Genomic DNA, 70,845 nt, shown 5'->3' with positions numbered 1-70,845 from the left:
TCCGCAGACCCACCAGCACCACCGTCTACCTCAGACATTTCACAATGCGTCAACGTCTCTGTAACAGAATCCTGTTTCTTGACCGCTGCTTGTGGTTGGTTTAATGTAATCAGCCTTTCAGCAGAGCCTTAACTTGATTCTCCTCGTGGTTACCACTAAAGTGGCCGAGTGGATACTGCGTTTAAACGAGTGGTGCACTGCAACAGAACTGGTCGCTACTGCAGAAGATTGGGAGGGCACTTCTTGTTAATTACTGCAGTTGAATGATTGTCTTGAATGATTGTCCTTTATCGTTCTTCACATTTGTACAGCCTTCTCCATAAGGATTAATATTCCAGGGTAGTGTGCAACAAGGCAGTGTGAATCCAAAGTCAGGTGGACCGAGACATGTTGGCATAATAAATTCAGGTCTTAGCTATGAAATGTTTGTTTTTATAATTCCATTCTCATGCGATCGTCCCTGCATGTATTACCTCGTAAACAAACTTTTTAAATTTAATCGATGCAATATCAACAACAATACCCACAGCGTCTCCTGCCTGTAAAGTAGCAACAGTAAATCGGTGGTAAATTAAAAGGCTTATAAATGCCAAGTGAGTCGCTACGTTCTTTAGCACGTAAACATTCCCGAGGTGAACTCCCCCTTCCCTGCATTTTCTATACGTTGCGACCAGAATTAGTGCCATGAAAATCTCACAAATGAGCTTTTACCCACACACACGTTTATGATCCCACGGCGAGCCGTGCACACAACCAGCTCCTACTGCAGCTCAAACCGTCCCTGGAAGTACCGTGCCCCCCCGCCGGGCTGCTCCCCCTGCCTTGCCTCCTTCTCTTCCTCCTCCTCCTCTGTGCAGGGGGCCTTCGGAGGCTCGGTCACATACGGCCCCTGTGAAGCCCTCGGAGCTGGGGACTGTTGCAAAGCTTTATGCAAATCCAGCCCCGTTTCCTGGATGCAAAATGTATCCTGAAGGGCGTGCCGACGCTCAGGAACATGAAGCATTCACATGACGGGCAGCTTGTTTTCAATGCTGAAGGTACTGATGTGATTGTGATTCATCAGCTGTTGGGTGTTCTGATTGGATCATCCATTTGTCACAGGTTGTTTTGTTCATCACTTCCGGGTCGTGTGAATGCCAAAACGAATGACTTTTGGTGAAAGCAAAGTAGAGAAAGTTGATTTTGTTTTACTGACGGGATATATCTATGTGTTCGCTTAACTGCATCGTTGGCAACATAAATAGTTTAACTAACGCAATCAAATGTGTTATGGTGTTTCGGAGACTGAGTCACCAAGTTTCACCACGCACTACTGTTGAGCATTTAGGCTTTAACGCTTTTCCCCCCAGCCACATACAGGAGAACGCTCGAGGTGTTTTTAATCAGGGGTTGGACGCAGGGCCATAGCCAGGGTTTAGAAAAGAGTGAGGTCCAGAATTTGTTATTTTAGTGGAGCTTATTTTCTGCATTTCTGGACGTGCAAAATTCACACCATCATGACACCTAATAACACAAGCCAAGCTATATACCAAACACAAACTCTTTGTCTATAATTAAATAGATACAGAGGGACATGTTGGCAAAAATTATTTTATTCAATTTTTTTTTTTGCGTGCGTAATGTGTGTGTAACTCCTGAATATACAGTTACTTAGCGCTGATTTGTTATTTAGATATAAAGAAATCTAAATAATCTATTTAAAAAAAAAAAGAATTGACTCGCTGACCTCATAGCTGGCTACGGCCATGATTGGTCGGATGGGATATGCTGAACACACTTTCTAGTTCACCGCCGGGATTGACCTTCACTGTTTGAACTGCGATCTGCCAGGAGCCTGCAAAGCATCTCAGATACTTTGGCATCAGTTTTATTTGAACTCTTCTGTCCTCCAAGCCTTTGCATAGTTTAACAGGCAGTTTAAACTCTATGTTTATCACACTGGATGTAGACGGACTGGACAACTTGTTTTACTGAGGAAGTAAGGTAGAGAGTAACTACAGTATAGCATGGAAAAACCCAATGCCCATTTCATATGTTGTACAAAAGTACAACTATCATTCACAATGAATAAATGTATTTATCTGCTGCATCGATGCAATAAAAGTAACTCGGCCTTCGGTATAGAACACAACAGTGAGGCTACGGAAGTGAAATCCCATTCATACTCTGAGGATTTTGATTATCTACCATAATTTCATAACCGTCCTAGGTGAGCTCACCAAGAGCTGGGAGGCTGTGAAAAGACAGTACATGGTCATGTAGAGGCCGTGCGTCTGGAGGATGCCAACGTTATTTGAAGAAAAGCATGTTTTATCGTCAATGTCAGGGAGAAGCACAACGTAACCCACTCTCCTAAGGGGCAACAGCGATGAGTGATCGGGGAACTCCATCACAGACTCTTCTAAAAACAAAGTAGGTCTCAGCAGTACTCGTTGATTCGGTCCGAATCTAAGGAGGAGAGGCCATTTCTTCCTCCTATCGATTCATCTTGAATTGGCCGTCCATATTTCAAACCAAGCAAGACTTATCTAAGTACAAGTAGGTAAATTACATACGAGGCAGACAAAACTGTTGGCTAGAATATATCATACATGCTAAAATAACTTCTCTCACCCTTCTTCTATCTGTCGCTCAGCTTGTATGCTTTATTGGTTGTGTCCCTGGATACCTCTGTGAAACGTCAGAGAGGAAGGAAGACGTGGAACAACAGAATCTGCCCAAGCCTTGTGTGTGATGTGAACTACCATAAGCTCTTGATTTACTTTCTAGGAATATGCCATTAGCAAATGTTCCCAAGGGGAAGAAAATCCCCCAAAAGTAAGAGAATCTAATAAACATATTGATTCACTAGATACTGAGGACGGTCTCATTAAGAGAAGGCGTGGAGGCAGAGATCAACAGGACTCGTTCCTTCATCAGGCAGCACACTGATGACCTCACAAGAAGAGGCTGATCAACCAATCAGGCGGAAGAGGAAGAAATTCTCAAACATACAAAGAAATAAAGAACCAGCAGTTACATTACATCGTCATAAATCCTGTTTCATAAACCCATAATACTATAGAAACAAAAACCACAATTAAACAACCTAATATGCATCGTTTCCGGCGCTGCTGTCGCTAATGACAACAAAGGAAAACTTCATACAATTGATCAGTTTGACAGAGTAGCAGCGAGCAGTCGGACATTAGCCAACAGGGTGCGACTGTTTTTCGTCGTTAGTAGCGAGTAGAAAGTCTTTCATGTATCGGGATAATACTGACATGCAATTACATCCTCCTAGCTCCATTATCACATTCTGGCGCAACAAAGCTAGCAATTAGAGCGCAATGGGGGGGCATTTCCGGGGTGCAGCGCATTCCAGTTGCAATTAAAAAACGATTTGTCACATGAAAAGTAATTTGTACACTTGCCAGATGTGACAGAGCGATAACACGGGGGACAAACTCAGAGAAGCTTTAGAGAGCGCGTTTCCCAGCGGAAATTACAATTATTTCACATAATCTGTGGAATACAGATTTTATGTTGCGATTGAGATTCCCTATCAACGCAGCAGGCAGATTAGCGCGTGGGTGGTCGCAGTCCTCTCGCGAGTCATTTTTGCGGCCTTGAACTCAAAGAGCGAATTCGGTTACAGCCTTTTATACCAAAAGCGCTTATCATTAATGAACCAAACGATGAAGCGCACAGTGTGAACTAAAAAAGCTGCTTGGTTTATCTGTCGAAGGATCCTACTTCGAATGAGTAATAGCCGTGCTGCTACCGCCCCATGCACGCCTGCCCCCGGGTTATTGCGCTAGCAGTGTACATACACCGCGGAGCCACACCAACAGCAGCAGCTGCGCTTTGTCTCCGGGGAGCTGGTGGGGGGGGGGGGGGGGGGGGGGGGACGACGACCCCCCGCCGAGCCAACACACCATCCGCCAGTCGCCCCGAACCGCGTTCCCGCGTTCCTCCTCTCGCCGGGATCGGTTGCAGCAGGTTCACACGGCGGAGAGCCTTGCTGTTAGCATGACGGCGGAGCAGAGGGAGGTGTTAAAGAGATCTTTATTAGCACGTTGGAATAACTGTGAGCACACTTCTCCGTCTCGCCATCTGCTGTTTGAATCAGCGGGCGTTTGGCAGAATGGGAGTCGTCAATGGCATGATAAAGTAGTCGAAAAATGATATATATACTGTATATATTTACAGATAAATGAATGAATGTATATATTTGTATCTTAAATGTCTGTCGGATTCAGTTATTTGTTTTTAATTTAAATTATTTAAATTGTTCTTGTTGTGGTTGTTCCAGTTGTTAAACACTTTGTCATGTGGTTATGGCAAGAAAGTCACTCTCCCATAAAGTTTGATCGATTTATTGATTCAACCTTTTAAACCTTTAAACCCTTCTCCCGGAGTCTCTGAAACCACAGTGCACCCTGCCGGCCTGCGGTCAGTCCAGTGGTCGCCATGTCCCCCCAGAGAGTCCCCACGTCCCTCCTCGAGCCACGCCTACACCTCCTTATCACCAGATTTAATGCAGCATTCGCTGAACATTTGCCAGGAAGTCAGATGTTCTGAGGAGGGCCTTGGAGGGGGGGGGGGGGTGCGGCCATGCTCTCGTACCGCCGGTCGCTGGGGTAATGCCCCGGTGTCCTGTTTAGGTGACTCCCCCAGCGCTTCTGGAAGGCAACAGGTGGGCCTTTATGAGCAGAGGAGGGGGTGGGGGCTGTAGTCTAACCGGGAAGGGAGAGGGGGGAGGAGGAGAACGAGGAGGAGGAGGAGGATTAAAAATATCCCTGGATGAAGTCGTCAAGCGAGCGCCAGCGTTGTGTTCTTAACAAGCAGAGCGTGATAATATTGCAATAATTCCCCATTAATTGCCTTGGCTTATTTTAGGGCTAAAGAGGATCTGGGGAAGGGAGTCTGGTTGTTCTTGGGTGTTTGTGGTAATGGAGACATCTCATTGGTCGAGAGCCCCCAGTACCCCAACACCGTGGCCCTGGGGGGGGGGGGGGGGGGGGGGGCCCGGGGCAAGACCTCTGTGGAATCCAAACCCAATCACGGCTCAGGCAGCCATGTGACGTGAAGCTGATCTGTAACCAAACCAGCAGGATCTCTGGGACGACTGGTTGAGTGGAGCTGGTGCTGCCGTTAAGAGACCCAGCCCACCTAGAAACTAGGCCATCGCTGACCCCCCCCCCCCCCACACACACACCCTCGCAACCCCTACTACGCACCTATTGCATGTCGTACATCCTGCCACTTAATTTACGCACTTATTCTATGGTGTACGTCCTTGCACTTCAAAATGGTACTTATATTTTCTTAACAGCATCATATCCTAGCTGTCTTTGTTATTTACGGGTAATGGGTTAACTGTGAGCACTAACAACCTTTTGTTAGGGCTTGGCACTTGGTTCTGTGACCATCCTTACTGTACCGACAGAAATATATTTTTGTTTGTCTTTCTTCTGACAAATGTACGCATTTGTAAGAAGTAAGACACTTTGGAAAATAGCGCCTGCCAAATGGCCTGAATGTAAATGTAAAATGTAAATGTTAGTGAAGGTGGAAAGTACACCCTAGTAAACATTGTAGTCTGAAGCCTCATTTAAAAGTTAGCCAACATGCTGTTATTTGCTCGATGATTGACTTTGACTCGCACGTATTTAATCTTTGATTTAAGTTTCCGATCTGTGAATTTTTTAATATTATTAAGTTAATGTGTGTTAAATGTTAGAGTGAAGAACGGAGTACAAAGTCACGGTCCAAGCGATGCATGGTTGTAGTGTGACGGTAACACGCACTAGAACGCCACAAAGAGTTTGATTGCTTCGACGTAAAACCGTTGTTATGTCTGGTGAATTCTCAATTAACATGTCTGACACGCCGCGTCTTAGCCGTTAGCTGTGGAGTCAGCTGCACGCGGGCATCACACCACAGACAGAAACATCAACATCGTCACGGGTGCGTTTCATTTGGCGGCGCGCTCGCTCAATTAAAATCAAATCAAATCAAATGAAACAAAAGAAAATCAAACACAATCCAGTTCAATCTAAAGGTGTACTCTGGCAGGGGGAGCAGTAGAATAGTTTAGCCTGTGGGTTGAACACTGTTTTACTATGTCTGTACACAGATGATTTGATAGCACCGTAATCAACAGCCTGATGATTCAAGCCCAATTTAAATCTGGTTTCAGTTGTGCTGAAAGGCTGAGAAGCTGCGTGATTCACAGCCACACCTGAAAGCCCTGTCGCTCTGAACAAACACTTCAAGAGTGAAACAATACAAGCTTGGGTGACTGACCCTGGCTTGATGCTTCTGTAATCATTTATGTTTGGAAAATGGAAAAGAATAAAAATTCAAACCCGTTTCGATTTCATTTTCAAGTTATTTTCTTCTGAATAATGTGTTTTGAGAGGCAGCTGAGTTGGATTCCAGCAGGGTGCAGACAAGTGAGGATTTTCTCCACTGATAACAGCTTTGATAAGTATTCACACAATACCTGGCCCTAACATCCATACTTGTTGGACGAATCGTAGAATACCGACAAAATTACCTGAGCACATGTCTACGGATGTGGCTACGAGGACAGCAGGGATCATGTGATGCAAGTGTAATGTACAGTTACACATGCATGTGTCTCTAAAGTAGGCCAACCTCGTCAGAGAGTGACATGCTATTCCTTAACATCGATTCAGAAATACTCTGTGATTTATACGCTGTCGTGGATTGGGTTCTGACCGGCGTGTTTCAGAATGGCTAAAGTGGCAGCGCAATCAATCTCACGTCCTGTTTTTCTCCTCAACCGGCGCCTTTTTATAGAGAACCAATCAGCTTTCAGGTTCCATAAAGTAAGAAAATACCTACACTAGATCCATGCCCAACAACACTGACTCCGGTGTTACCTTTGAGACATCTCGCGGCACACATTTTCCCCTACCGCTCTGCCAACGCGATGCGTCGATAAACATTGCCACTGCCAAACAAACATTTAACGTAAGAGGCCGTCACACCCACGGGAAGCAGACTGTGAAACGCACGTTCATTAAATATGATCGGTGCACGCAGAGATGAGATGACAAGGTGTCGCGTGAAGCAGCTCAAGACAGCCAGCGCACTGAGCGCAGCTTGACAGGGAGACAGTAAATTACGAACGGGGCCGTTGGAAAAAAAACACACTCAGGCAGTGCAGCTGGTCAAGGAATTTGTGCAAAACCATGGGGGTATCATTGTGCACACAGAGTGGCCACACAGAGCCCCAGGAGATACCGGAGAGAGAGAGCCAGCAGACACAACCACACCACCGCATTCTGACTGAATGCTGCTGTGGGTTAGATGTTATGGTGGAACCAGGAACCGTTTCATCAGGGATATTACACCCGGCTTCTTTGATGAGTAGCAGAGTGGAGAAGACACAGAGAATGCAGGTACAGCATAATCAGGAGTCCTCAGGCGAGAGCGAGACAGAAAGAGAGAGAGCGAGAGAGAGAGAGAGGGGATTTTGTGCGGATCTAGTAAGAGTGAGTGAATGTGATGCTCCGACATCAGACGTGCTGAAATAGCCTTTGGCATGGGATCTGCTGATGCAAATCTTTCCTCCAGCGGAGGGACGGACGGACTGTGTGATATCACAAGGTAAGACGCCCACCGGCACCGCTGGCCTCCAGACGCAGACGCCAACAGTCACCGACGACTTGACCTGGGAAGAAGTCAGCCTGCGGGGGAAATCACGCCTTCCAGATTCCCCAAACTGATAAAATACACGCAACGGCACGACTGCAGTGCATCGTACGAGGCCAGTGATGTCATGCAGTGTTTCCCCCGGCACGCGTCCTGCAGTGGCACAGCACTGCACTTGGGCGGCTGTCGCGACTGCATTCAGACAATAAAATAAAATATGGGATTTTTTTTTGTATCGAAATGATGCTCGGCGTTTGATTTACTAAAAGCATATCCCCCCCACTGTTAGCTCTCCCTTGTTTCATTGTCATTATTGGCATGGGAGAAATATGTGGATAAATAAAATAGTGTTCTGATGCAGAAGAATAAAAAATGCATGATGATACCGTAGGCGGCATCGGCTGAGGAATAATGACGGATCCACACGTTGGACGACGCAGAACGTCTGTGGGGAGGAGAGCGCTCGGAACCTGAGAGGTATTCCTCCCCGAAGACTCACTCCATCCCGAACCAGAAGACTGTTTAAACTGATTATTTTAAACACTCGCCAGTCTTCTGGACATGTTCACAGCTCAGCACCGCGGCGGGGGGGGGAATCCCAGGGGAAACTCGTGCATTCTTAATATAACATGGCCATCACTCAAAAAATAAGTGGGTCCTTATACAGTCAAACAGCGTTTTAATCCAATGTTTAAAACCATTGACATCTATTCACAAAGAATTTGCAGCGCAAAGATAAATCCACAAATGCACATGTGATAATAAACACAATTGTATTATTAAGACAGCATCTTGTTTCGGTCAAGCTCCATTTCATCTCTTTATTTTTTAACGGCGGAGCCCAGCGTTTTATAGGAGGCCTTAACACCCACGGTTGGTTTGACACGTTGAATCAAATGCTTTATCGCATGCTAAGATATTGCTCAAACTCACACATCTCTCTCTGTAAACACATCCCTTTAAATGCTTTGCGATGGGGATGGTTCTAAATGGCGATCGCTCCGCTCTACATCCACCTAGATGGATGACTGAGGCTCTTATAACGCAGAAGGTCTGAGCTTCGTTGCTCCAAGGTTGTTCCTTTGCTTTCCATCAACTCACAGTCCATCTCCCTTCCAAAAGTCTTCCCGTCTCTCTATTCTTAACATACAGAAACGATGTGCCTGTATGCATACATGTGTGTCAAATAGGGCCCCCATTGCACTCCTGATCATCCACTCTGTGTTCCTGCTCAAGATATCTTCTTTGCTAATTAAGGGATTCAGGGGGGGGGAGGGGGAGGGGGAGGGGAGGGTAATAAACACGGCCCGTTAAGCCCTTTGGTCTGTACAAATACAAATACAATTTAATTTAATCGAACTATCTACTAAGACTAATTGTTGGTTTATATTCTTAATAGCATCATTGTCTTTTTAAAATACAATGCAGGACAACCAGTAGATTGAAAGAGCGCCTCGATGTTCTATAAAACAGTCTATCGCTACCCTCACCTGGCGGCCTGCATCTCTTCCTACCTGCTGTTTATAGAAGCAGACGAACCAAGAACTCCAAACTTTCACTACACTGCATTAACACCCTTCCCCTTCGCTCGGTGAGATCGTTCCTCCATTATAGGAACTCTGTCAGCTGGACAGAGCGATCAGGGCTCCCAGAATTAAACTAAGATTAAACACAGGTAGTGGATCAAAGAGATGGAGCTAAAGAAAATACTTCCGCCCCGATCACCCAGATTTGTAGCTTGTGTTCCGTCCGACTTTTGCTGAGGAATCGACGCTCTGATTTGTGAGACTATGCTAGCACTAAATCTGCCGCGGATTATGCTACAAGGAAAACGTGGCTTCCTAAACCAGCCAGAGCGGAGAGAGGATGTCAACCTCACTTCTCTCTCCCTCCCCCAACAGGACAAGATTTATGGCCCTTGTCGCGGCGGGATTGGATGTCGGCCCGCTTCACGTCTGGGTCAGTGCAGGTTAGAACAACATCGGTTTCCCTGAAAACAATACAAACTCTACTCAATACAAACTGAACCATTCCTTTCTTATTTGTGAGATCTAAATGAAATGTGCTTGCTGCCTTATTAATATTAACATACATGCATCTGTATGGGTTTAGTTAGCAGGACTCTCAAGTTTTGAACTGAGTTCAGAGTGAGAAGAGGCCATGTCCGGGCAAAAGAGGACGTCTGGTTACCCTACGTACGGGGAACCCATTTGATTCCTACCTGTTCCACTGTTAAATAGCGGCGCAAATTGGTGGGCGCTATACTGGTAATTTCTCTACGTGAGAAATACGAAGTGTGGCGTGTGAGCGTGTGCATGGGTTGAATTGCGTGTGTCTCTCGCCGAATGCGTGAGACTTGAGAGCCCTGAGTTAGGGACAGTGTCTTGGTGATGCAATTAATAATACATACATTTACATTTACTTTTAGCAGACCTAAGTACCTTTGTCAGACAAAGGGGAAACAATATATCACTGTCAGTACAGTAAGGATGTTCATAGAAACAATATTGTTTAATGATATAAACAACAATCGCTAGGTTAACCCATTCCCCGTATACAAAAAAGGCAGCTAGGATAAGATGCTACAAAAGGCAAAGTCCTATTTTTAAGTGCAAGGCCGTACTACATACAATAAGAGAGAACAAGCTAGAATCAGGCGTCTTCACATATATTACCAATACTAACTTCTCTGCATTTAGTGATGGCTTACCCAAGAGGCTTTTAAAGATCTTTGAGGTGTTTGCGAACCGTGTGTATTTGGGAAGTCAATGCGTACAGAAGCACTTCAGGGTGTTACCTCAGCAGTAACCAGAGTGTGATCCTCCTCACTCCTGAAGCCCTGTTCTCTCCTAATAATAACCCAGAGAACACAGGAGCCCCATATGTGACCAGGAGCGACCGGGACGTCATGCACGGCCGACCGCTCGGCATGCGGTCGTGTCTCGGGACACGTTCACCGGCGTCTGAGACCTGCTGAGGCCAGCTCAGGTTCACATGAGGACAGGGAGATCGCTTCAAGGTGGGGTGAGGGTGGAGGTAAGTGGAGGTAAGTGGTGGAGCTGGTGGTTGAAGTTCAAGTGGTGGTGGTGAGTGGTGGAGGTGGTGAGTGGTGGAGGTGGTGGTAATCGGTTCGAGGTGGTGCCAAGTGTTGGAAGTTGTGGCTAGCGGGGGTTATTGGTGGAGGTGGGGGTCCGGGGCGGAGGTGGTGCTTAGTTGTGGATGTGGTGGAGTGGGTGGAGGTTATTGATGCAGGTGGTGATCACAAGCGGAGCTGGTGGTTGAGGTTAAAGTGATGGAGATGGTCATTGGTGGAGGTGCTGTGGTGGGAACTCAGGAACCACGTCAATCGTTTCTGTCTAAACTCGTTTAACCAAAGAGTCTTCCGAACTCACAACAATTAGGCTGGTTTATTTGAGTAATAAACATGCACAATCATACAACAAACATTCAGTAATCCGAGGCCTCGGACGGGAGTTCGCCCTGCGCCTCTATTAGCTTCGCAAGGAGAAGGCCAATGCATTGGCCAATGCAGGGGCTTCTTACACAGACGCACAGGTCTGAGAAATGCTGAGATCAGCTCTGCTCCACACAGGATGTGTGATGGAAAAATCCATCATGTTGTTTCCCCTTCATCCCGTAAGCTCTGTCTCCTATTCCTTGCACTGTCTAATCACTCTGACTGTTCCTCACATTATCCAACGGTCACCTCTGTGCCTGGGGTTCACCGGGCACGGGGAAGCAGAGATCCCCGTATGCATTCTTCTCCTTGCTGAGAATACAGGAAACTCTGTCCTCAAGTAAACATTATTTGATTTGATCCTTGACAATTGCCATGTGAGGTGTGACTTCTCAGTTGGACCCCTCGACCTTTGACCACCCAAAGGGCGTCAGCGAAAGAGGTGCAAAAACCAAATGGCAGTTTACAGAAAAAGAATGTGAAAATATAATTTTCCCATTACAGTGGAGGTTAAAGTTGAATGGGGTGGTGCAGCTGGAGGTGGTGGGTGGGGGTGCAGGTAGAGGTGGTGGGTGGGGGTGCAGGTAGAGGTGGTGGGTGGGGGTGCAGGTAGAGGTGGTGGGTGGGGGTGCAGCTGGAGGTGGTGGGTGGGGGTGCAGCTGGAGGTGGTGGGTGGGGGTGCAGCTGGAGGTGGTGGGTGGGGGTGCAGCTGGAGGTGGTGGTGCTTAGTGGTGGAGGTGGTGGTTGGTGGTGGAGGTGGTGGTGCTTAGTGGTGGAGGTGGTGGTTGGTGGTGGAGGTGGGGGTAAGTGCTACAGGTGGAGGTTATGGTTAGTGCTACAGGTGGAGGTGGTGCAGGTGGAGGTTATGGTTAGTGCTACAGGTGGAGGTGGTGGTGCAGGTGGAGGTTATGGTTAGTGATACAGGTGGAGGTGGTGCTGCAGGTGGAGGTGGTGCTACAGGTGGAGGTTATGGTTAGTGCTACAGGTGGAGGTGGTGCTGCAGGTGGAGGTGGTGCTACAGGTGGAGGTTATGGTTAGTGCTACAGGTGGAGGTGGTGGTGTATGCCAGGGGGTGGGTTGGTTGGAGCGGGATGGGAGCCTCCGTCAGGGCGTGACCCTGCGCTGCACCTGCTGAGCGTTTACGGCCCGGCCTAAAATAATGTTTACCACTTTAAGACAACATGGCCGACCCCAGCCCACTAAACACCAGGGAGGAGAGGGGGGGGGGAGGGGTGAGAGAGAAGGGGGGAGGGGGGGGCTTAGAGAGAAGGGGGGAGGGGGGGGCTTAGAGAGAGGGGGGGTGGGGGGAGAGAGAAGGGGGGAGGGATGAGAGAGAAGGGGGGGAAGGTAGGGGGAGAGAAGGGGGGGAGGGGACTAAGAACGAGAAAGAGAAAGGGAGAGAGAGAGTCAGAGACACAGAGAGAGAGACAGAGAGAGAGAGAGAGAGAGAGAGAGAGAGAGAGAAGGTGAGAAATAGAGAGAAGGTGAGAAATAGAGAGGGTAAGAGAGAAGGGTTGAGGGAGAGGGGATGGGTGAAAGAGAGACAGTTCAGAGAGAGAGAGAGAGAGAGAGAGAGAGAGAGAGAGAGAGAGAGAGAGAGAGAGAGAGAGAGAGGGAGGGAGGGAGAGAGAGAGAGAGAGGGGAAGGGTGAGACTAGTAAGCGGAGACCCTTTTTCATGGTACACTTTGACAGTGTCTCAGAGTTAAACACCTCACGGACCTCATGCATAATAACCAACCATTTGGTGTTCGTAATGCAGTGGAATCCTAATTGATCTGTTTTCCCTGAGTGGTAACAACGGCCTTCTTCACTTAAGATGACAGGCCTTTGGACAGCAAATCAAGGATTACAAATAATGAAAAACCATCATCATGTCATTCTGATGTCCTCTGTTGCTTCAGCTCATCTCCATGGTAACGTCACCTTAAACAAGATGGCAGTTATATGGAGCTCCCTTCTGCACTCCTACATGGTGTAATTACTTTTATTAACTTTATGAATCTAACAGCCAAGACAGAAGCAGACAGCCGGCTAAATATGACTATAGTTTCAATTTTTTCATTTCACCACAATAGCAAATGTTTTCATTTGCCGATGTATCCACTTCTTTCTTGATTGAGGGGTACTTCTTTCTTTATAGATGGTGCACTTCAACTACAGAGTGAATTATTAGATCGAATTATATAGTATGAGTTGAAGGTAGCCAAGGCGACCATTGTAGCCTACGTTATACAATGTTGTGGTTACTTGAAATCGACCAAAAAATGGAAACCAAATAAAGGCATAAACACAGTTGATTTGTTTTGTTATCTTTTATTGACACATCCACAGCGGGAGCCAGAGAACTCGCTTCATGAACCATAAAGTATAAGACGATGGAGGAAAGGAAAAAGTAGGTTTGGAGCAAAATAGGCAAACATAAACATAGTTACAGGCGCCATGCTGTGGATTCCTGCACGCGTGACACTAAAGATAGAGCGAGCGTATTCTGTGACATGACCGCCGTCGTCAAACACATGTCAACGCAAAGTTTATAAGGGAAAAACGTCACAAGATCTGAGACTTTAAGAGGGGATTATGAAAGGCTGCTTGGGCTCACCCTACATAGCATCCATCTCTGACCTAGCTGTCATAGCTGACCTCTCCAATGCGAACCTACACACACACAAACAGAGATGCACACGCACACACACACACACACACAACCTCGTCACCCCGCCCTCTCCTACACAGACAAACACACACACAGCACCCCACACACAGAGACCCCCCCCACACACACACACACAAACTCACACTCACACAAACACCCACTCACAAACTGAGCCACACACACAAACTCACACACATGCACGCACACTCTCACCCACCCACCCACCTAATGGTATTGCGGGAAGAGAGACGGCACGAAGAGAGAAATCTCTAAAAGTGCTTCTGGCAGCCGGTGGCTCCGGGCAGCAGGCGTCGGGAGGCATCACGTAGAATCTCTCTCCCCAAACACACACACACACACACACAAACACACGCACACACGCACGCTCACACACAGCGCGGGCAGGTTTTATTACAGCGTAGATCAGAGGGGCAAGCAGGCACTCTGAGAGCCGTGTTTCCAGACACCTGTCTACGGGGACGAGCAGAGAAGAACCAGGACAACTGAGAGACCAGGTAGGGGAGACCGTCCCACACAGGACCGGGAACCGCTACGGTGCATGGGGGGGCAGAGTTAATCATGTATAAGGCTGTCTACATTGCTCTGGGTTGTGAGTTAATCCTCGTGAACGTGTGAAAGGGGAATGAGCGAGTGATTGGTCGAGGGCAGCAGCAGAAGGTGACTGGGTCAGACGACAGGTTGGGATTAAGATGCAATTAACGAAGATGTTAACTTTCCAAGCATTTATCTCCTCGACCGGAGGGGCCGAGACTGAGCGGTGCTTGGGTTACTCAGGGGCGCTCGGGGATTAAGCCCGGGTTTACGACGCCAAATTGGGAAAGATGGCATCGAGTTTCAGGTTTCTAGTTTTTTTTACAAGATTACAGGAATGCATTTGAGGTGTCTTTGGTTGGATGTGTGTTTTGAACTCACCCATAAAAGATAATGTTTGCGGAAAAGCAACAGGTTTGAAGTCCTAGCTGGGGAGCTGAGGTTTACTTTGAACCGAGCTGCCAAACAGCGTGGGGGAATTAGTTAGTTAGTAGTTAGTTGGTTCAATTCATGGGTAGGCTGAATGCAGGCTGAATTCCGTTGAGTAATTCATGATAAATCCATTGGGTGGCTGTTAGAAACATGGTGGCTATCCCCCCGAAACGCCCCCGTCTCAAGGGGTGTGCCTGCGCTTGCGTGCGTGCGTGCGTGCGTGCGTGCGTGCATGTGGCGAGGGTGCCTGTTCAGACGTAACAAAAACCAACAAACTTCAAATGTGCTTGTGATTGATCCAGAAATGCAGGCCTCACATGATCAATAAATCCTCCCCACACTCCCACACTGCAAAACACGTTTCAACCCAATACTCGTATCGCAATTCAACATGATGCATTTCCCCCCCCCAACACACACACACACACACACACCCCTCGCCCCGCATCACATGTCAACCCTGCGCCGTGATTGAAACAAATGTCTGCCGATCTAGCGGGGGGAAGCAGTGTGTGTGTGTGCGCGTGCGTGCGTGCGTGCGTGCGTGTGTGTGTGTGCGCGCGTGTGTGTGTGTGTCTCCAGAAGGCCTTGTCGTCAGCGCTGGGTTCTGTTTGAGTTATAAAGTCCCGGTCGCGGTCGGGGCGGCGGCCAGCAGTGGCCCGGTCATGCGCGGTCGCATTCCGCAGCAGGACATTTGAAACGGGAGCAGACACCGCCGCTCCCAGAGAGAGGAGAGAGGAGGGGAGAGAGTGACGGAGGGAGAGAGGGAGAGAGAGAGGGAAAGAGGGAAGAGTGGGGCAGAGGAGGGGAAAGGGGGAGGAAGGGTGAGAGAGGGGGAGGGAGGGAGAGAAAGAGGGGGAAAGAAATGTAAAGAGGGGGAGAGGGAGGGCGCAGATGCCGTTCCCAGAGAGAGGGGAGAGGAAGGGAGGGAGGGGGAGAGAGAGAGAGAGAGGGAGGGAGAGAGAGGGAGGGGGAGACAGTGGGAGAGAGGGAGAGGGAGACGGGGGGAGCTCGCAGGAGGTCCACATTACTCACAAGACACGTCATTCTCTCTCCGGGGTATTGGAGACAGAGAGACGCAAGACACACACACACACACACACACACGCACACAACAATCATCAACCGATACTTCAAAAAGAAAATACCAAAATTCGAAACCCCTCAAAGGTTATCCGTCTGCAAATCTGCGTTGCCAAGTCAGGGTGTTGAGCAAGCACCAGAATAGCAAATACTAGCACCTTCCTTTCTGAGGCATCTCATGCGTAAACCACGAGGCACTCCCAATTAACAGACCTCACACCCTCACACTCACACAATACCGAACAAATTAAATAAAGTTTCCTATTTAGAACGCATCCCAGAAATAAACCCGACGGGGCTCACAAGTACGGGCGGCGATGTCACGAACGCCTCAATCAACATCTGTTCATCTGAGACGGACACATCACCAGTACCGACACGTTCAAACCCCTCAACCATCGCCGCATGATGGGAGCACTGGGACGAGAGAGGGGGGAGAGACTTGTCGACAACACACCGAGTACCGAAGCGGGCCGGGGGCTTGGAGGGGGATGGTGTTTGGTCCTATGGGGCGGCGGGCCGCCAGCGCTAGCGGCCAGCTCACATTCTAAGGCCGTGTAACGATGATATCAAAACATGTCCACTCTGATCTGGAGCCCTTAATGCAGGCGCTTGTCTGCTAAATCTCTGGAATGGTGGCGAGGCCTCCATCGTTTTATAAGCGCCCCTAATGGAGGCCGACCAAGGGAGCCTTGGCGAGATGTCGGGACTATAATTGTATTTAGGAGATTACTGGTTCCCGACTGAAAGGCGTAAATAAAAGATTATATAAACCTGGGGAGCAGGGGGGGCTTTTAATGTGAAGGAGCCTTTGGACACACAGCTCGTGTTGAAGCTGGGTCTCCACTACCATATGTGATGGTTAGTCTTATTGTTAATTTCCAAATGTGTGGAGATCACGGGTGGCTCAACAGAAGCACATTCAGTCGGAGAGCTTGGAAATATGACAATAAAAATAGACGAGCAGTGGTCTTTTAATGGGAATCCGCCTGCGGGCTTCCAACACCATTAGAAAGGTGATTGGATTGATTATCTCACTAAGTGTGTTGATAAAACTACTGCTTCTTGATAGAGGTGATTTCAGTTTAGGGGCACGGGGGCTTTTAATGTGGAGGAGCCTCCGGCCAGACGTCTCTGGTTGCAGACAGGGTCTCTTCAACCATATGTGTGAGGCTAGCTCATATCCACGCGCTCACAGGAGCCAGCCGCGCCGCGTGAACACACATCTATTCAGAGCGTCAGCACGAGCCCGGCTAAAAATAAAAGCCTTGCTTAAACACTTCTGCCGGGAGAGGACACACACGCTGGAGATTAGGGGGTGTTTTCAGAGGGAAAGAGGAGGTTTTTTCTGGCATAAAATGATTAATATAAATGGTGTTGAGATAGAGAAGAGTCTGGGTACAACCATCTGGGTTGAAATGTTGAAATATGAAATCTGTGACGTCAATACAAGAGGAAACATTCAATGCTGAGACTGGAACTTATAGACTCTTGCCAACTGAATTAGATCTCTTTAATATATTTTACATAATATATATATATATATATTTATATATGAAAAAGCATCATGATATATATAGAATATAAATTGTTATGATATATTTCGAACAGAACTTTTTTTTGTAAACATTGTCAACTATCGTTTCAATTTGTTGTTTGTTGTTAGGATGATTTTCAAAGTTATAAGCAATGAAATTGTATCTTTAGTGTACTTTGTTAAGGATGCAAACATTATGCAATGGTTAATTACAATGACAAGAAAACAATTATAAAGATGACTATATCAAGAATGATAAATTATGATGACCATTATAGTCCATATCAAAAATGTAGAATGTGAAGCTAACCTAAAATAGCATTCACTTTTCCTGTCACATCTCCTCAAAGATCAATGATGAAAAGGTTTCACAAAACCAAACACCTTAAACACATTTAAGCCCACCCACCATCTCTTCAACCAATCAGAGGTTTAGGCCTTAAGATCAAAGTTTATCAGAAAGATCAGAAAATACCGACGGACATATAAAGCGCCCCCTTCCAAAGCATGAAACTATTCTACCGCATATGGTTTAAGGCAAGTTCATATTTGGCTACTGATAATCATGGACATTATTAACATACCATTAGAAACACATTTAGACCAGCCAATTACTATTCAGAACAAGCTAGCCGTAACCCTGCGTGAATATCCCAAAGCAGTGTACGCACACACACACACACAAACACACACTATACGATATAATAAATGGGTGGCGGTAGCGGTGGATTTATGAGCAGAAGTCGGAGCAGTAGTATATCAGTATCAATAATTCCTGAAGTATTACCGGGGCTCTGTCTGGGGTGTAAGGGTGAATAAATCCCCACAGTTGCCGCGTGTGCTTTTCGTTTTTTTTCCCCCCCGTCTCTTTTTTAATATTTATTCAGCACATCCCCGGCTGATCCGACAGAGGCCCCGGACATTCAATAGCGTAATCACAGCCTGTCAGCGCAGCAGCACTCTCAGAATAGACGGCGGTAGGGTTGCAGGGTGGAGGGTGTGGGGGAAGAGGGGTGGAGGGGTGGAGGGTGGAGGGGTTGGAGGGCTTGAGGGGTCACCAGGCCAGGGGATAAACCAGGACTGGGTGCTGCCCCTCGCTGAACATTGGTGGTAATAGCAGGAAGGAGGCTCCGCTCATTCCGACAACACCGGTCGTCATCCTTACGTGTTCTGCTGAAGGTTTCCTTGGTTATACGGTGAACCTGATCTCAGCCTGTTACTTAATGTGTTTGGGCGTATTTAATTAACGTTTCCAGAAATAAAAAGGTGTCTTGTGTCGTTTGGCTACTCCCAGACAATATAACTGGGTTGGTTCAAGATTCAAGATGTCTTATTAGTACATGTCATATACATATGTAGTTAATAAGTATAAGGCAGTGCACCTATTTAGTTCTGGCTCCTCCACCTAGCATCTCCAAGTAATAAATATCTATCAACCACAATATGATTGAAAAAATAGAACTCTAAAGAAATGTGTTCACACATCCACAGCTGCCTGTAGGCATCGCTGAGCAGGTGACTAATCCCACCTGCTCTTCTAGAACATGAATCTCACTGCAGCACAGTGAGGTTCAAAGCCTCTGTTAAATGACAAAAGCCTAGTGAAAGCTTTGTTTGCAAAATAGCTTTGTTGCATACAGGAATGGGTTGAATTAGGTTTGTTAGTGCTTGGCGCTTGGTTCTATGAACATCGTTACTGTAACGATGGCGCTATACTGTTTCTCTTCCTTCTGACAAATGTGCTTATTGTAAGTCGCTTTGGATAAAAGCGCCTGCTGAATGTTGTCAATGTAAAACGTAGTAAAAGCAGCACCAAAACCAATCCCCTGCGTGTTTTGTGTTTCCGAATCCTCCAGAGCCTTTCTGAGTGGGCCGTACACTCCTGGACGACAAGATGATGAAGAAGTCCAAAATCGCTGACCAGACTGCCGCCGGCCAGGGGGGTGAGTAAAGGCCAGAGGTTTTCCTCTCTGGTTGCCATGGCTGTCAATCAAAAGGTCAGGGAGAACGGTACCCTCACAGTTTCACGAGCCGACGGGGTTGGCTATCGATCCATCGCCAGGTCAGGACGTAAGAGCACAGAGATACCTGACCGGGAGACGTTTGAAGGTTGAAGACAGGGAGCTAAGTAGACGAGGAAGGCCGGGCGCGAACGTAGGATGACGCTTTTTAAAACGTTCACGTTCAACTCCTCTTCTGGTGATCCCTTCGCTCCGTATCTGAATTGCTAAAGGTTTCTCATTATGGAAGAGGGCTGCTTTTAATCACAGAAGTGAAGAAACTACAATAATTAATCCTTCCAAGTATAATCGATCCCAAGTCTTCTAAATAAAACACCATAGTATATGAAGATGTATAAATCCAAATTAACTACCGCCGAGAAAAACCTCTTGGTGACCTCTCAAGAGTGACCTTGGCATCACAGCCCATCACCATATCCATCCCCCTGACCTCTCTTGGGGCCTTGATTGGTTAATTCGACACGTCAATCAAACAAGCAAGAACAGAAGCGAAGAATGAACGGGAGTAGGGAGTGTGGATCAAATTCTAATTTTAATTCTTGTATAAAACCGGTGAAACATGAAAACAAAGGAAGAGCTCAGCCATGAAGAATGATAATGGGGGAAGGAAACAACAACAGAAACAACGCAAGTATCATCTCCGAAAGTGAAGATCATCACTGAACTTGAGCGAAGATTAGAGATGATACATCTCCAAGACCAAATCCAGTGGAAGCAGTTTTCTAACAACACATTCCGCACAACAACAGATCCAACCAGCAGATTCTCTCTGCCGTCCAGCAAACCAGTCCAACGACAAAACACATCATTTCTAACATTTCTACAACTCACATCTTATCCATCCATTTTCATACGATTTGTCTAAGTTGTCCTTCCATTGCTTTGGCCTGTTCCAGATGTGTCCCTTTGTGTTCCCCCCCCCCCCCCCTCCTCCCCCCCCCCCTACGTCATTGTGTTGAACCCACCCGTCCTTGTACAATGAATGTCCCTGTGTCTTCGTATCCCGACTCTCCTCTCTCAGGACCCGTTTCATTGTGTTTGTGTTCTATCTTACTGTCCTATTTCCCCCTCCCCGCTGTTGTGTTGCCTGTTAAGTCGACGTTTCCGATGACGCCCAGCCCTGTGAAAGAGGTATGCAAAGTGATGGAAAAAACTAACTCAAAAGCACATCCATACCCACTCACACATCTTGAATCCACCGGCACCACCCTTCTCACATCGGCATGACTGTGCACTGACTGGGGCTGCGGTGGCATGTGTGTTGGGGCGGCTCCCAGTGACTCCCAGTGGGTTCAGAGGACGGAGGCAGAGCCAGGGTAGAGACCTGGCTCGAGCGTCACGAACAGATACAGAACATCTGGTACCGTGGAGAATAGACCAAAGCCGTCCTTGCTTCTCACGCTGCGGGCTGAGGAGCAAAGACCTCGCTGAAACAAGATACTGAAATCCATGTAATCCTGCTGGTGGTAATGCTAATCTTAGTGTTCTTTCCGCTACTGTAGTTAGCATAATGCTGCTTTTATCCGGCATTTCAAGAGCACAGTTCGGTCCATGTTTGTGAACTTGATCTTAGGGTGAAACGCCCCTGATCTAAATTCATGTTTCATAAATATTACTATTTGTCAGATTTTAACAAGTTATCAACTTCATTGTTTTCAGACGAGCTAGTATTCAGGACAACAGGAAGATAGTAACAAGCGATTCTGCTTCAGTTAGAAAGCTAATGTCTTCTGTACAAACTGGGCGGGTTCACAAATCTAAACTGAACTGTGTTGAGCGATAGCAGAAGCATATGAAATACAATATTCAAGGTCTGTAGATGTATATTCCAAGTATTACGATAGGATTTTTTTAAGTGAATAAGACAATATTTAATTTTGTCATTATTTGAAATAGTTATGCTTCATTGAAATAAGTAATAGAAAAATTGCAATAAAATCAAAAAATAAAAAGGTATGAATCTATGAACTTCAAGGTCAACTTAATATTCTTTAATTTTTTTAGATATATTTATGTTTTTTTTTTCTTATGTACTAAACATGTTAGTTTGTAATAACATTGAAGACTGCAGTAAAAGTAAACAACCAAAAATATGACTGGAATAACTCAAACTTTGTTCTCGAATTTATATTTTGATCATATTTATATCTCCTAACATGAATACATTTATTATGTACTAAACATGTTAGTTTGCATTAACATTGAAGGCTACAGTAAAGATAGACTACAAAAAAGTTAACTAAATAACCAAAACTTAATAATAACTAAAACGTCATTTTATATCATCTTGATATTAATAATGAATTATTGATATATTATTTATATCCTGATATAAATGCTTTTCTTACTAAACATGTTCGTTTGTATTAACATGAGGCGACAGTAGAGGTGAACCTCCCTAACCCTCACTGGAAGCTGACCGGGTTCTGCTGCGATGGCACGCCCGAGTTCCCAGTGCCTGTCCTCTGTACCGCGTTCCCGACGTTCCCTGTAGCGTGTCCTCCTGTTCCCAGGCATTAAGAAGAAGTCCAAGGTGCCCGGGGTGATGATCACCCAGTTCCAGGAGGAGCTGCCTGAGGACGCCACCACCCCGGACTTCACCCGCAAGCCCATCGCCCTGACCATACAGGAGGGTACGTACCCCAACTCACTAATACCCTGACCATACAGGAGGGTACGTACCCCAACTCACTAATACCCTGACCATACAGGAGGGTACGTACCCCAACTCACTAATACCCTGACCATACAGGAGGGTACGTACCCCAACTCACTACTCCCCAGACTCTACAGCAGGCCTATTCAACTAGCGGCCCGTGGGCCAAATGCGGCCCCTCTTCATTTTTTTCTGGCCCGCAAGAGGTTGCATGCAAAAAATAAATAAAATAAAGGAGAAACATACTTGCATGCAAATGTTTCTGTGTGTAGCCGGTGATACTAGCCGGTATCAGTACCCCACAATCAGGAACTGGCATCACTTATTCTGACAATGTTTGGCTCAACCGATACGTGCGAGTCTAGCTTTTCTCATATGAATACCATCAGAACAAGGGCACGTTGCTCCATGACCTATGAGAAGCTGCATGAGTGTCTCAGGATGAGCCAAACTAGGCAAACAAGGCAGTGCAATCCTTCTCACTGACTCACTGGCTCAAAATGTCCAGTAGTTCTGTTTTGTGATGATTCAAACAACATTGTTGAATTCTAAATACGTGTCCAAAATATGTGAAAACTAACTTTGATAATGATACGATTAAAAGTGAAGAATGAAGGAATGCTTCTGACAAGTTTATTCTATGTAGTAGTGCTATATATATTAAGTTAACACTACTTTAAGTACGATTGATTTGCAGCGATTCATTCACGTAGTTTTACTCTGTGTGGCCCATGAACCCCCAGTGGTTTTCCTTTTCGGCCCACTTGTTAAGGAGGTTGAATAGCCCTGCTCTACAGGGTACGTACCCCAACTCACTACTACCCTGACCATACACAAGGGTACGTACCCCAACTCACTAATACCCTGACCATAGAGGGTACGTACCCCAACTCACTACTACCCTGACCATACAGGAGGGTACGTACCCCAACTCACTACTACCCAGACTCTACAGGGTACGTACCCCAACTCACTACTACCCTGACCATACAGGAGGGTACGTACCCCAACTCACTAATACCCTGACCATACAGGAGGGTACGTACCCCAACTCACTACTACCCTGACCATACAGGAGGGTACGTACCCCAACTCACTAATACCCTGACCATAGAGGGTAGGTACCCCAACTCACTAATACCCTGACCATAGAGGGTAGGTACCCCAACTCACTACTACCCTGACCATACAGGAGGGTACGTACCCCAACTCACTAATACCCTGACCATAGAGGGTAGGTACCCCAACTCACTACTACCCTGACCATAGAGGGTAGGTACCCAAACTCACTACTACCCTGAGGCCCAACTCACTACTACCCTGACCACACAGGAGGGTACGTACCCCATTGCGAACCCTCACTACACTCATATAATCAAAGAACTACAATGTAATCATGGGGGGTTAGTGATAGGGATAGTCTAGTGGTTAGGGTTTTATTCTCTTCACGGTTTCTGGGTTTGATCACGTCTATCCATACCTGCTCCTTGACCAAATGGACGAATTAGAAAAATAAGCGAAATGACTCATAACTCATAAAATAGTAAACCAAAGATATCATGAAACTTAATCACACTGATGGCCGACACTATGGCCGTTTCCAACATTGGTGAACATCAGGACATGACCAAAGCGCTCATACATAGGAGGAGTACAGAACAGAAACATTTATATATGAGGGTGATCATCGGATGCAGTAAGGGGCCTCTCAGTGAACATGTAATCCTACCCTCACTCAGGGCTCATTTTACCCAATATATCCATGGAGAGCAGATGGACTCATAAATCATGATGAGGACACGTATTGCTAATTTGACTTGGAGAAAAAATAACTTCCTATTTGGGAAGAGACATTAAACTAGTTACATGGCTTTATATATAAGAGATATAGATTTATTTCAAGAGAGAGAGAGAGAGAGAAAGAGAAAGAGAAAGAGAAAGAGAGAGAGAGAGAGAGAGAAAGAGAAAGAGAAAGAGAGAGAGATAGGTTTATATCGAGATAGATAGATAGATAGACAGATAGAGCGATAGAGAGAATGAGATCGAGAGTGAAAGAGAGGGATCGAGAAGAGAGAATGGGCCTTGCCCCTGTACGCTGATGGATTGCGGAGGATTCTGGTTCCTGACTTGTTGTGCCCCTCCCCAGGTAAACTCGCCGTGTTCAAAGCCAAAGTGATCGGGAACCCGACCCCCAAGGTCAGCTGGGGCCGGGCCAACGGCGAGATCGTCTTCCACCCGGAGACCTGTCAGCAGAAGTTCGACGAGGTGTCCGGCGAGCACACCCTCGAGGTGAGCCTGCCCATAGAAACACACCGTATAGAAGCTGAACCGTTGGTAAATCGGCCTAAAAATATATAGAAACTGGGTTTTTCGTGACTTTTGTGTATCGTCTCTTTTTAAAATTCCACAATGGAATTTTAATCTTTGATGTCTTTGTATTTTAATTAAGAGGAGAAAACAATTGTATCGATTTATCTTACAGGGTAGGTTGGATGCTATGGTGACAGGGGAATGTAGATGTCTATGTATGAATATAACGTGCACTCTGAAGTGAAGGTATTCTGAATAGGAAACCTCACGCGTCACCCTGTGCTCAGTTTAACAAGGTGGACCCGGACGATGCAGACACCTACAAGTGTTTCGCCACCAACGACTACGGCCGGGCAGTGTGCACCGTGCTACTGAACGTCATAGAGGGTAGGAACTCCTTTATCTCTCTGAGGCAATCCTTCTAATTCTAATCCTTTAGAATTAGCAACGGCAAGACTTTTTACAATTGAATATTATCATTATTGTTGGTTGTACGACCTTGCACTTAAAAATAGTACTTATCATTGTGAACCGCATTATCCTAGCTATCTTTGTTTTATACGGGGAATGGGTTAACCAAGTTCTTTTTAGTACTTGGTTCTATGAAAATCCTGACAGCGATGTATTGTTGTTTCTCTTCTTCTGACAAATTTACTTATTGTAATTAATTCATATACGTTTGAAGTTGTATTCAAATACAGACTATTCCATGTTGATTTAATCTATAATTTTGCTGAATATACAAACTACTACTACTTGATATCTATGCTTTTCTTATCTAGTTGGATTCCGTAAGAAAAAGGAACAAAAAGTGGAAGGTGAGCTTCTATTTAAATCAATAAAGTCACAAATAATAGAAAAGCGCTGATATTAATTATTTTTCCTCAAAACTAATTACGTCTACCCCATGGTCACTCCAATCTTTGAATGTATGCACTGAGCTCATAGACAACATACTTTTTTACAAGAAAATAATTACCATTAACTATGTGATGTGCATAAATCCATTACCCACCTTTTATTTCTGTTTGTATGATTCCTCAGAGCCCTCAGAACTCAGAAAACAACTGAAGAAACGGTAGGCAAAAACACAGTACCTCACAGTGTCGTGATGATTATTTTAACCAGGGCCACCTACACTAGAATAAAGCCTGAAAGACAAAGTTGGCAGCAGTAAAATGTAAAACGTGAAAGAAAAAGGCTTAGTTTTAACAAAAAACAATTGTAAATTGCTCGGAGCCATAAAAAGCACAGCCCAATGTGTTCCAAAGTGAGAGGTGTTAAAGACGCCGTCTGGTTCCTGCAGAAAGCCCGATGGGACCCGCGAGGAGAAGCCCATGGATAACGAGGAGAAGGTGTGGGAGATCCTGCTCAGTGCCGATAAGAAAGACTACGAGAGCATCTGCATCGAGTACGGCATCACCAACTTCCGCGGCATGCTGACGAGGCTGAACGAGATGAGGAAGGAGAAGGAGGCCGAGGTGGCTCAGGTAGGCCTGTGCTCCCCCACACGTCCTCCTACTGGAGCACCATGGAAGGGGACAACAGGTACAGGTGTGTCTACACTTCAGAGAACGCTCTCCTGAGCAACACTGGAAGGAGGGGCTCTCCTGAGCAACACTGGAAGGAGGGACCCCCCCCCACTCTGCGTTCCGTCTCAAGATTTCTTCTTTGCTAATTACGGGAGTTTTCTGTTGCCCTCTGCGGGGCTAGGGACAGGGGGGTGTCATAACTATACGGCCTGCTAAGCCCTTTGAGGCTGCACCTGTGATTAAGGGCTCTCATCATCTCATCTTCATCCGCTTATCCGGGGTCGGGTCGCGGGGGGAGCAGCTCAAGCAGGTGGCCCCAGACTTCCCTTTCCCGGGCCACATTGAGATTAAGGGCTGTACACATAAAATTGAATTGAAATTGAACGGAATGAAAGACTACGATACACATGGAAATGACAGAACTGAGGTTTATATTGCACAGGGATTCACACAGTGCACAACGTGCACTGATATGTTTTGTAAGATGCGTACAAATGATATTTATCAGAAGATAAAGGGCCGACTCTTTTCTAAAAGCAGTGACTTATGATCCATTATCCATCAATATCACAACTAGCTTGACAGCGGAATGCAAGGGCATGTTTACCGGCATGTTCAAAGGAACAGATGCTGGTGTGTACGACAACCACATCTAGGTTGTTTTTGCTTGATCACGGCTTTGTCTGAAGACGTTTCCTTCTTCTGCTCCGATCTCTCATCTCCTGTTGTTGCAGTTTGTGTCGCACATCAGCACTCTGAAACACATTGACGTCAAGGACAATGACTGTGCCACCATTGAGATCGACATGGACCTCAAAGACCCCAACAGCAAGGTCTTCCTCTACAAGGTGAGACCCCAACAATAACTATGTGTTCTCCATGTTTCTGATGGTCTTCATGAGTGGTGGCTCTCCGCCCGTGTGTCTTGTTTCAACGTTTTCCCTTACCTTCAGGATGGAATCATGGTTCCCTTCACCACGGAGCTGGGTGAAGAGCTGAAGCACAGTTTGAAACGGATTGGAAAGAAGTACGTTTTCTCCATAAAGAAACTGGGGTCAGAAGACGCTGGACTTTACTCGGTGGACGTCGGGGGTGTCAATGTTTTCTCCACTGAATTTAAAGGTAGGTCGCCTCAGGTGGGATAGGTTCGCTAGCGGCAGTAGCTCAGGAGGTAGAGCTGGCTGACTTGTAAGCGGAAGGTTGCGAGGTGTCCCTGACACCTAACCCCTTATTGCTCCTGACGAGCTGGCTGTCACCTTGTGTGGTTAACGCTTAGCTACGTTCTGTGGATTCACTTGTGCTCTTTTCACGGTTTTCCTTCATCTTCTTCTTCCCTTTCAACCTGCCAGTCCCTGACGTCAGCTTTGCGGTCAAAATCCAAGAGGTGAAGGCCGTTGAGAGGGAGAACGCTCAGTTCCAGTGTGTTCTGACCGCTCCCATGAACGAGATCAAATGGTTCGGGAAGTCCGCCCCGCTCGAAGACGGGGAGAAGTTCCAGATCCTGGTGTCGGAGGACAAGCTAATCCACAAGCTGATTGTGAGGGACGTCATGCCTTTGGACGGGGGCATCTACGCAGCGGTGGCAGGGATCAAGTCCTGCAACACGTTTCTGATCGTGGAGGGTGAGTTCTAGCATTCATCGGTTTCATGTTCACCGCAGTGGTAGAACGAGCTCCGTGACGATGTCAGGAGCGCAGAGCTGCTCAACAGCTTCCACAAAAGAATCAAGACTCACCGCTTCAGAGGTCACTTAGACTCTGCATTGCTTCCCCCCGTTACTTCCCCCCCCCCTCCTCCACCCCTTATAGCCAGCTTCGTTGTATACAAGGAATGGGTTAAGTGCCTGGCAATTGGTTCAATGAACAACCAACAGCGATAGATTGTTTCTTTTGACAAATATACTTATTTGAAGTCACTTTCGATGAAAGCGTCTGCTCTATTCCCTAAATGTGAATGTAAAAATGTAATGTAGCGATACATTGACCACCGTGGTTCTGTCCTCAGCCGATAAAGATCCCGCCGGCAAGGGGAAGAAGGGCGCGCGCAAGGACACAGTGGCGGGCGGCGGCAACGACGAGGAGCTGATGAAGATCGCCAAGGACCAACAGGCCAAGTACGAGAAGGAGATGGCAGAGAAGCTGGTGGCCGCCAAGAAGGCCAAAGAGGAGTGGGAGGCCCAGCAGGTGGTGGACAAGGTCCAGGCTAAAGCAGACGCTGAGGCCAGAGCCGCCGCCGCCAAGGCCAGGGGAGGGGCTGGTGGAGCCGGTGGTGATGGTGCTGTAGACGCTACTGGTGGTGGTGGAACTGGAGTTGGAGGTGGAGCTGGGGGTGGTGCTGGAGGTGGAGCAGGAGGTGGAGCTGGAGGAGCTGGAGGTGGAGCTGGAGGAGCAGGAGGTGGAGCTGGAGGAGCAGGAGGAGCAGGAGGTGGAGCTGGAGGAGCAGGAGGGGGAGCTGGAGGAGCAGGAGGTGGAGCTGGAGGAGCAGGAGGTGGAGCTGGAGGCGGAGCTGGGGGTGGTGAAGGAGGCGGAGCTGGGGGTGGTGCAGGAGGCGGAGCTGGGGGTGGTGCAGGAGGTGGCGCTGGGGGTGGAGCTGGAGGCGGAGCTGGGGGTGGAGCTGGAGGTGGAGGTGGTGCTGGAGGAGAAGGTGGAGCTGGAGGAGCTGGAGCAGGTGGAGGAGCAGGTGGAGGCGACGGAAAGGGAGGCGATGGAGGTGATGAAGACGGCGATGAAGAAGGGGCGGAGGGGGAAGGAGGCAAGCGTAAGAAACGTGTCAGAGACGCCCCCCTGATCCCGGAGACAGTCGTAGGTAAGGAGTTCACTCTGAACCGTGCATGGTAGACCTAAGCTACGGCCACACAAAAGCGCGTCATGTGCGTAAGAGGGCGTAGAAAATTGGCAGTTTTGCGTAGGGAACCATTGGTTTCGGAGCGTAGATGCGTTGCACACGCTAAAGCAGCGCGTTAGGCGCGCTTTTACGCACCTAACGTGCCTGACACAAAAACATAACTCTTTACGCTCTTACACGTGACGCTTAGCCGCGATAGACAATCAGCGTTGAGCTTGACCCAACGTCACTGGCAGAGAGACGAAGGACGCACAGAAGCAGAAAGAACATGGACGACCAAGTCATCGTTTCAGTGTGTTTCCTACGTTCCTCGGACTCCCACAACAAATACAGCCCAGCGATGGTCGTGATCTCAGCCATGTTTGTGGAGCAAAAGAAAAAAGCGGGGTAAAATAAGTTTTTGGCAGGCTCATCTAGCTGCGTAGGCGCGTAAGGCGAGTTGAACCATTTTTGTGACACACAATGATCAGGCGGCAGGTTAGGGGCGATACGCGCATAACCCTACGCATGTAACACGTTTGGTGTGGCCGTACCTTAACAAGACCACGATATATTACCTCTTTAGAATTAATCTCATCGATTTGTATATTTAAATGTGTCCAAAAAGACAGCCAAAACAAACTCTTATACCATTACAACAGTGCTTTTTGTGTTTTGAGGGAGTATAAGCGACTATCAGCCAAAATACAAACCAAACAAGAGTAGTAAAAATTCCTGCGTTTGATCTACTGTTATCCTGAGTAAACGACTTAAACAGAAATAATTGGGGTCTTTAAATGAACACAAACAAACATCTATTAAAGATAGAGAAAACAACCCTACAATTTCCCTAAATGACACCTGGAAAGATTGGTTAAATGATTAACCCCCAGTCTCTGTTGGTTGTTTGTAATGATTGTTTGTGCCTCCATCTATTTGTCCTGAAGTTCGCATTCTAAATGGTAAGTCGGTCCAGTAGTAGTGTTAATATCGTCATGTCAACAGCAGCCGCAGACAAAACAGCCAATCAAAGAGTGAATGATAATAATTAGTTCACCTAGAATAATTAGTTCACCTAGGCAGTTGTACATCCTGGCACTGAATGTATACACTTATTGTGTGTTGTACGTCCTGGCACTGAATGTACACACTTATTGTATGTTGTACGTCCTTGCACTTTTTAAAAATAGCACTTGTATAGACTTATCCTAGCTATATTTCTTGTATACGGGGAACGGGTTAACCTAATGATTGCTAGTGGTCGGCACTTGGTTCTTTGAACATCCTTACTGTACCCACAGAGATATATTGTTTCTCCTTCTTTTGACAAATGTACTTATTGTAAGGCCCAATCCCATTTCTACCCCTTCCCCCTTCCCCTTACCACACCCCCTTCTTTTGAAGGGGTAAGGGTAAGGGGTAAGGGTAAGGGGTAAGGGTAAGGGGTTAGGGGTAGAAATGGGATTGGACCCAAGTCTCTCTAGAAAAAAGCTAAATGTAATCTTAAATGTAAAATGCAATTGTAATTATGAATACGCGGCAAACCATGGAAACCAAAAGATGGTAGTTGTCCACGGAAACAGGCGATGAGGCTCCGGGGGCCGGAGACGGATCTCCGGGGGGGGGGAAGCCCCCCCGCAAGGGGAAGCAATCAGCGGGGGGATCGCAGGACCCATTGATCCCAGAGACAGTGGTCGGTAAGGCCCAGGGCAGGGCACTAGGCCCCGCATGAGAGGGCCCTGGCCCGCAGCAAAGCCATCTGATCAAACGGATGACTTTCTGGGCCGTTTGAAGGTGTGAGCTATCAAACGGGAGCAAACATTTGATCTCTGGGGGAGATTAAATGGCGCTTTTTTTTTTTTTTTTTGCAAAGATTACTGATTAGAGCCAAGCTTTGCTGCAAGGATGATATTACCTTTAGGGGATGTTGATGAAAACCATATGCGCATATATATAAATATGTATAAAAAAAAGAAATATATATATATATATATATATAGGCCTATGTACTTTTTTTATTTTGCTCCTGCTTTCGCAACTCCAGTTGCCTTTTAAGTCAATATTTTCAAAATGAAAAAACAAGTGCAGGGAAGTCTAAGAAATTTGAAGGTGAATACAATCATGCATTCACGAAGCTAAATGTATCCCTCCTTTGTATTAAGATGAAAGTTTGGTTCAACAAGAGTAAAAGTTTTGTTATCATTTGTTATCAATTAATGTACTCAAGTGCGAGTACATTAATTGACAAATGTTGGTAGATCCGGCAAGATCAGTTACAATATGAACCCTTGAAAAGTGTGAGGCTTTATTAAAGGGATGCGGGGAAAGCTAATCAATTGGGGGAAATAACTAGAAGGTCATAAAGTACAACTTCAAACTGGTGTCAATTATTGAAGGGCATTCAAACATCAACTTTGAAGTACTACTTCAAACGGCTGTCAATAATTGAAGAGCATTCAAACATCTTCTTTGACATTCAACATGCATTTAGTGTAAACACACACAGCATGGATCAACAAGAAATGTCAAGGGTGATGTTTGATCGATTTTAGAGTTGAGGGAAGCGTATTAACTCATATACGTACATAACATGCAGCTGTGTATGCAATGCATCAATGTATAAAGTTAACATGCATTTACCCGCTCTCATTTTGCCAAGCTGTCTGAGAGTCACGTGCGAATTTACTCACCCACCGGTGGTTTATTCCCAGATCCAGGGGTTCACTTCCACGCTGGGCTTTCCGACGTTAAAGCTATCATCGGAGAACCAGCAGAAATCGAGTGCAAAGTGAGCAGCGAAGAATGTGAAGGATTCTGGTACAAGGATGGAGAGGAGGTGAGCCCTTGGTATCGTAGTAAACATAAAGATGTAGCCACAGGCCTCCATGTAAAAAGAGAGTGTTAGATTCTGATCAGAGTTAATGAGTAGTGGGGCAGGCTGGTCTCATGGTTAGGGTGTTATCAGCTGAAAGGTTCTGGGTTTGAATCCCAATGTCCACTGTCTACCTGTAGCTGTCCTTGAGCAACAACCCCAACCTGCTCCTAAATAGCATGCAAACATAAAGCTGCTTCGTACAAAAAAAAACATGACGTAGTATGACTTCATTCATCATTAACGTAACATAAAGATTGAAAAACATTCATCATTAACGTTATTCAAGCCGAATCCCACACTGCAACACAATGTCTTAAAACCTGTCTCCACTTTTCCCCCTTTCAAGATTACGTCAAATGAGGATTTAACCATCTCTAAAGACGGAAGTTTCCACAGACTGAAGATCAGTAAGGTCACGGAGGAGACGAGCGGGACGTATCGCTTTGAGGCCGACGGCCGCAAGACCGAAGCGGTCATCAGTGTTGAAGGTAAATATGCTGCCCTTTTAAAGAAGTGGATACATGCGTTGTGTTAGAGCATTCAACAGCATTCGGTATGTTGGGTTAAAGCATTAAACAATGATGCGATAAATTTGCTTCCAGGATGCTTGGGTCATCTAGTTTAGTAGTAAGGGTACTAACTTCTAACTATTTAGTAGTGAGGGTATAAGTCTCTCAGCCTGGAGGGTTCTGGTTTGAATTACAAAGGCTCCAGTCTACCTGCAGGCATCTTAAGGCCTGTTGCGTACCGGCTCCTTGATGACATGTTATGCTCCTTAACGACAAAGAAATTAGTATTGAATACAAGGCCCGAATCCCTGAGTACTTGAGTACCAACTTTTGTAGGTGTTCTTTATTTTTTAAAGCTCCTGAAAGTGAGACCATGCATTTCACTGTACGAACGGATTTGTCTGGAAGGCATTATTGTAAAATGGTGGCGAACAAAACATAATTTATAAAGCCTCTGCCAAAATACTAACATTATAAATCATGTATTTGAAATAGGTCTGGAAATGTATTACAATACTATTTAGAATATTTGGTTTATCATTTCGTTTATGCGTACTCCTTTGCGTCCTTAATCAGAATTCACGGTTAATCACCAATAACCCATCTCCGAAACGAAAAAACACAAAATCTCCTCCTCCTGTTTAACCAACCTGCCTGATGCCACTCCCTAAGATCCGCCCAGATTCAGCGCAGAGGACATCGAGGCCTTCAAGGCCCCCGTCACGGTGAAGAAGGGGCAGAAGGCCACCTTCAAGGTGCCCCACTTGGGCCGCGAGCCTGTGAAGATCCAGTGGTACTTGGACGGGGAGGAGCTGTCGGACCAGTCCAACATCCGCATCGACAACAGCGAGGGCGAGTGCCGCCTGAACCTCATCAAGCTGCAGCGCAAGGACAGCGGCGAGGTCAAGATCAAGCTGAAGAACGAGTTCGGGAGCATCGAGGCCTACAGCGAGCTGGTGGTTCTGGGTCAGTGTGTGAAACGCCGTTTACACTGTTAGGCACGTACATGGTTTCATAGTTTTGGGTTGGACTCCAAATGTCCAACTGTATTTGCATAGCACTTAATCACAGGTAGCCTCAAAGGTCTTAACAGGCCTTATCTGTATGACACTCCCCTGACCCTATCCCCCCAGAGAGCAAAAATAACTCCCTTTATGAGCAAGGATGACATCTAGAGAAGGAACGCAGAGTGGGGGATCCCTCCTTCCAGGGATGATCAGGAGTGCAATGGGCACCGTAATTGACGGACATACAGGCAAAACATTTTAAATCGCTGATGGGGTGCTGGCCGGTTAACGATAAGGAGAGTCCAGGCATTCAGTTTTAGTCACGGCGATATGCCAGTCTTCCAGTCGCAGTCACTGCAGCACGACGCTTCATCCTCGCATTTAAAGTTTGCCGTTGACTTATCGATGGGCTGATCCAACGTCGAGGATGAGCGACGGAGGAGAACGTGTTGAGGAACGTGTGGTTCTGCGTCGCCCACAGACCGGCCCACACCGCCCATGGGGCCGCTGGAGATCGTGGAGGCCTCGTCCTCCGCCGTCGAGGTCAAGTGGAGGGCGCCCAAGGACGCCGGCGGCTGCAAGATCGACAACTACATCGTGGAGCGCCAGCAGGTGGGCCGCAACACCTGGAAGAAGCTGGGCCCTATCGGACCGGAGGCCCAGTACCGGGACATCGACGTGGAGCACGGCCGACGCTACTGCTACCGCTTCCGCGTGGAGACCGAGATGGGCGTCAGCGAGGTCATGGAGAGCGAGGACGTCCAGGCCGGCACTAAAGGTACCGCGGGGTTCTTACTTTGACAATGATTCAGTGTTTTACCTTTGTCTTGGCAACAGACACACACACACATGTTCGGATCCATTGCATGTATCTTTTAGGCTCTGCAAGTGGAAGAAAATTTGTAAATACAAAAATAATTTATGTGTTAATAATTTATTTATTTATCGTTATATCGTAATCGTTTCTTTATCATTATTATTACTGTTAGTTGGTTATTATTATTATTACACATTACATTAAAAGTGTGATTTTATTTGGTAAGCCCAACCCAAGGTGAAAATGTCCGATGCCTTACTAGAAGTTAGGGTTACACCTCTTGCCCACTCCCCCATCTGTCAACGGGTGACGGATGGGGGAGTGGTCTTTGCAGAGGCATCCGTCAGCCAAGCCCGAGCAAACGCGATATGATTGGATGACGGATCCATCGCTGTCGATCCGTCACTTTTTGACGGAGCCGACGGGTCCAACGGAACGGATGGATCCAGAATGCATTGCGGCTCCGCCCCATTCAAAGTCAATGGGATCCGTCAAAGGACAGATGCAGTGGGCAAGAGGTGTTAGGGTGTAAGGCCCAATCCCATTTCTAACCCTTACGCCTTCCCCTTCCCCCTCCCCCCTTCCCCCTTCAAAACAAGGGGGAGGGGTAAGGGCTAGAAATGGGATTGCGAAGTATCATAACATTTGTCTTCTTTTCAACCATGAACCATTTACACCAATTCCAATTTCCCAGCATACCCTGGGCCCCCCTCGGCACCCAAGGTGGTCAGTGCCTTCAAGGACTGCATCAACCTGACCTGGGTCGCCCCGGGCAACACGGGGGGCACCAGTATCCTGGGCTACAACGTGGAGAAGCGCAAGAAGGGGAGCAACCTGTGGGGGGCCGTCAACCCCCCCGACCAGCTGGTCAAAGGTCGGTGGCTCGCACGTCCGACAGTACACCACAAGGTCCATCTGAACCAGTGGTTCTCAAACTGGGGTACGTGTTCCCCTAGGGGTACTTTGGAGTAATGCAGGAGTTATTCTGAAAATAAAATAAAAAAATATATATGCATATAACTTAAAAGAAATGCTAACTATACATTTTTTTATCACCCTGAGTAGGTGTGATTCCGAAAAAAAGAAAATCAAAAAGTGGTTGAAAATTTAATCTGAAAACAAGGAGAAAGAGAATCCATGAAAAACAAAGTGCATTCAGAAACACCATAATGGCGTCAGTTCCAGGAGGAATGCATTTGTACTGGATTCACCTCTACACGCTCTGACCCTCCCCTGGTGCTGTGCTTCCTCTCTGGAGAAATTAGCCAACAGTTGCAAAAAGCACAAGCCCATGTTTCTCATTAAATTTGCGCCCTTTTAATGTTAAGGTTTACACTGCCTAACAGAACGGACATACATTATTAATGTTTCACCTGCCGGTGAATGGGGTACTCAGCAGAAAAGATGTACACAAGTAGCAAAAGTTTTAGACCACTGATCTAACCGATTCACGGGGTTCCCCTCGCCCGATTAGCATACCACGCCGGTCGTATGGAGAATGGGGCCAACAGACGCTGGCTCAGTTTGTCTCAGTCTCTAATGTGTATTAAACTGGATACCGTGACTCTTTACAGGGAAGAGCTTTGGAGTCAAAGAGGTGAACGAGGGACTGGAGTACGAGTTCCGCGTGGCCGCCGTCAACGACTCCGGGGCCGGAGAATTCGGCAACCCGTCAGAGTTCGTATTCGCCAGGGACCCCAAAAGTAGGTATTTTCACAACTCCATGTTGCTTCAGGGCTGTCCATGTCAATTGCATTGCAATTAAATGTTGAATCCTCCTTCCATCACTTAGTCCAGATCTCTCATGCACTCCACATGACTCCATTCAGCAGACCCCCTACCAGTGGAGTGCAATGCCTAGCAACACATTTTACTCTTCAATGGACTGTTATTCTGTGTCTCCTATGGACTGTAAAGCTTAGCCACACATATGACTCCATTCAGTAGACCCCATACCATTTTCCTCCGTCACTGCCTGAACAATGAGCCACAACACTCGACCGCTCTCTTCCAGAGCCGCCCGGTAAGGTCATCGACATGAAGGTGACGGACTCCTCCTACACCACCTTGTGTCTGTCCTGGACCAACCCCAAAGACCTCCCCGGGGAGCAGGACGAGGCCAAGGCCTTCTGGGTGGAGATGCGGCCCGCAGAGTGCCCCGAGTGGGAGCGCTGCAACATGAGCCCCATCACCGGCTCCACCTTCACCGTGAAGGGCATGAAGTCCATGGCCATGTACTGGGTCAGGGTCATCGCCTTGAACGAGGGGGGCAGCGGAGAGCCCTGCGAACTGGACAACTACGTCCTGGCCATGCCCCCGCCGGGTAGGGCTGAGCACCGCACGCGTCTCCCTCACTTCCTGAACTAAACACTACTGGTCTCCTGCTGTAGCTTTGTTGTTAACCTAGCGATTGTTAGTGCTTGATTCTAGGAACATCCTCTAGTGTACTCATTGTAACTGCTATATGCGCTTAATGTAAATGTACTGCGAATATCTAGTCGTTATTTAAGCTTATGCTCAGCCTTAATCTTAATAATCATGATGCTACCAACTAAGTTTACTACCCCTACAACTCTCTAATAAATAATGAGCTGTCATAATCATAATACAAAATAATCATGTAGACTACGATAACATGTTCTTATCGAACTAGCACTCAATACATTGTGTCAGCTGACTGCGATATAGCAGTAAGTCGACTCGTGTGAATGTGTTTTCGACGACCAAATCCTCACGTTCTCATTCGAAATCTGTTTGACGGTTTAACTTCCTGCCGTGTCCAGTGAGGCCGCGGTTCACCAACTCCAAGATCAAGAGTTTGGTGGTGGTGCGGGCGGGAAACTCTGCGCGCTTCAACGTCGACTACGAGGTGAGCATCGACGTAGGCCGCGGGAGGGCGAGCCGAAAGGTTCCGGGTTTGAAGCCCTATGTCCGCAGCCTGACCTATAGGCATTATTGAGCAAGAAGGAATTGAACATTAACATGACCTGGCCAGATTAAATACTTAATAGTACATTAATAAATATGATTAGGATCATCTATTTTTCATGTACTGTACTACAAAACTCTCTGCATTTAACCACCACTAGGATCATTTACCCATATCTAGGACTATTTAACGATCACTAGTAGCACTAGAGCCTTTGACCATCACTAGCAGCCTTCAACCATTACTAGCTACACTAGGAGCATTTAACCATCAGCATGGTGCCTTGCTCAACGGCAGGAGTATTTACCCAACATGTACGTATTGTGGTGAGGGAGGGAGATCCGACAAACTCCACCCAGCAGTGAAATGCATTCTGGGCCACGGATGAACAGAGATGCATGAGTTACTCCAGGGCTAAGGGTGACTATGCTAATGACTCAATTCTTAAAAAGCTGAGCTCTTAACCGAAGCGTTGACTGTGCCAAGGCGTCTCCCTGGCCCGAGGTGAAGTGGCTGAAGGATGGGGTGCCTATCTCCAAGAGGGTAACCATTAGCAACACAGAGGGAGCCTCGCAGCTCCTCCTCCCCTCCGCGGAGCGGTCCGACACGGGCGTGTTCACCGTCATGATCAAGAACATCGTCGGCCAGGAGTCCTTCAGCGTGGAGATCAGAGTCACAGGTCAGATCACAAATATCTATTGGAATGCCACTCCAAAAAAGCTAAACTACAATATCACGAGTAGGTGTGTTCAGTGCCTTTCCGATTCACTCTTGGGTGTATGCCTCACGCGTACATGTTGTCTGTGCTTGGGTGTGCGTGCGCCCAAGCGTGTGTGTGTGTCCGAGCGTGTGGGTTCGTTCACGTGCTGCGCGCGTGTGTGTCAATGTGTGTATGTGTATAGGGCCTAAAAAAATAAGAAAGTTTGGTTCCTGTTGGTTGTCAGTTGAGGTCGTGGGTAGGTAGGGAATTTATTTTATTTTTTTATTTTATTTTTTCCAGCGGCAGCGAATGATAGGTAGGTTGTTTTCATTTAAAAACGAGAGAATGCGCTCATCCTTGTACAGAATCAAGAGGTGCTGTACAAAAACGTAATTATAGTTTGCGTCAACTTTTTTCTTCTTCCATGATCATAAAATAATTTGGTTCGCACATAAATTGACAGGGTCGGTCGGAAACCGGAACCACATATTATTTTTTTTAGGCCTAGGTGTGTGCGCGGATGTAGGTGGCTATACGTGCGTACATGCATGTCACTGTGCGTTTGCGTGTCCATCTCTTCGTATCCACGCGTTTACATGCATACCCACTCATCCATAATCAACCCCCCCCCCCCCAGACGAACCCAAGCCCCCGGGCCCGGTGGAGCTGGACGAGAAAGTCCCCGGGACGGTGACCGTGTCCTGGGAGGGGTCCCCGGACGAGAAGAGGGACGACCGGCTGTACTACGTGGTCACCAAGCGGGACTCCACCAAGCCCACGTGGTGCACAGTGGCCGACCGCATCTTCAACAACCGCTTCACCGCCTGCAACATCGTGCCGGGCCGCGAGTACCAGTTCAGGGTGTACGCCAAGAACGACATCGGCTCCTCCAAGCCCTCCAGCAGTGCCAAGTGGTCCATCAGCACCAAGAAAGGTCAGGCCCCGGGGGTCCTCTCCTTATCAAGCAGGATAATGAGATAAGGAATCGGCTGTTTGTGAACGTATGGTTATGAGAGGAGCGTACGCTGACAGCTGATGCGTCTTCTCATTATCATGAAAGCAAACAGCTTTTCCAGTGAATTTGTTTTCATTTAAAATCCAAATGTGCATATTGTACTGATTTTCAATCTATAGTATAAACTGGTAGGTAGATCTATAAATATCCTTCCCCATGAGGGAGATTAAGGTACTACAACAGAAGGGGTGAATATAAAAAAAGACTACTTAATAATGGAAATAGACAAAACTGATGTATATATTTAGAAAACTGAATTGTCCTTCAATTATGTTCACCTGTATGTCCACTTATAGACAACCAAATCCTACTTATATCGTACGATGAGGAACCTTCACCACGACCCCATTAACCCAATCCCCTTCCGTCCCACAGTGAAGTTCACGCTGAGCGAGTCCGAGAGCAAGGCGTGCACCCTGGAGCGCACGCCCAAGTTCCTGGTGCCCCTGAAGAAGCACAACGCGCCCCAGGGCTACGAGTGCTACATGACCTGCGCCGTGCGCGGCGAGCCCACCCCACGCGTCACCTGGCTGCGCGACAACATCAGCCTCCACACCAACACCAACTACCTGATCTCCAACACCTGCGGCGTGTGCTCCCTGCTCGTACTCACGGTGGGGCCGAAGGACTCCGGGGAGTACAAGGTGATCGCCGAGAACCAACTAGGCAGGGCGGAGTGCAGCACCAACCTCACCGTCAAAGGTAGGAAGGACGCAGGGTGGATGGTTTAGATTCTAGGGCTGTTGGCTCAATTTCTAGGGTTGTATTTTTGTAACCGTTCTTTCTAGGGTTGTATTTTTTGTAACCGTTCTTTCAAGGGTTGCATTTTTGTAACCGTTCTTTCTAGGGTTGTATTTTTTGTAACCGTTCTTTCAAGGGTTGTATTTTTGTAACCGTTCTTTCTAGGGTTGTATTTTTTGTAACCGTTCTTTCTAGGGTTGTATTTTTTGTAACCGTTCTTTCTAGGGTTGTATTTTTTGCAACCGTTCTTTCAAGGGTTGCATTTTTTGTAACCGTTCTTTCTAGGGTTGTATTTTTTGTAACCGTTCTTTCTAGGGTTGTATTTTTTGTAACCGTTCTTTCTAGGGTTGTATTTTTTGTAACCGTTCTTTCTAGGGTTGTATTTTTTGTAACCGTTCTTTCTAGGGTTGTATTTTTTGCAACCGTTCTTTCTAGGGTTGTATTTTTGTAACTGTTCTTTCAGGGTGGTATTTTTTGTAACCGTTCTTCGTAAGGTTGTATTTGCAGGGTTCTATTTTTGGAACTGCTCTTTCTAGGGTTGTATTTTTTGCAACAGTTCTTTGCAGATTTCTATTTTTTAACCATTCTTTTGAGGGTTGATTTTTTTTAACCTTTCTTTGTAGGTTTGTATTTTTGTAACCGTTCTTTGCAGGGTTCTGTTTTTGTAACCGTTCTTTGCAGGGGTATATTTTTTTAATTGTTCTTAGTAGGGTTGTATTTTCTAACTGTTCTTTGCACGATTCAATTTCTTTAACCGTTCTTTGAGGGGTTCTATTATTGTAAGTGTTCTGTCCAGGGGATGTTTTTAGCTCTGGCTAATTTGGTGTTTATGTTCATTGAGCGTATATGGGCTGTGATGTGATATGGGGGCTGGGGGAGAAACTGGTACCCCTCCCCTCTGAAATGTCCTGGGTACCATAACTCAATCCCTGTAAGCATCCTTGAGTAGTATGGCTAGCCTCAAACCTAATTGCCCTGGATAGAGTTGGCCAAATTACGAAATAGTGACGATGGTCATAGAAACCGATGTTTGCATAGCTTCGCCTGATTTTGTGTATTGTAATGTATAACCACACTTGAAACTCATGATTCTCTTTGTGTCCTTCTTTCAGATTAAACCAGCACTTTGGAGACAACGTCCCCAAACTAGGAGTCCTAAGAAGTTTCTTCGACACAGGAAGCATGTGTTTTAATCTGGTCCTGTGTGTTTGCGTGTTGAGTTACACATGAATGTTTGAATCTATTCGCTTTAGTCTTAGCAACAGAGATGGCATCAGATGGAAAGCTTTGAACGGCTTGTGAGTCTTGTTCAGATTTCTAGAGTGCATATGAATAAAAGATATGCAAATTGAACAGCATATGAATTTGCAATGGTACACATTTTTCGCTCTGAATTTCCGATAGCCTTTAGGTGAGCAATAGGCGAGTTTAAATTAAACATAATAAAAAAAAAAGTACTTGAAATGCTGCTGTTGTAGATCATAAGGATAGCCTATGATTCATGAAGTAGTATTCCTGTCGGTGAAGCCATTATTAAATAAATAATGAACCACTAATCCTCAGCAACAATTGAAAGGTTATGCTTGCTGTTCTTAAACATTACGCAACACATTATAATGTCATAGTTGTATTGGTGTGTTAATGCAAAATAGTGCAAACAGACCACACACTGCATGCTTCAGAATGGAGAAAGAGAACAGTTATTACTATACATACAATGCAACGTATTTTGAAACATGCCATTTTAAACTGTATGGAGCTTGGTGTAAATAAACATTTCAAAAATATCCACAACGACTTTTGAGAGCGAAGAGAGTTCCAGGAGGAACCCTTGCATAGTCAACGTGTTTGAATTATGGCCACTTAAAACCTTTCTGTCAGTAATTTATGTCCGTCTCCTTGTATTACAGTCTCTAGGCCATGTGCATGTACCAAGGTCAAATTGTAGTCCAAGTTTAGCCCCACTGAAGACACTAGCGGTGGACAACTGCTAGACATGGGCAAGAAGCAGAGCAGGGCTCAAAGTGCACGCTGACCCGTCTCAGTTTCAACCAGGAGGGTTTAATGTCAACGCTCAACCTAAAGGCTGAAATATTCCTTCCCTGTCGCCCACTTAATTATCAACACCTCAACCGAGCATCAACACAACCACTCAAGTTTTTCTTTCAAATTAATTTAAGCACTTTTGTGAACATTTCTTTGAATCATGGCCAAACTATTTCCTTTAGAATACCGCACTAGTTTATGATGTTAAAAACAAGCAAACGAATGTTGTAACCTCACCTCTTGACCACACTTGACTGCAGGTAGTATTCAGTTGGCAAAGGTGACGAAGGCAGTGGAATAACGTGTGTTCAAAAGTTTGCGGGCGTTACGACCGCTTCGCACCTAGGAGCCTTCGAAATGTGTGGCCCCCAGAAATGCAGCTGAAAAATCCCTAGGGGACTTGGAAATGCATGTTTGCGAGGGCGGGGTTTAGCGTTTCACACCCCAAACGCCTCCTGAGCTGCCTTTTGAAGGCCCCTATAGCACCATACGGCCCCCCCACACGTGTGTCAGCAAACCTAAATGGAGAGGGGCCGGTGCCGCCCTGCAAGCCTGCATTGAGCATCTAAAGAGGCTCTTTATTACCTTTCACAAGGCGGACACTCTACACTCCTCAGTATCAGCGGGAACTTGGCAGGCAGGGGAGCGCTTTTGTCTGTATCAAGTAAGTGCAATCTCTCATAAAAGAACCGGCAGATGGCATATTTATCAGTGTTTATCTGTTTATTTTAACACCCGCCACATCTGCAACGTGGTTGCAGAGATTGATGGCTTGCGAGTGGGATTCCCTGTGTGGGTCTTTGGGTTCTGCGATGAGATGGTCATCAGTCATCTGTGTTTTGAAATGTTTTTCAATTAAAAAAAGTGTTTTGTGGACAGTGAAGAGAAAAAGTAAAAACGTTGTGGGGAAAGAGTGGTGAGGTCAAACACACTATGAATAGATTAGAGGAAAAGAGCAAGAATGTAAAATGTGCTAAAAATATATCAAGAATGTCATGAAGTTCAGCTCATGGTGAAGCTAACCGTGAATATTAGAGATTAAAGGTTGAAGGTCACATGTTAACACACCATAACAGTAAGGAGTCGCACCGCAAGTTAATGCATGGAATCTGATGTCACCATCTCTCATGTTGGGGACACTCAGTACATAAGGCCTAGCTGGGTCATTGAGTGAATTATCTCAAATGTGTGAAGAGAACATGAACAGAGAGGATTGTACAGGCAGAGCCACTAGACGGAGCCCACAGACCTGGAACATGAACTGAGGAGCTTATTAATCACAGTTTATATGCATGATCTATTTTTCGTGCATACCACTTAAAACCAAGTGGAACTACTTTTAATTATTGCAGGGCTTTCCCGAATTGAAAAAGTGTTTGCATTAAGAGCAACACTTCTTCTTTACCAATGCATGTCTCAACAAGGCACTATTTCACACATTTGGTGTTTTCAGAACCTGATCCTGGCAGACGATACTGTCGGGTTTAGTTATGATAACGTTGTCGTGGTTCCCGTGAGACCGGGGGTACAGCTCAGATAAATCCCAGGTGGCAACAGCACGGCTTTGCAGACATTGTTGAGAGATAACCAGGTGCTGAGAGCCAATCAGAGTCGGATTACCGAGTCATGGGAGCTCATGTGCCCGGCTCCATTTAACCGCGGCCACTTGCGTCACTTCCTGGTTGCTGAGTGACAGCTTCACGAGGCATGCTACCCCCTGGCCCATAGGTCACCCGCTGGTTCCGGGCTGGGTGCTATGCTAGGTATTCTGTGGGGGATCACGGGTGCTCACAATCCCAGCTCGTAAACATGTTCTTCAGATGGAGCGAAACCCTACTTATACCTTCTTATGTGACCAATACATTTATTCTGAAGTATTACCTTTCAACAAAGCGTATTTATAAAATTGATATTCAATGCAGCTTTAAATCTTTATTTTTTAACATTTTTAATAATGTGCTAATGTCATTTAATTATGTTTGATGAATATGTCGATGTGATTATTCCTTTGGGATAAATATGAACATAAAATGTTGATTGTTTTTTTATATTGATATTACATTGTATTTACATCATATTGTGTGTTTATGTATATTAGATATTTGCTTATTGTTCCACTGTTAATCATAATGATAACAAAGTAGGAAGCATGAGTCTCCCCAAACCCATCCAGGGAGGCTACAGGGTCCAGACGGACAATCTGGTGATGGAAACTGAAATCAAAGTTTTGTCTTCCTGAGCTTTTTAAAGTACTGTCTCCAGTCCAGAGAGTCACAGCATCAATCCTCATTCCTTCATCACCATTACACGTTCAGTGTCAGTCTGGTGTAAGATCATGAGCGGAAAGCGCATTTGGAGAGCTGATGATAATCTGATATCAGATCGAGTGATCCTAAAATACATTAACATTATGAATTTCTGTATTCATCAGAATCTGAAACGCCAACATGTTTAAGATACGCAAAACGAAGGAGGAGGAGCCCACCGCCCCGGGGCAGGGTGAGTTCAACTAATACTACATCTGTTCATGAATATATAACCACATATGAAGAAGTCATCGAGTTCAAAATACTTTATTGTCCCCCAATGGGGCAATTTGTTGTGAAGTAGATAGTATACAAATCCAAGTCACACACAATCACACACACACACACACACACACACAATAAAAAACACTATACAATCAATAAATAGTAGTCAATAAATATATAAAAATAATAGTACACATATACTATACATATATAATATATACATACATATATAGAAAGGCAAAGGCTCAAAATATCCAAAAGTAGTAGTAGTAGTTTAAGGTCCATTACTGGTTCTTACTCTTACTGGTTCTTGCTCTTACTGGATCTTGCTCTTACTTACTGGTTGATTTCCAACAGTGAGGATTAAAAAGAGATCCAAGGTTCCCGGGGTGATGATCACCCAGTATGTTGAGGAGATTCCCGAGAGGATGTCCACCCCGGACTTCACCCGCAAACCCATCGCCCTGACCATCCAAGAAGGTACGGTACCGACCTACCGCATGACGCTATAGTAAGACATCTGACCATCTGAAGGGTCCTTTAGTCGGCGAACATCTGACCATCTGCATGGTCCCTAAATCAGTGGACATCCGTTTCTATCTTATGGTTTTTACTGTGTGTTATGTGGTGCTTTCTGCAGTATTTAGTAACGTACCATTTAAAAGGTGCATTTATAGAATGTTAAATATTGTTAACGTTATTATTATTGGCAACATAAGGAGAAAAACTGGTCTGGCGATGAATAAGGATGTTGATTTTGTCTCGTTTTAGGGAAATTGGCTATATTCAGAGCGATCATTGTTGGAGAGCCGACACCTTCCGTTACATGGATCAGGAACGACGGCGAACTAGACGATCCAGAAATGTACAAAATCACTTTTGATACAAGTTCGGGGGAACACCAGCTGCAGGTGAGCAGGTTTGTCCAGTAATGACCGCGCTCTGGCCATTACAGAGCAGCGCTCTTAAAACTTTTAATCCTCAGTCATAGCGGTTTCTAAAAATGATGTACTGCTGCATTTTGCTTCAATTTTAAACAATGTATTGAGAGAGAAAGATAAAACTAATGTCCTGGTTGAATGAGCTGGGGCTTACATTCCCTCTAGACTTCAACCAATGGGTAATTGATAGACAGTGCCATGTTGAAAGTAAGATGCATGGTACATTTAAAATAAATACTGCCTTTAATTGATCTCTGCCTCACGGATAATAATCATCCTCATTTCGGTCCATTTAAGTAGATACCGGACGTTTCAGGGGATCACTCAGACACCTACAAATGCCTTGCCACTAACGAGTATGGAAGAGCGGTGGTCACTGCTAACCTCAACGTGATTGAAGGTGAAACTCTTTGAATTCAACGCCGGGCAGTAGTCTTCTGTATGAAGAGCCTTCTCTCCTCCTTCTAGTATAATCAGGTGTCTATTCTGTTTACTCTCCTATTAGTTGGCTACAAGAAGACCAAAGCCCTGCAACAATCCAGAACAGGTACACATTCCTCAAGCACGCTCAGTTTGTAATCAGAAACGGCTAACGGTACACTTTTTGTCTTGTTGTAGCCGTCCGGGAGATGCCAGAAGATTTCAAAAAGAATTTGAAAACCAGGTTAGTAACGACCTAGTTGACACTTAAAGATAGTACTTAGCATTGTGTAGCATTGTATCCTAGCTGTCTTTGTTGCATACAGGGAAGCGGTCACCCTAACCATTGTTAGTGCTTGGCACTTGGTTCTATGAACATCCTTACTGTACCGACAGCGATATATTGTTTCTCCTTCTTCTGACAAATGTACTTAGTTACAGAGAGGACAGTACGTTGGAACTTTGGAACCGTTCTTCTGATAAATGTAATTATTGTAAGACGCTTTGGATAAAAGCGTCTGCTAAATGCCCTAAATGTTAACGTAAATGTAACATGGCTAAAGCCATTCATGCCATTCATATCAGGCGTTTTGTTTGATAGGGTGGAAGTAGAGCCAAAGGAGGAGAAGAAGGAGATAGATGAGAGGTTCTGGGAGCTGCTGATGAGCGCGGACAAGAAGGACTATGAGAGCATCTGCTTCCAGTACGGAGTGACCGACTTCCGTAGGATGCTGACCAAACTGAGCGAGAAGAAGATAGAGCGCGAGGAAGAGCAGTCTAAGGTTTGGGGGTTTGGTGACATCGTTTTGACAAGTGCTTCTCAAGCTTTGTTGGCCTGGGACTGGGAGATAATATCAACGCAATGATATGTAATAATTTGCACATTTAATCCAAGTTAAGCAGTTTTATCTCTTGTACATGATGTTTGGAGAGTGTGTCAGTATGTATTTACAGGATGTTTGGACCCAAAGGATTTGTTATTTTTTTCAATTTATTTATTGATACACGCATCATTAAATATCTCCGGCCTAAGGCAGACACAAATGACGACAAACACAAATCAAGCGAGTTCAAACATGCCATGTGTGCCGAAGCATTTCATTTGGGTTTTCATTTCTACATGTCAGGTAGTTGAAAGACTCTGCAACCTCAAACCCATAGAGTTGAGAGACGACGGAGGGGCAGAGTTTGAACTTGAAATGTCCCTGAAGGACCCAGCCCATAAGATCTTCCTGTTCAAGGTGAGGAACTATTCCTGGTTGGGATCAATCCATTATATTTTATGCATGGTGCGATACAACTGCACTCCCTCAATAATTTTCCTATGATTGATTATGATCATGATGCATATTTATGAACGATGATTGTGGTCATAACAACTTTAATAATGATTATTAAACTCTACGTTATGCGCAGGATGGAGTCATGATCCCCTTTAACGCTGATGAAACAGAAGTCAAACACGGGTTGAAGCAAGTAGGGAAGAAGTTTGTGTTCAGCATAAACGGTGTCGATCCCGAAGACGCTGGAATGTACCAAGTCGAGGTGAACGGCGTCAAGATCTTCTCAACAGATCTCAAAAGTAAGGCCCACTTTTGGAACGCTCCATTTTGGCTTCCACCTTCACATCGCAGCGTATGCTAAATGCAACCAACCAGGACTGCTTCCCTCCCCTCCCCGGCAGTGCCCAACGTGGACTTCCTGGTGAAGATACAGGAGGTCACGGCGCTGGAGAGAGAGGACGCCGTCTTTGAGTGCGTCGTCTCACAGCCCATGACGAACATCAAATGGACGATGAAGAACGCCCCGGTGGAGCAAGGCGAGAAGTACGACATCGAGGTGTCCGAGGACATGCTGATCCACACGCTGGTGGTGAAAGACTGCAAGCAGCTGGACAAGGGCATCTACGCTGCGGCGGCCGGAATGAACTCCTGCTGCGCCTGGCTCATTGTGGAAGGTAACCGTCGCTATCCGTAGCACTCTGACTGGAAGCACTAAATACGGAGTACATGGTGGCTGAGCGAGTTCGACTCCCAGCCGAGAGGCACTGGGTTTCGAAACCCCAATATTGACAGCCCGGAGCTGTAGGTGTTCTAGAACCCAGATGCTTGGTTCACGCCTTTGTGCTCATTAATGGAACGTATTTGATTTGCTTTGGATGAAGGGGGTCTCCTAAATGGGACGAAATAAATGACAAATAGGTAAATGAATGCTGTTGATCGGGGTAGATAGAGCGGGTTGACTTGTAACCAGAAGGTTTCTAGTTCGATCCCTGTCTCCTCCTAGCCGAGTGTGGAGGTGACCTAACCCTAAATGCTCCGGACAGAGCTGGCTGTCGACTTGCGTGATTGACTCTCCCGCCGATGTGTAAACCTGCTTATGAACTGTTGCAAGTCGCTTTGGGTCAAAGCGTCTGCTAAACGCCCTGAATGAAAATGTCGATCACATTCCCAGCGGACACCGACGGGACCGGTAAGAAGAAGGCCCGCAGGACCACCCGGGCCGGCGGAGGGGGAGCCGACCTGCAAAAGATCGCCGCGGAGCAGAACGCCCTCGTCCTGAAGGAGCGAGAGGAGATGATCGCCAGGGCGACCGCTGCAGCCGAGGCCGCGGCCGCGTTGGAGGCGGAGGCTGCTGCGCTGAGGGCGGCGGAGGCGGCGGAGAAGGCCGCCAAACAGGCAGAGGCCCTCGCTGCCAAGAAGGCGGCGACATTGGCCGCCAAGAAGGAATGGGATGCGAAGGCGAAGGCGGCCGGGAAGGAGACCAAGAAGAAATCGGTGAAAAAGGACGGAGCAGCAGATGGATCTGAGGAGACGGTGGAAGGAGAAGAGGAAGAAGAAGAGCTGGAGGAGGGAGAAGAGGAAGAGGAAGAGGGAGAAGAGGAGGGTGGAGAAGAGGAGGGTGCCGAAGGGACAGTTGCTAAGGAAACGGTGGAGGGAGAGGAAGGCGAAGAGGCCCCTGTGAAGAAGAAGAAGAGAGTGAAGAAAGTGGTGGTTCCTGACGCTGTCATCGGTGAGATACCTCGTAGAAAGATTGAAAACGATGATGCAGGGCAACAATGGAGGAATGAGAGAATGTGAGGGATTGGGAAGTCCAGCTTATAACAATGGTGTATTATCTTTAGACCCAGGCGTGTACTTCACCAAAGGTCTCTCCGATGTGAGCCCTGTGATTGGCAAGGAGGCTGAACTGGTCTGCAAGCTGAGCGCGGACTGCGATGGCGTCTGGTACAAAGAAGCGGTGGACACTTTAGAGATGGAAGAGGTGAGGAATGGCTGTTGGTAAAGAGATAGAGGTAGGATAGTATGGTGGATATGGAGTTTTACTCCAAGCCCTAAGGTGTCGGGTTTGATCCCCAAATCCACAGACTGGCTGCAGGAGTCCTAGAGCAAGATGCCTGACCCCGCCATACCATTTTCTACACATTAATAATTAAGAAAGCGTTTGATAAATACTTGATAGTAATAGTGAATTAAATAACTGGAAATAACCCCAATGGTATCAGTGAAGTAACTATTAAAGCAACATTCAAAATGTAAATCAAAAGTCTGAGAAAAGATGTAGGAGAGTTTGGAAATGTAAGCATTTGTCTTTTTCTGTGTGATTTCAGTTAACATCCACGGAAGATGTCTGCATTAGCAAAGATGGGGTCTTTCACAAACTCACAATCAAAAAGTGCAAGGAAGAAGACACTGGAAAGTATAGATTTGAAGCCGATGGACGTAAAACAGAGGCTACAATAACTGTTGAAGGTAACTACATGTTCCTATGTAACAATGCCATATGACTATACGGAAATATGACAGCAGCATTCTTGATAGCATTAAGGGGTATGTTGTCTAGAATGAACCTAGTCCCCATCCTAGCCTTAATCACATAACATTAATAAATAAGTCATCTAGTTGTCCTCAAGGCCTTGGTGATGAAGCTTCTCTTAAATTATCTAAAGTCTAATATATCCTTGAATCATTCTGACGATTTTATCCTAAGATCCGCCCAGGTTCAAGAGCGAGGATCTGGAAGAGTTCGCCAAGCCGTCGGTCATCAAGGTGGGACAGAACGTGGCCTTCGAGATCCCCTTCGAGGGCCGAGAGCCCATGAAGATCCAGTGGTTTATCGAGGACGAGGAGGTGCAGGAGGACAGCCAAGTGAAGATCGAGAAGTCCGCCACACGCTCCCGCCTGGTGCTCATCAAGTGCCAGCGCAAGATCTCCGGGGAGGTGAAGATCAAGCTAAGGAACGAGTTTGGAATCTTTGAGGCCATCACCCAGCTTAACGTATTGGGTATGGCTTGCCGATGAAAACCAATGATTCAAAGTCAAACTGTTAGAAGGAAAGACTTTTGAACTACAGTAACAATCGGTGGCCCTCTCTTTATTCACAGATAAACCAACACCACCACTAGGGCCTGTGGAGGTCATTGAAAGCTCAGCCAGTGCCGTTGAGTTTAAATGGAGGCCTCCCAGGGATGCCGGTGGCTCTCCCATCACAGACTACATCCTGGAGCGGCAGCAGATCGGACGCAACAGCTGGAAGAAATTAGGCAAGATCGGCCCGGAGGCCAAGTACAGAGACTTAGACGTGGACCACGGAAGAAAGTACTGCTACCACATCAGGGCTGAAACCGAGCAGGGCACCAGTGAGATGATCGAGACAGATGACCTCCAGGCTGGAACCAAAGGTGAGTGTCAGCACGGTATTATGGAGACGTGTGATGGCCACCACCCCATCTCTGATTAAAAATGTTTTACCTGTATGTATGAATGTATGTCAATTATGGCACCCATTGCACTCCTGATCCTCCCTGGACGGAGAGATCCCCCACTAACTGTCACTGTTGTCGTTTATTTTTCCTGACCTGTAAGCCCTTTGAGACTGTACCTCTGATGAAGGGCTATACAAATACATTTAATTCAATTGATGATATGACAAGTCAATAGATATTTAATATCAGGACTTCTGTTTTTCTACAGCCTATCCTGGCGCTCCTTCTACGCCGAAGGTGGTCAGCGCGTTCAAGGACTGCATCAACCTGGCCTGGAGCTCACCGTCCAACACGGGAGGAACAAACCTCCTGGGATACAACATTGAGAAGCGCAAGAACGGGAGCAACCTGTGGGGTCAAGTGAACCCACCGGAGGAGCCCATCAAGGGTAGGAAATTAAATTCATGTTTCAACCTTAACCATCAATTCTGCTTTTTAGGAGACCTCTGTATGCACATTTACATTTAGGGCATTGAGAATAAGAATTAGAATGAGTACATTTGTCAGAGGAAAGAGAAACGACAATATATCGCCGTCGGTACAGAAGGATGGTCATAGAACCAAGTGCCAAGTACTAACAATTGTTAGTAACAGCCATTCTCCGTATGCAATAAAGCTAGCTAGGATAAGCTGCTACACAATGCAAAGTACTATTTTTTAAGTGCAAGGAAGTACGACATACAATAAGTGCGTACATTAAGTGCCCGGACGTACAGGAATGAGGTAATATATGGCATGATTACCTCATTCCTGATAGATCGTGTTTGTCAGATCTTGATAACCTGGTTCCTCTTCTCCCTCAAACAGAGAGAAAGTACGGAGTGAAAGACGTTGTGGAGGGGTTCGAGTACGAGTTCAGAGTGTCAGCTGTCAACATCTCTGGGGCCGGGGAGCCGAGCTCGCCGTCCGAGTTTGTCTTCGCAAGAGATCCAAAGCGTACGTTTCAAGCCAAACTACCACAGCATGGTCGTCCTGAAGCTGACTTAACCACAGCAATCATTCATTAAGTCCTCACTAAAACAGCTTCCACTCTCCAGAGCCACCGGGTCGCGTCATCGACCTGAAGGTGACAGACTCCACCTACACCACCCTGTCCCTGGCCTGGACCAAGCCCAGGGAGGAGGAAGGGGTTCAGGACGAGGCCAAGGGGTACTTTGTGGAGCTCAGGCCAGCGGAGAACACGGAATGGAGTCGCTGTAACTCGAGCGCCATCATTATGGGCTCCTACAGCATCATGGGTCTGAAGTCCATGGCCATGTACTGGGTGAGAGTGCTGGCCACCAACGAGGGGGGGGACGGAGAAGCGCAGGATCTGGACAACTACATCATCGCCATGCCCCCTCCAGGTTAGCTCCATCCAAATAAACGAATTCCAATACACAAATACTTTTTCTGTAACCTCCAGAATTCACTCGATTGTAATACAGGATATCTAAAGACATATTTCCCCCGTTTACAGTGAGACCTAAATTCACTGACCAGAAGATGAAGAGCTTCAACGTTATAAGAACCGGGAACGTAGCGAGAATCAACGTCAATTTTGAGGTTTGACCAAAACACCCAAACAAAAACATGTTCCCTACCTGTCCTGTAACCTGGTCTTCAGGAATAAGTAATGAAACTGTTGCTCTCCCCATTTACATTTACATTCATGGCTTTTAGTAGAAGCTTTTCATCCAAAGCGACTTACAATAACTACATTTGTCAGAAGCAGAAAAACAACAATATATCGCTGTCGGTACGGTAAGGTCGTTCATAGAACAAAGTGCCAAGTATGAACAATTGTTGGGTTAACCCATTCCCTGTATACAACAAAAATAGCTATGGAATGCTACACAATGCTAAGTACTGTTTTTAAGTGCCAGGACGTACAACATACGTCTGCTCTCCTGTAGGCCTCTCCGGTGCCTAAAATCCTGTGGTTGAAGGACGCGGGACCCTTGACTAAGGGTGTGACAGTGAGCAACACGGACACCTCCTCCCAGCTCCTCCTCCCTTCGGCAGAGCGCACCGACACAGGCGTCTACACCATCCTGGTCAAGAACATCGTGGGCCAGGAGACCTTCAGTTTTGAGATAAGGGTCACAGGTAGCGTTGAGGAGCTAACGCAATGGATTCAGATTTATCAAACGTTTTATCCAGGGCAACTTAGAAAAAAACCACGCAATGAAAGGTTTTGTTTGCTGCATGAGACATAAAGAGAAGTTAAAATGTGTTTAGACACTGCTTGACAGTGTGTAGTAGTGTGAGTAGTTAAAGGAACCAGAACATTGAGATATAAGCTGAAAGGTACCTGTGCACGATTCAAAATAAATGTCCTGGCTGGTGGCAACACAAATTATACTGTGCCTTTATAATATAGTGTCGCAATACATTTTCAGGTGTTTTCTATTATTAAGGGAAATGATGTCCATGTATCTGTGTATTAGTTGCAATAATGTTGCATATACTGTTTATAATGTCTACCTCAGCTGTCTGTCACAGCTACTTCCCATATCGTTCACATAGATTTACTTCATTTATTCATATTTTTTCGCTGTTTACATCTTGGAATCCATCCATTCCCCGTCCTCCCCTCCTCCACTGAACTCCACTATGACACCAGAATGCAATAAATCCTCCGCCCCTCTTATCTCCCCCAGACGAGCCCAAGCCCCCGGGCCCGGTGGAGCTGGACCAGAACGTCCCCGGCACCGTGACCGTGTCCTGGACTGCCTCCCCGGACGAGAAGAGGGACGACCGGCTGCACTACGTGGTCACCAAGCGGGACTCCGTCAAGCGCACCTGGCAGACGGTGGCGGAGTGCCTGTTCAACAACAAGTTCACCGCCATCAACATCATGGCCGGCACGCAGTACCACTTCCGCGTCTACGCCAAGAACGACATGGGTCTGTCAAAGCCCTCCGAGTCGAGCACCTGGGAGGTGGGCAAGAGGAGAGGTGGGTTTCAAAGCTGCTAACGAGATGGCGAGGATTGCAATGGGGACCTAATGTACTTAATGTTAAAATAGTACTTAGTGTAGTGTCTTATCCTAGCTCTCTTTGTTGAATACTGGGAATGGGTTAACCTAACCATTGTTAGTGCTTGGTCCTTGGTTCTATGAACATTTTTACTGCACCGACAGCGATATATTGTCGTTTCTCTTTTTTTTGATAAATGTACTCATTGTAAGTTGCTTGCTTTTGATAAAAGCCTCTACTAAATGCCCTGAATGTAAATGGATACAGGAGTTGCTCTCTCGCACATTACACATTGCTTTGCGATGCATCCCAAAACCCGTGGAGAGTAACACTTTTGGGGTAAAAATGTTTTTCATATTCTGCTTACTTTGCAGAATAAGAATTAAGTGAAAAGAGAGACCAGATCTCACACTTTGATATATTTAGCTCATACCAACACTAATTTTAATTATCTTGCTTAGCTTGCTGAACCCGCTGCCCTGGTGGGATGGCCCGTTTTTAATTGGCCTTCCATCATTTAACTTTAACAACATAACACGCATAGTTACATCGGCCCGAACGAGCGGCGTGTGCGTTGCGTTGTTGACCTGACATGACTCCCTCCCACTCCCCTCTCCCTCACCTTCAGAGAAGTTCAAGCTGGAAATGCCCGAGACTAAGGGCTGCAGCTTCGACGCCGCGCCCTCCTTCACCGTGCCGCTGAAGATGCACAGCAGCCCCGAGACGTACGAGTGCTACATGACCTGCGCCGTCACGGGGAACCCCAAGCCCAGCGTCACCTGGTACCGCAACAACATCAGCCTCAACACCAACACCAGCTACCACGTCACCAACACCTGTGGCGTGTGCTCCATGGTCATCCTGCGGGTGGGCTCCAAGGACAACGGGGAGTACACCATCGCCGCGCAGAACGCGCTGGGCAGAGTGGAGTGCTCCACTAAACTCACCGTGCAAGGTACGCCTCTGGACTGAGCAGGGCTTCCTGGAGTTGTTTTGTACCATGACCCCACTGTGGGAGTACTTTTGGCCCGTTATTGTTTTCCTCCGTTAAAGTAGCAACACATGCTCATTCACACGTCCAAAAAGCGTCATCTTCAAGAATTTAAACTTGAATTAAAAATTGACGTCCTTGCACTTAAAAATAGTACTTAGCTAGGATAAGATACTACACAATGCTATCTTTGTTGTATACTGGGAATGGGTTAACCTAGCGATTGTTAGTGCTTGGCACTTGGTTCTATGAACATCCTTACTGTACCACAAGATATTATTGTTTCTCTTCTTCTGACCAATGTACTTAATGCAAGTCTCTTTGGATAAAAGTGTCTGCTCAATGCTATGAAAATGAATGTAAAATACAGGACTCCCTTTTTCAGTCTTCAAACATTCTCGAAGCCAGTACCTTGTGAGTCCCATGACCCGCCCATGGCTCATGTCCCACAGTTTGAGAACCCCTGCAGCTAGAACATGGTCTCCCTAGGTTTCCAGTTACAAACACACACACACACTAGTTAGGTTTGCTGGAGACTCGTAGAGACCAAGTGAAGTTCATTTCACCACAAACAGCCCGTGACTCGTGTCTGATTCATGGCGACTCCGCTCTCCTCTGACATTGGCTTCAGGCCTTCACAATCCAGATTAGAAGCAGGCAGTGAGAGAAATGGATGGATGGATTTCACTTGTATATGTTTATATATTTTTCTCTGCTCTCCATTTTTCAGATTAAGGAAAAAACCGGAGGATCTCCCAGGAAATGCTTCGATTTAAATGCATAGGACATCAATAATGCACATTCTTCTGAAGCATGACATTATTTCTGTCTGAGGTGATTCATGTGTTTTACAATGGTGCAATTTTTATGTATTAACAGAAGTCAAGAATTTAAGATGAAGGTGAATATCGATGGGGAAGTAGGTAAATTCAATATTTCTGTTTATGCAATACTTATACTGAAATGTTTCTGCGTAAGGCCAGCATAACGGACAGAAGCCAAGATAAAACCCAACATACATAATTTTCCACAATTTAGTGGAAAATATGCGTACCCGTACACTTATTTGAACACTTTGAGTATGATTCTAAAAGAGCGCAATCTGAGGATTAAAGTATGCCTTTTGCCTTTTTTATTTTGCTTTCAGGCCTAATTCTTGAGTTTTGCCAGATCTAATATGTTGCTGATTTAATAAAAGCATATAGTTTGCGTTTGGAATTGCTGCTCGTTTACTATTTGATACAATTTTGTCATGACTTCTGCTTTATGTGTTTTGAATGGTTAGTACATGCAAATGTACTTAAAAAAAGAACCTTGCTGAACAAATCAGACAAACAGCGCCGCCTTTAGCCAAATACATGCCACTGTATCGAACAAGTTACAAAATATGAAAAATGACTGACAAATGAACGTGTTTTATTGGATATTTAATTTGATTAATTAGTATTTTTGGATTGGTTGACTTATAAACATATGTTCAGTCCAACTGTTGAAGCCAATCATAGTCTAATAAAGTACAGCATGCTGACCCATAATGCATACCCATTGTTTTAGTCGCATTAGTATCACTTCGGTTCAATATGCAATGGTTATTTATTACTTCATCTATGCATCTGTGTGTATACCACCTTATATTCTTTAAATATAATGTTTGGGCATTGCATTGTCTTCGCACTATAGATATGCCTCACTACTACCGAGATGCTTCTCTCCTTACTGTACTGTAAAAAACTGTCTTCGTCACTGCCTACTGCTGCACGGCTTCAAGTTTCTCTTTTACTGCACGCGTGCCATTGTGTTCAGGTTTTTGAGTTAATAATAAAGGTCCGAAACGATGAAAAAAGGAAAACCTGAAATGCATTGCTGAGTGAACTGTAAACATGTGAACATGTGCCATCAGCATTCGGCCATCTTCAGCGTGTAAAGACTCTAACACATGCTAGTGTGACTAGGGTGCTTGTCGCCGGGTCCATCTTAACGCGCATTTATTTATAAGTTAACAGGCGACACGGATACGCAACACGTGTGAAACCGCTCGCACGCTTTCTGACACACGCAGCTGCTTTTAAAAGACGGAACCAATCCTCCGGGGAGACATGTTTTCCCGGAGTTTGTCCAAAGTGTTTCTCGGCCCCCCACCCTTAGAAAACGGGTCTTCCTCTTCGCGCATGTACAGGTTAAAGAGCAATGTCTACCATGATTGACACCCCAGCTCTGACCCTGCTGAGCTCTGCAATAAAGGCCTCTGAGAACCTCCAGCCTCTTGTCACGTCTTTCCAGGCCTTGTGTCCGTCACGAGTCACTGCGACTCGCACACAAGCATTTACCGCACATCCCAAAATATATCCACAACGCACCATAAATCGTGACCCAAACAGCATCGTGGTGCGTTGCTAAGACGACAGCAACACTGTGTCAGGGTTTTGGGTTTCACAGAATCACCTAGCACCCCCCTGGGTGACCTGGGTTGTCCGAATCAACGGCTAACTTTTAGGGCACGGACGTGTCGGGTCCTAAAACGTGTCCTCCTCACAGGGGGGGGTATAATGCACCGCGATAAACGTGGTGTATTATCCCCCCCCCTGTGCTGCGTCCTAAAACATGAACTGAGAAGCGAGGCCACTGTGTGTTTTTTCTACTTTGACCTAAAAGTTGCGTCTGGAAAAACAAAAACCCTTTAACCAAAAGAATAACCTTTTCGTCCCTTTTTCGATTCCATTCATATTTTATCAAAAGAAACAGCAGAGGGCTTGTTTTGCCCGTACCCGGGTTGCTACCTTGTTCTGTGAGGATGACAGAGATCATGGCAATCCATCCTTCACTGCCAGCTCTTTCTTTACGAACACAGGCTGGCGCCTTCGGAACCGCACTCTCTTCACTGCACAAAATCGTGTTCGTATTCCACATTACACTCCCGGCTTAACATTGCGTCAGCAATTACAAGGTAGGCCTATTAACCGTGCCAGTCGGACTGAATGCTGACTGACAGCCACTGTGGTCAAGGATTAGTGTCTTAATACTGTAGTTAATGAGCTGAGGACATGGGGAAATGCACAGTCTAGACTCATAATGTTCAGATGTTGGGCTTTAAGTAAAGTCATGGATAACCTAGTGACCCGTGTCCACGTAATGTAGCATTCTGATGTCTGTTTAACAGCCGTCACTTTGACACGTTTACCAGACTGGAATAACAATTAATGTAATGACATTCTGTGGTGAAACCTATGGACGGAATTCATACGGGAGACATGGGGGTTTATATGAGAGGCGGTGTGGTAATCCACCCTTAAATCTTGTCTTATGATACATCATGCGTTATGTATTAATAGAAACCATTATTTTGAAACACGATTCCAAATGATTGGGTCAGACTTTTCTCAGCACCCACAACCATATTTATATCACAGGTCACACATTGAACTCAGGCTGCCCTTTTTAACCCAATGAAATGTTAAATGAACCCCCTTGATACAAATCAACAAAGCTTCTGCAAGTTGACCATGATTTAACCAGTTACCCACGATTCAACCAGTTAACAACGATTTAACCAGTTAAACATGATTCAACCAGTTAACCTTGATTAAACCAGTTACCCCATGATTTAACCAGCTTACCAAGATCTAACCTGTTAACCATAATGTAATCAGTTAACCATGATCTAACCAGGTAACCATGATGTAACCAGTTAACCATGATTTAAAAGGAACAATCTTCCAACGCTTGAATCCTATGGAGAGTGATTAGGAGCAGGAATGCATGGTGGCTGTGGGTGACTCAATTCCTAGAGGAACCATCTAGGGCTGACACCTTGTGGTCGGTCAGTCCAACGGTTGGTCTTAATGCTCGTGACCGACCGTATTCTCATTGGTTCGGAGAAATGAGAAAAGCAATTGTTGGTCCGTTATTTTCGGCACAGAACGATGTAGGCTAATATATGTTTGAGTGATTGGCTAAAGTGTGTTGAAAATAACAATGATAATGAATAAATAATTACGTTAATAATCATATGTTTTAATATACTATAAAACGTTTGAGACAGGAAGTCAAAACAACCCGGTTTTCATAACTTTGATCACACCCAACTTCCCAGAGACCGATAGTTCTAAATCCAACTGAAAATGTTCTCGGCTCCACACAAACCGACATCCTGGTGAGGAATCCGTTGGTGTGGCAGTGTGTAGTCATCATTAGAATACTCTGAGCATCAGTCCTCTCTGGCAGGTTGCCTGCTTTAGGATGCTCCGCCGACTCCAACTAACTCTTGATAGGCTTCGCGAGTGTGACGACATCAGAACTGGCACCTTGCCATGCATCGCAGCGCGGTCCGCAAACACAAAACAAGGCAGGAAAATTGAATCTTCAGACGCACGTCGTGCTTTTTCCCTATGCGACGCCACCCCACACTCCACGGCCTCTCCGGCGTGCGACCTGCTTCATAGTGAAGTGGGCAAGGTGCATCGTGGCCCATTCAATTCATCTAGACTAGCACTTAGCATTGTGTAGCATCTTATCATAGCTATCTTTGTTGTTTTCAGGGAATTGGTTATCCTAGCGGTTGTTAGTGCTTGGCACTTGGTTCTATGAACATCCTTGCTGTACCGACAGCGAGAAATTTCTTCTGACAAATGTACTTATTGTAAGTCGCTTTTGATAAAAGCGTCCGCTCAATTCCCTAAATGTAAATGTAGAATGCTACAACCCTAAATGGGTGTCAGACGCGGTAGGGGGATAACAACGTAAAAAGGGTATTGAAAGGACACTTTTCAACCAGGCACCGTTCAAAGAAACTAAGGGTCTATTTTACATCAGCTGCTTAGAATACAGGAGCAGAGAAATAAATGAGGGAAGCATCGGGGCAGCCAAGGCAAGAGTAATAACCGAGAGCCAGTGACCTTTAAACAATACCCAGAGTCCGGGCTTAAAACAAAAATACACTTCTAAACAACCTCTCTAAGCAAACACAGGAGAGCAACATGAGCCAAACAAAATGGCGGCTTAGCCTTAGACATCTTATCTAGGCTCATTTCATAGAGTTCCGCAACCGGAGCGCATGTAGAAAAAAAACTGCCCGTAAGCAAGCAAGAGAGAGCAAAACAAGAGGGTGCAAAACAAATGAAAGACAAAAAGAGGGACAAAAAGAGAGACGACACAGACTCTGCTGCTGGAATACTTAATACCTAATTGCTGTTCATGTACACGGTGCAAGTCATTGGCCGTAACATAGAACAACATGTTGGTTTTTCAACCGACCGTCGATTGGTTGGAGAGTATGTCAAAACCCGTCTACCAAGAGTCACTTTTGTTGACTACCGCCCCGGAACATTCTAGAACTTTATTCTACGCGTGTTCCGACAATCACAACCACCTGGCTGATGCTATGTCAAGCGAGACAATGTGTTATTGTCACAGGAAAAAGGTGATTAATTGCCACCGAGGTTACCCACTCGAACGAGGAATGTGTCTGGGCATGTCTCCTCAAGGAGGCAGACCCAATCTGTTTCAGATGTGCAAGGAAGCAAAGAACGCCGTTTTGTTTATCTTCCAGCAGGTGTGTACTTGTTTCTGATAGAGTGCGAGTAATGTGACGAGAACTTTTTGGAGCTTGAGCCAAAGCAAAAGATGCCGATGACCAAAAAAGAATCGGCATTTCTTACAGGCAGTGAGCTTCAGGCTCCTCCCCAGGCCCTCTACGGCACCTCCAACCCCCCCATCTGGGCCATGTCCCTGGAGAGCAGCTATCACACCACCCCTGTAGACATCTGGAGACCGCTTGACCCGCAGATTCTCATGTTTAGTTTTTATGGACTCAAATATTGAGGAAATAATAAACGGACGAAAAGGGTTATCGTTTGGCTTTTTGGGCTGTTGCTCGCTACAAGAAATGTGTCATTAAAAAGCATCAGGTGACGACATTAATATGAGGATGAAAACGCCGAACTGACTTATTGTTTGGCTTATTAATCAATGTTTAATTAACGTTGCTGACAAGGCCATAATGACGCCAATCTGTCCTAGCCGACAGGGAAAAGGATTTATGTTCTAATTTTCATGGATGTCCCTATGCACGTCATTAAAATTATTAGGGTTGTTATAATTTATTTTGAACCCTTGGTTAGCATAATGAGGTCCACTGCCTAGTTTAGCAGAGCTCACTAAGACGCCTCTCATCTCTCACCCACCCATCTTTTAAAATGTGGAGATGACACAGAATATAGTTTAGTAAGGATGCGACTGCAAATCTAAAGCATTTCATTTGACGTAGAACTATGCTTCCCATTTACCGCCATCCCACAAACACATGGAGAAGGCCATGCTCTCTGTAGTGCAGTGGTTCAATAATAGTCATGAATATTGTTCATTCATTCTGGCTTGGCATCTTTCTCATTAGACCTGAAAGTTTATAATATTGTCCACATGACACTCCTTCAAAATAGGTATAATTCGTCCTTGCCGTTTTCTTATTATTCAGCCCTAGGATTATATACACAGATGCCATTCAAAATAGCCTATAGACACCTAATAAACACCTTGTAATTTTAGCTTGTGTCAACGGCATGTTATTTTAGTGACGTATCAAATATGGCATTTCTTGGTCCCCTTTGTACAGTGTGCGTGTGTGTGAAGTTAAATATGCCAAATATGTATTCATGATCTATTTATAGTGCTGGCATTCACAATTGTGATATGACAATTGTGACTTCGAATAATAATGTTATTGAGAGACAAAGGATCCAAGGAACACCAACTTTGCGTACATTTTCTATCAGATATTTGGATTATTTCATTGTTATTTCAATATTCCGTCATGACATTTTCAAGGCTAAACGTGTGAGTGCTAAACGTATTTTAGACACAAAAGTGAAGACATATGAGCGATAAAGCTGACGTGAGAGGCATTTAGCTGTCTCAGCTTTGAGATGGTGCATGAATTAATAAAGAATCTTACTGGGTTGGAGTCAGAGCTCAACTCTCTTTTACGTCGGTCGTTCATTTCGACAGAGGACAAATTTGAAGAAAAATAACAAGTCTTTTATCTGCAGAAGCCGCTCCCCATCCCCTGTCCCCCCCCCCCCTCCCCGGAGAGGTCTGAGCCCCACACCAACATGGTTCCATGACTAAGGTCCCAGGAATCAAAACGCCGGTAGTAGAATCCCTGGCATTCCAGTATTTATTAGCTTGTCGAGCAGAGAGGGAGGTGACACTCCTGTACCGAACTGAGTAGCGGCGCCACCACCACCGAAGCTCAGGAGCCGAGTGCTGAGGTAGGTCTGACCCTCTTCCTCTCATCCGGGGTGGAAGGGGGCTTTTCTGTGGTTTCAGCCATCCCGTATTGGAATATAGGCTGCCTCTACATCTTGAGAGCCGTCCGGTTTCGACATCCAGTCCAAGGATACCGTTGGAAGATAGTTAAGTTGTGATATTTGATTTTTGTGTCCATTTATATGGATTATTTTTATTGAACTGCCAGCTTGGGGAAAGTTTGTTCTGCTTTTTTTTTAAGTCTAAATGTTTGGTCTCACGAATGGTTTTAAAGTTTTGGTTAGAGTAGCCGTCGATTTCAGCTTCCAGCTCTTCAAATATTCTTTTGTTTATTAACCAGTATGGTAAAGATCGCGGAAGACTCACCCTCTGATCTGTAATCCAACCATTACTGAAATTGAATTGTATTGATACGTATATTCTACAAGTGCGAATGCATGTCAATCAGAAACTCAAGAGACCATAAGCAGGCATCCTTTACGGCGGGCAGTTCCCTGCAGCTACATATAGCAGAGATCTGCCCCAGCCCATCATTTTTATGATGCTGGGCTGGGTTACCGGGGATACCGCGTCGGAGCTATGTGTCAAAACTGATCATCTAAGCAACAGGTCGGTAGCATTAGCAGCAGCTGCATGCTGGAGCAAACGCCACATTCTTAAAGCTAACCCAAAGACCTCCCAACACTGTCACTGTCAATGCAATTATTTATTAAATTTTATGCTAAGAAAATGTGTTTAATGCATTCAAAGTCAAGGGATTCATTAATGCAATGATCCATTCTATATCATCTCACCTGTCCTGCCATAACTAACGAAGGAAGAAAAATTTGTCACACAACGGCACAAGTGATGAAACGATCACAGCTCAATGGGACATGTGACCTTCAGGTGTCCGTCATTTAACAGTCCAACATTTTCCATCAGCCCTGAAAGTCCTTTGACTGAGGTTGTTCCTCTGCAGCCTGGGGGAAGAATTTAGGGGAATGGATTGGAGCACATGCATTTTTTATATGTTTTCTCACCATTTGTTTTTGCTTTGTGTTGTTTTTGCTTTGTTTGCTTCCAAAAGTTAAAATGTCATGTAAGGTCAAACCAAAACGAAACAGAGGCAAAGCAGCAAAAATGCTGACGAACATTTCTTGGGAACAAGGACACTAAGGGGAGCAATGACTGAACCTTACACAACGCAATGTTCAATGCCCCCTTGTAGGATAGGCCTGTGCGTTTGAGTGCTCTTAGCTGGGCTCTAGAGGTCTAGATTAAGAGGAGAGACCGAACAAACCTTGTCAACGACAAATTCCCTCCTGACATCGTTGGCATGACTCCATTGCCAGATGACTAGTGTGTCCCTCGCCGGCACCCATATGATCCCAACCTGCAGCACAGCGCTCAAGACCTAACCCCCCTACCCCCCCCCCACCCCCACGCTAACCAACCGTCACCACCCCACCGGACACGTCTCGCTCAGCTCCTGAAACCTTAACACAGATATTCAGACCGCGAAACGAAACGTAAAGTTTCTAGGCGATTAAACTCTGAGTATACTAATAGTAGTGACCTTTTCTATGTGCCCTTTTTAAGCCCTGTGCGTCTGGGATTTTCTACTCCGAAAAAGTACCTAATCAATCTATTTTTAAAAAGTGCCATCCATCACTATCAATTTCGCAATCTAAACGGGGTAATGAAACATTGCAATGTAAACTTGAGGACACCTCGTGTAGACTGGCATCAGAACACACAAGATCATTAAGAAAGTAGACGTCTTTGCCAATGCGGAAATATTTTTAACGTTTAAATCCATTTCCGTCAAAGGTTATGATAACAGGTCAAGTGTCAAATGGTGAACTGGACTTTAATGATATTTTATTTTCGGAGCGTCTGCCAGTCAGCGAATTGCAGAGTGAAGTGTGCCTTAAACATTACGGCCAGAGATAAATTATAGTCCAGAGTGGCTCATAAAAAAGGAGAGATGTACAGTATTCTGGTCGACATTTCATACACTGTAAACTGTATGATACAAGATGTTCAAGAGATGAGATAAAAGACACCCAGTGGCAATGGATCAGGAGGTGTGCGTGTGTATGTATGTGTATGTGTGTGTGTGAAGTCTGCGTGCCTGGAGTTTGTGTATTTGTGTGTCTTAATTCATGATTGTGTATGCGTGTGTGTGAAGTCTGCATGCCTAGAGTTTGTGTATTTGTGTGTGGGAATTCATGAGTGTGTATGCGTGTGCACGTGTGTGTGTGTGTGTGTGTGTGTGTGTGTGGAAAATATCTATGAATATATATATGCAGTGCATCTAGTATTATGAATAGCATTTACATTGGCAATCCTAAAGACATAGCCAGATAACCTTGCATAGCTTTGGATGTAGACTAGCCTTACAAATAGTGTAAGAGTATTTTCACATCTTCAGAAACAACGATATGACTTTCTGAAATGCTCTCGGCATTTGAGCTTGCTCATATCAATATTTTTCTTTCTCCTCTTTCACTTGTTGCAGCAGAGACGACATTTCTGATTCCTCCCAGCGTCTACGGAAGCCAAGATGATGAAAAAGTCCCAGGAGGCCATTGGGACGGCCACTGGCCAAGGTAGGCACCCAACTTCCCCTCTAGCTTCACTCACATCCCCAGTATTATTAGTTTATATTTTCTCTTGGTGGATAAAGCTCCTTCTGCCAGGCTCAGTAGTATTGGTTATTAGAATCAAACAATGCAATCCTAGTTTAATAAAAGCCAAATGAAGCTCGGAAGTCATTGAGGAGGGACACTAATGTTGGAGTTCCAAGTTATTGCCTAGCTTACGGCTTGTTTACTACGCGGACTCTCTCGATGGGTAGGAGTGTGTAATGATTGATTCCTCACCATGGCCCTGTTTACACACGAGAAGGATCTGATTCTATGAATGTTTTTGTCCGTCTAGGTTGAATGTACTTGGTTTTTGACCTCTTGTTAAAGCATTCGTGCCTGTTTCAACAAAGTAAACGTTTCTCTTTGCAAAAATGATATAGCAGAGAGCTTCGAAACGTGTGTGTAGACAATGCTTATGAGAAGATATGTGCAGAAGATATTTTGCACACTCCTACCATCGTACTCCTGAAGATCTTCTGAAGAAAGGGAGAGAGAAGAAAAGATAAAGAAAGAGTGTGAGAGAAAGAGAGGGGCGAGGGGAAGAGGGAGAGAAGGTGAAAGTGAGAAAGAAAAGGTGAGAGAGACAGAGACATACCCTATGGGGAGGGATGTTGAAATGAGAAAATTAAATATGTGAAGATTATTTATTCAACGAAATGAACCAGGGCCAAACACACTTTATTTCTGTGAATGTCTGTATGACATTTAATGTCATGGTGGTCAGATCGTAGCCAACAAGGGAACACACCTGTAATAAGCCTAAATTTACCGTTTTCTGTTGTTCTCCATGGTTCTGTACACAATGCATTGAACAACACCATGAATCAAAAGTGCAATAAAAAAATTTAGACGGAAAACTAAACTGTCCCACTTTCACGTCCCCTGGTAATCAGGTTTCAAGGAGGAGTTAAGTGCCTCAGGCTCTGCTACATAAAAATAAATAAATGCTCAGTTCCAATATATTGCAAATGTAGAATAACCACAGCAGGCTGCCAATCAAAAACAAATAAATGTACTGGGGAGTGTAAACTGTTTCAAACATTTTAAATAAATACGAGGTATGCCAACTTTAGCGCAACATCTTGTTGCCATTTAGTTTTAGATTACATTAGCTTTGTGTTGATCTTGTTTTTTGCTGTCGAGTCCACACTTCTCATTACTGATTTGAGTTTTTATTAGCTTCTTGCTGCTCTTGTTTTCCTGCCGAGTCCACACTTCTTCTTGTTGTTCATGACCAAACTATGCTTCATCAGATCCAGCTGTTGACGGTTTTGATGGTAGCGAAGGTAGGCTTAGAGGAAACGCGGTTTACAACTGAACTGTTGGGCATGAACCATTAAACAAAACGGGATGAAGTCCTGTTCAAACACCAGCACGGTTCTGTTTGCGTACACAGGTATATAGGTGTTGGCATCTACATATCTGATTAATGTATGATTTGAAGTATCTAAGCCCTGTACCTATGGGCTTAGATGTTCCAACCCCCTGGCGGAAAGGTTCTGGGTTTGAATCCCAACTTACTCAGTCTACCTGGTAGCACCCTTGAGAGTTAATACAGTCACCCCTGAGTGTCTGTATTCACTCCATAATATTTTGCGCCTTCGATAAAAGCATCCAAGAAAAATAACTGAAAAGCATTTTTCAGTACTTAACTGAAAAATGCTCAGATCAAATGATAAATAAATTTGTATATAAATCTATATCATATATAGATCAATACATAACAAAGACTCTAATACCACCTTGGGTATTAGAATAGCTTTTAGCATGACAAGTGTGAGCATCTCTTTAATCTGGATCAATTATTCTCAATCTGAAACACAATCAAATCCACAGTGATGCTGACTGGATGAGTTAGTCGCCTTTCCGCAGCCGTTCTTCCTCACTATGTTTCCTTGTGTTCTGTCCAGTGGGCATCAAGAAGAGGTCCAGGGTGCCCGGGGTGATGATCACACAGTACGTGGAGACGATACCAGAGGGACAGAACCACCCTGACTTCACCCGCAAGCCCATCGCACTGACCATCCAGGAAGGTGGGTCTGATAACCTGGTCTGTCCGTTTGGGTCGGTCAATCTGGTCATAAGGTGGGTCACTGAACCTGTTGTCATAAGTTTTGCCGAGGCAGCCATCGTCGAGAACGACAAAGGGTGCAAGCTGCAAGGGTTAATCTAAGGCCAGGAACTAAGGGAGCACAAGATTCTGGTCTTGAGCGTCAACAACCAGCAGATTGCCAAGTCATACAGATATATATATATATATATATATATATATATATATATATATATATATATATATATATACACACACACACACACACACACACATATATATTAAAGAGCATACAATTTGACTTTTGCTGTATCATGATAATAACAAATTCTCCCACAGGGAGGGATACCATAAGCGGCTGAGATTCAGTTTTAGTATGGCGGTGTAAGCCAACCACCTGTTTCAGCCCAAAGTCGGTTATTATCAGATTAAAGAAAAATGTGTTAGGGGCCGAGAGTTCAAGGATGGAAGGAAGGTGTTACCACGGTTACGACCCATGGCGACTCTGTGACACATATATTTTAAGCTAGCACCGTTGTTGTGAATGAGCGATGTTGTTTATGATGTTTCAATATTATTTAGTAGTGTTAATGATCACGCCTTGTCACCCGCTGCAGCCGAATGGAACCATATTATCTTGTATTAATAAAACGGGTTAATCCAAGGGTCTGCGACAGCCTATTAACACATAGAATTCCCATGGAGAGGCTGTATCCTCGTTGCAGACTGCTTCATCCACACGATCAAGTTTCTGATCGTGAATATCAGATGAAGAGGCTGATCTTCCGCAAAAGACTCAAGACTCACTTGTTCAAAGTTCATCTAAACTCTGCATAGCCTCCCTCCTTATCCCCCCACAACCCTCTTACGCACTTGTTGTATGTTGTACGTCCTTACACTTAATGTACTCACTTTTATGTTGTACGTCCTGACACTTAATGTACCCACTTATTGTATGTTGTACGTCCTGACACTTAATGTACGCATTTATTGTATGTTATACGTCCTTGCACTTAAAAATAGTACTTAGCATCATGGAGCATCTTATCCTAGCTATCTTTGTTGTATAGGGGGAATGGTTTAACCTAGAGTTTGTAAGTGCTTGGCACTTGGTTCTATGAACATACTTACTGTACCAACAGAGCTATATTGTTGTTTCTCCTTCTGCTGACAAATTTACTTATAGTAGGTCTCTTTGGATAAAAGCGTCCGCTCAATGCCCTGAATGTAAATCTATATCTGATCCCGGGTCTGCCTCCCGTGACTCCAACAGGTAAATTTGCATTCTTCAAGGCCATCGTCAACGGCGAGCCCAAGCCCACGGTGACGTGGAGCAGAAATAACGGCGACGTGTCGGACCCCGCGAGGTACCAGACTAAATACGACCCCGTCACCGATGAGCACACGTTTGAGGTAAGTGATAGGGTCTATCGAGTGTCTTTACGACGCCATATGGCATGCGGGACGGTCGTAGGCATTAAGGGAAACAAATATAGCTCAGTGAGGAGCAGATGGAGAGCCACCAGGGTGAGGAACCCTGCATGAGTGGCAGAGACTCAATGACGTCGAACAACTATGACTTTGACCGGAAAACGTTCAAAGTAGACGTTGATTGGGGACTTCTGTGAAGTATAACTTCCCTGTCGCTCGTTATTAACCTCAAGGCCACTTCACGTTACACTCAATATAAGTCTGAAGGAAAGGCTAGGCATTCAATCATATTTCTAATAAATGATTCATGGCACTTATTTGACATTCCGTCAAAGTGTCACACATACAGATCTTTGAAGCCCATCAAATAAAACACATCTGCTTCTTTATTTTCTCTTAACGTTCAGATGGTCAACGTCTCGCCCGATCAAGCAGACACTTACAAATGCTTCGCCGTTAACGAACATGGGAGAGCAGTGGTAACGGTGGTGCTGAACATAATCGAAGGTAAACAAATAAGTGTGACGGTTACAGTATTAATGGCGACACGTTTCCTAGCTGCCATTCGAATAACAATGACCTTTTCTGCCTTCAGTCGGCTTCAACAAGAACAAAGCCAAACCAGCTGGGGCCGCACCTGTAGAAAACTTTTCTACTGTGCTTAAAAGGAAAAGGTGATCGACACTGTACTGTATCGCTGTGTCCTGTTGTATATCATATCAGCATGATAATGTGTTTCACCATTATTATTATTATTATTATTATAAAACAACATCATTTGTACTTACTCATGTACCAATTCCTGCTCATTTCATTCAATTGGGTTGTTAATTTACTTGAACTAATGTACACACTTATTGTATGTTGTAAGTCCTTGCACTTAAAAACAGTGCTTAGCACTTTTTAACATCTTATCCCAGCTATCTTCGTTGTATACAGGGAATGGGTTAACGTAGTGATGGTTAGTACTTGGCACTTGGTTCGATGAAAATCCTTACTGTACCATCAGCGCTACATTGTTGTTTCTCTTTCTTCTGACAAATTTATGCAAATATAATTAGCACACTGATTTTGCCATTCCTCTCTACATTATCCAGTAAGGTTCGGCCGAAAAAGGAGGCAGTGGAGAGGAAAGAAGGAGAGATAGACCCCAAGTTCTGGGAGCTTCTGTTGAGCGCGGATAAGAAGGACTATGAGGGCATCTGCACAGAGTTTGGAATCACAGACTTCCGCTGGATGCTGAAGAAGCTCAACGAGATGAAGAAGGAGAGAAAGGAGGAACAGGCAGAGGTATGTCCACTGTTTGAGTGAGTGAGTGAGTGAGTGAGTGGAGGAATGAGTGAGTGAAGGAGTGAGTGGAGGAATGAGTGAGTGAAGGAGTGAGTGAGTGAAGGAGTGAGTGAGTGAGTGAGTGAGTGAGTGAAGGAGTGAGTGAGTGAGTGAGTGAAGGAGTGAGTGAGTGAAGGAGTGAGTGAGTGAGTGAGTGAGTGAGTGAGTGAGTGAGTGAGTGAGTGAGTGAGTGAGTGAGTGAGTGAGTGAGTGAGTGGAGGAATGAGTGGAGGAATGAGTGGAGGAATGAGTGGAGGAATGAGTGAGTGAGTGAGTGAGTGGAGTGAGTGAGTCCCCCCTTTCGAAAATGTCCATTGTTTTTGCTGTCTTGCTGTTCGTATGTATATGATATAAGACTCCCTCTTCAAATCAATACAGTTTGTTAAAAGCATCAGCAATCTGAAGCCTATTGAAGTGGCCGGGGACGGAACAGCGTCTCTTGAAATCGATCTGGATCTCATCGAACCCAGCAGCCGGATATTCCTCTACAAGGTTGGTCTCAAACAAAGACACCCACCGCCTTGAAGTGGGTAGACGCTCGGAGTTAAATATAACCATAAAATTCAATCACATTTTATTTGGATAGCCCTTTATCACAGGTACAGTTTCAAAGCGCTTCACAGGCCATCTATTCATGAAATACATTTAAATACAGCTACTAAGGCTCAGAGTGGCAGCCTTACCCCGGTACATTGTGATACAGCTGGGCGGCATGAGGCTCAAGAGGTAAGGCGGGTTGGCTGGTAACCGGAAAGTTGCTAGTTTGATCCCCGGCTCTACCTAGCCGAGTTTTGAGGTGCCCCTGAGCAAGACACCTCACCCTAAAACTGCTCCCGACGAGCTGGCTGTCGCCTTGAATGGTTGACACCGCTGTGGGTGTGTGAATGTGTGCATGAATGGGTGAATGTGGGAAATGTTAACGCAATGAGCGGCCACTGGTTAGAAAAGCGCTGTATAAATGTAGTCCTTATACCATTTTCAGCTAGGCCATTTTGCTCTGCTTTAGGACGGTCAGATGGTTCCCTACACCAAGGAGCTGGGAGACAAGATGAAGCACACTCTGAATCTGACGGGTAAGAAGTACATCTTCAGCATCAAGGACCTCATGCCGGACGACGCCGGGCTGTACCAGATCGATGTGGAGGGAGTCAACGTCTTCTCCACCGAGTTTAAAAGTACGGATCAAACGGGCGTCCACAAAACACGTCGCCACGACAAATGAGTGTGATGCTCAATATCGTTGGTTTCATAACATAATTGCTATGCTAAGTCACATTGGAAGGTTCATCTTGTATTTAGCGTAAAAAATGCCCAAGTCAAAGTTTACTGAGGCAGAGACTGATTATGTAATGTTAAAAGCACTCTGATTGTCTCAGGATATATTCAATGAGGCACAGTATATCAGCAGCGTCAGGAGAGTAGAGTTTGGTTAGATATCATAATTTGGCAAAAATAGGACTGATATGCTATGAGGCTAACGATATTTTAGGTATCATATACAAATATTGTTGCACATACACTTGAGATTGTAATTCAAATGTTGACTCGGAAACTATTTTTCAACTCCATAGTCCCACCGATCGAGTTCTTGGTGAAAATACAGGAAGTGACCGCGACCGAGCGGCAGGACGCCGTGTTCGAGGCCGTCCTGTCCAACCCCTTCTCCAAGATCCTGTGGTTCGGTAAAAACCAGCCGCTGGAGATGGGCGATAAGTACGACATCGAGGTGTCGGAGGACAAGCTGATCCACCGCCTGGTGGTGAAGGACTGTATGGTGGTGGACAAGGGCATCTACTCCGCCTGGGCCGGCATCAAGTCCTGCAACGCCTGGCTCCTCGTCGAACGTACGTATGATCGTGTTTCCTACAGAGGAACTGTTAGCCCTGTAAACACTGATACAACCGATAGCCCTCATGGCCGTAGCCGGCTATAAGGTCACTGAGGTCCGGACCTCGGTAATAATTTACTAAAAAGAAAATAGATATATATATTCTTCTTTTTATTTTTCAAATATATATCTATAAATTTTTCAAATATATCTATCTATCTATCTATCTATCTATCTATCTATCTATCTATCTATCTATCTATCTATCTATCTATATCTATATCTATATATATATATATATATCTATATCTATATATATATATATATATATATATATATATA

The 70,845-nt window shown here is 45.5% G+C and overlaps 3 protein-coding genes across 21 annotated transcripts in view; all 3 read left to right on the top strand.

Annotated features, from left to right (window-relative positions):
• The first annotated feature begins 13,866 nt into the window (after positions 1-13,866).
• On the top strand, positions 13,867-41,105 carry LOC132471304 (immunoglobulin-like and fibronectin type III domain-containing protein 1). 9 transcript variants are annotated; one of them, XM_060070487.1, is made up of 28 exons: positions 13,867-14,294; positions 19,240-19,326; positions 20,500-20,535; positions 21,918-22,037; positions 24,207-24,349; positions 24,658-24,757; positions 25,153-25,188; positions 25,415-25,448; positions 25,677-25,860; positions 26,637-26,750; positions 26,856-27,024; positions 27,252-27,524; positions 27,907-28,275; positions 28,366-28,389; positions 28,579-28,707; positions 30,309-30,422; positions 31,437-31,561; positions 31,947-32,088; positions 32,782-33,075; positions 33,598-33,894; positions 34,628-34,807; positions 35,508-35,636; positions 35,948-36,256; positions 36,717-36,802; positions 37,349-37,541; positions 38,200-38,496; positions 38,953-39,279; positions 40,431-41,105. In XM_060070487.1, the coding sequence occupies exons 2-28, from the start codon at positions 19,278-19,280 to the stop codon at positions 40,433-40,435; spliced, it is 4,278 nt and encodes a 1,425-aa protein (XP_059926470.1). In that variant the 5' UTR covers positions 13,867-14,294; positions 19,240-19,277; the 3' UTR covers positions 40,436-41,105. The 9 variants fall into 9 exon arrangements, with proteins under 9 accessions (XP_059926470.1, XP_059926467.1, XP_059926473.1 ...); XM_060070484.1 differs by having other exon boundaries at positions 27,907-28,296; XM_060070490.1 differs by lacking the exon at positions 28,366-28,389 and having other exon boundaries at positions 27,907-28,197; positions 28,522-28,707.
• A 763-nt stretch (positions 41,106-41,868) lies between these two features.
• Positions 41,869-56,226, top strand: igfn1.3 (immunoglobulin like and fibronectin type III domain containing 1, tandem duplicate 3). 2 transcript variants are annotated; one of them, XM_060070493.1, is made up of 24 exons: positions 41,869-42,028; positions 43,796-43,863; positions 44,253-44,375; positions 44,667-44,806; positions 45,137-45,236; positions 45,342-45,383; positions 45,455-45,500; positions 45,858-46,038; positions 46,384-46,497; positions 46,673-46,838; positions 46,941-47,213; positions 47,711-48,268; positions 48,381-48,520; positions 48,867-49,008; positions 49,247-49,540; positions 49,641-49,937; positions 50,230-50,409; positions 50,829-50,957; positions 51,059-51,367; positions 51,481-51,566; positions 51,917-52,109; positions 52,664-52,960; positions 53,610-53,936; positions 54,703-56,226. In XM_060070493.1, the coding sequence occupies exons 2-24, from the start codon at positions 43,812-43,814 to the stop codon at positions 54,705-54,707; spliced, it is 4,194 nt and encodes a 1,397-aa protein (XP_059926476.1). In that variant the 5' UTR covers positions 41,869-42,028; positions 43,796-43,811; the 3' UTR covers positions 54,708-56,226. The 2 variants fall into 2 exon arrangements, with proteins under 2 accessions (XP_059926476.1, XP_059926477.1); XM_060070494.1 differs by lacking the exons at positions 41,869-42,028; positions 43,796-43,863; positions 44,253-44,375 and having other exon boundaries at positions 44,665-44,806; positions 45,134-45,236.
• A 4,852-nt stretch (positions 56,227-61,078) lies between these two features.
• The window catches only part of LOC132470751 (immunoglobulin-like and fibronectin type III domain-containing protein 1), a 19,035-nt gene continuing 9,268 nt past the window's right edge, over positions 61,079-70,845 (top strand). For 3 of the 10 annotated variants that reach the window (XM_060069606.1, XM_060069599.1, XM_060069595.1), the window contains exons 1-11: positions 61,079-61,234; positions 63,736-63,826; positions 65,119-65,151; positions 65,776-65,898; positions 67,189-67,328; positions 67,754-67,853; positions 67,942-68,020; positions 68,444-68,636; positions 69,054-69,167; positions 69,682-69,850; positions 70,247-70,519. In XM_060069606.1, the coding sequence (XP_059925589.1) occupies positions 63,781-63,826; positions 65,119-65,151; positions 65,776-65,898; positions 67,189-67,328; positions 67,754-67,853; positions 67,942-68,020; positions 68,444-68,636; positions 69,054-69,167; positions 69,682-69,850; positions 70,247-70,519 (1,270 nt within the window). In that variant the 5' untranslated portion in view covers positions 61,079-61,234; positions 63,736-63,780. The other 7 variants (XM_060069597.1, XM_060069598.1, XM_060069596.1 and 4 more) reach the window with 7 other exon arrangements.

Source organism: Gadus macrocephalus, chromosome 13, assembly GCF_031168955.1.
Source record: "Gadus macrocephalus chromosome 13, ASM3116895v1".
NCBI lineage: Eukaryota > Metazoa > Chordata > Actinopteri > Gadiformes > Gadidae > Gadus > Gadus macrocephalus.
This window is presented reverse-complemented; position numbering and strand designations above follow the sequence as displayed.

Excerpts from the sequence above, each read along its gene's own strand:
- igfn1.3 (XM_060070493.1), top strand. The coding sequence starts at position 43,812 with ATGTTTAAGATACGCAAAACGAAGGAGGAGGAGCCCACCGCCCCGGGG. Across the intron at positions 45,384-45,454 it reads CCTGCAACAATCCAGAACAG|CCGTCCGGGAGATGCCAGAA; the intron begins GTACACATTCCT and ends GTCTTGTTGTAG. Across the intron at positions 49,541-49,640 it reads CACCCAGCTTAACGTATTGG|ATAAACCAACACCACCACTA; the intron begins GTATGGCTTGCC and ends CTTTATTCACAG.
- LOC132471304 (XM_060070483.1), top strand. The coding sequence starts at position 19,278 with ATGATGAAGAAGTCCAAAATCGCTGACCAGACTGCCGCCGGCCAGGGG. Across the intron at positions 27,525-27,906 it reads CACGTTTCTGATCGTGGAGG|CCGATAAAGATCCCGCCGGC; the intron begins GTGAGTTCTAGC and ends TTCTGTCCTCAG. Across the intron at positions 33,076-33,597 it reads CAGCGAGCTGGTGGTTCTGG|ACCGGCCCACACCGCCCATG; the intron begins GTCAGTGTGTGA and ends CGTCGCCCACAG.